This window comes from Neomonachus schauinslandi, chromosome 6 (assembly GCF_002201575.2).
Source record: "Neomonachus schauinslandi chromosome 6, ASM220157v2, whole genome shotgun sequence".
Classification (NCBI taxonomy): domain Eukaryota; kingdom Metazoa; phylum Chordata; class Mammalia; order Carnivora; family Phocidae; genus Neomonachus; species Neomonachus schauinslandi.
Window position 1 is genome coordinate 110,461,079 of NC_058408.1, and position 52,479 is coordinate 110,513,557.

The 52,479-nt window shown below is 51.4% G+C and overlaps 2 protein-coding genes across 2 annotated transcripts; one reads left to right on the forward strand and one right to left on the reverse strand.

Annotated features, from left to right (window-relative positions):
• The first annotated feature begins 23,234 nt into the window (after positions 1-23,234).
• Positions 23,235-43,050, forward strand: CDHR1 (cadherin related family member 1). Its single transcript, XM_021700041.1, has 17 exons — positions 23,235-23,289; positions 23,907-24,002; positions 24,988-25,133; positions 26,135-26,185; positions 26,952-27,041; positions 28,447-28,533; positions 29,714-29,830; positions 30,871-31,014; positions 32,772-32,850; positions 34,255-34,355; positions 36,915-37,118; positions 37,620-37,772; positions 39,297-39,461; positions 39,956-40,023; positions 40,530-40,758; positions 41,614-41,871; positions 42,514-43,050. The coding sequence occupies exons 1-17, from the start codon at positions 23,235-23,237 to the stop codon at positions 43,048-43,050; spliced, it is 2,580 nt and encodes an 859-aa protein (XP_021555716.1).
• Positions 43,051-47,736: 4,686 nt separating this feature from the next.
• On the reverse strand, positions 47,737-51,849 carry LRIT2 (leucine rich repeat, Ig-like and transmembrane domains 2). Its single transcript, XM_021699957.1, has 3 exons — positions 51,740-51,849; positions 50,451-51,232; positions 47,737-48,497 (listed from the first exon to the last, which is right to left on the reverse strand). Exons 1-3 carry the CDS (start codon positions 51,847-51,849, stop codon positions 47,737-47,739), a joined length of 1,653 nt encoding a protein of 550 aa, XP_021555632.1.
• Positions 51,850-52,479: the final 630 nt, after the last annotated feature.

Sequence of the window (52,479 nt, forward strand, 5' to 3'; positions counted from 1 at the left end):
CCAGAGTCTCATAGTTGGTGGGGGATAGTGCAACCTCACTGGATCCTAGAAATAGAGAATTGAGATTTTCTAGCAGGGCCAAACTGACATTCATGCTCACAGATGAGCATACAAGTTGAACAGTTTGAAAATAAGACCTTTCCGTGAGCACTTCGTAAAAATTGCCTGATTACTTGCATGCGGCAGCTAGCCACCATCGTGCTAGCTTTCCTTGCACTTGGACCACCTGGGCTGCTCACCTATATGCCCCAGAGTGGTTTTACATAGCATCACAGAGCTTGGTGAAACAAGGTTCACATGATGATTTCATAGGAAGGGTGTTCTATTTCTTAATTTTATTTGCTCATTAGTCATGTTACCTCGATTCCAAGAGGCTATATTTTTCACACTTCATTTCTGAAATGTGTGTTTAATTTCATGGGTGTTTAATTTTAATGGGTGTTTAATTTCATGATTATCATTTATTCTTCAGATACTAAAACTAGGTTTTTTTGCAAAACTAAGGTTATCCTAAAATCAGTGACATTTTAGAATTTAAAAAAATATGTTATTTTCCAGTGGTTAGTTTTTCCACTTCTAATAGTTCATTGTCCTGTAAGAACAGGTATCTGAAGGATTATCTTTCCGTAATTGTGGCAACTTTTTAAAAAAAAAATTTTATTTGAGAGAACGAGTGGCAAGAGGGGCAGAGGGAGCAGCAGACTCCCCATGGAGCAGGGAGCCCATGTGGGACTCAATTCAGGACCCTGGGATCATGACCTGTTCCAAAGGCAGATGCCCAACGGACTGAGCCAGCCAGGTACCCTAATTGTAGCCACTTTTACTGATGATTCATAAGGAATCTTCTACAAGACAATGCAAACCTAGCCCCACCCAGTTACGTGCATCATGCAGGTTGAATGGACTGACTTCCCAGCAATGCAGAAAGATTCCAAACAGGAGGATCAGTGGAAGTTGAGAGAGAAAGCATTTGTAGTTTGATGTGATCTGACTGTTCATAAGGAGAGTAAGGGATTTGATAGGTTTGTTCGGTTTGCTACTCTGAAGGAATTAACTCAGCACCAACTGTGGGGAGAAACAAGGATGAATGAGAAACTTTCTTCCCTGGCATCACAGCCGGGCTTGAAAGTCTATAAAACAGCATCTGCTGGATAGAGGCAGCGTGTGGTAGCCAGGAGGGATCTGATAGTGAGCAAAGACTCTTAGACCTGCTGACCTTTGAGCAGTGAATGCTGAAGGCAGAAGCCCTTAACTGCTGGTGGGGAATTTAGGGCCCAAACACAAGTCACTCTTTTTAAGAGATCAAGTCAACAAATGTTTATTGAACCCTCTATTAGGTACCATGTAGTTAAAATGTGAGAAATAGCAACTAATGACCCAAGGTAATTGTGAGGTCATTTTCTAGAAACTACGAAAGCATTATCCAGATGGATACGGATTGCTACGGGAGTTCAGAGGAAAGGGGGCAGTTGTGTGAGTGCCCACAAGAATGTAGGTGTCCACACCCCAGCACAGAGGGCTGATGGCCGGAGGGGGCTCCTCGCTTCTGTGGGAAGGGGGATGCTTGGGCAGCCCCCACATGCAGCATCATGGGAGGTGTCCTGCCCTACTTTGCTGGGAATCCTTCTCTGCTTGCAAACCAAATGTGTTTGTGACTCTGCGTGCTCACAAATTGTCTCCCTTACCGTACTGGGTGCCTCGGAAAAGATGGAGATCCGCTCACTATTGCATTTCAGTAGAGAAGTCATTTACAAAGAAGTTGGAAATTATGGCAAGATTTTCACTGTTAATTCCGAGCAGCAGAAAAAACGGGCATTTGGTAGGAAACTGTGTCAGTATATTACAGCTGCCCCTAGTAATTTTTTTAAAACGGAAAGTACATATGAAGAGAAAGTGCAACGGAACACTTTAAAAGAAGATTTTCAGGTTTTAGGAACTTAGTAGAAAGACCCAGAAAGCAGAACATCTCTCCACCCTGTGACCTTTGGCACATCTCTTCTCAGACAAACCGAACCCAGAGCCTTCAAGGTCCCCGTAGCCCTGCCCATGCTGTGTCTGCAACAACGGGATTGAAGTTTACCCCAGGACGGCAGAGCCCCAGCTGCACCTTGCTCATCCACCCTGTCCTGGTGGTGCTGGAGGTGGGGGTGAGGATCTGGAAAGGAGACACCTCTCTTCTGGGAAGCCTGCTGCCAAACCTGCAAAGCACAGAACAGACGCCGGCAAACAGGGCCCATCCAGCTCTGCCTGCGGTTCCCCAACTCTAAGCGCTGGCAGAAGTGGCCAACCTTGGCATTCGTCTTCGCCCCCGCTGCCCAAGTCTCTGGCAATTGCTCTCCCGGCCCTCAACCCTCTTGGTCAGACTTCACATTTATACACGGGCCTGCTGTTAGTCATTTAGACCTGAATTTCAGTGTGCTTTTTTAAAATTTGCTGTGAAATACAACAAAAGGCAACCATTGTTCCGCGTTAAAGAAGCATCCTACATCCTTGAACACAGGAGGAAGGTATTTTTTGGAAACAGGATGCTGTTGACAAAGGGAAGGAAAGCGATGCACCCCGCTCCTGGCAATGGGCCACCTAATCGAACAATTGTTTTCATACAGCACACTTTCACATTACCCTCTCATCAAAAGGACGTTTCTCTCCAGCTTCAGCTACTCCTTTCCTGAGAAAGAGAAAAACTGAGAAACAGAAAAGTTGAGCAATTTGTCCAGGGTCACACAAGCTAAAACGTGGCAGAGCTCTGGTTAGAGCCTGGAACCTGTGACGCTAGAGTGTAGGGGAGGGAGGAAGATGGAAATCGCAGACGGGGGTCCTGGGTCCCCCACTCCAGGCTGAAATCACAGGGTAGGGGTGAGGTGATGGGGGCAAAGGGCCAGGAGCTGCAGAGACACAGAGAGACAGAGACAGGAAGGCAGGCAAAGGACTATTCCCATCAGATGGTGGCTTCCCAAGGATGCCAGTACCAACATGAGTGGCCACAGGATAAAAGAAGACAGTGCCTGCAAGTCTCCCCAGGTGCCTTGGTGGTGTGGAAAAGGTGACCTTCCAGCATGACTTCCATGGAGGAGCCCGGGCCCGCTGTTGGCCACCATGGTGAGGCAGGGTTGCCCACCAGCCATGGCTACGGGTAGGCAGCCCACACCCAAGGGGAGGGGACATTTGGAGGATGCACAGCATCCGTGAGAACCCAGGGGACCAGGGACGGCAGGGGTGGAAGGGACAGACCCTGGATTTGCCAGCCTTATTCCAGTAGCAGGAGGCAGGCAAAACCCAGGGAGCTGGAAGCTTACGAGGAAGTTCGGATCAACCGTAAAACATAGAGGAAGCTATTGGTTTATTGTACAATTTGGGGGTGGCATGTAAGCTAAATATCAACGTGGGTTATTTTCAGCTACTTGTGAGCTCTCATGGAAGCAGCGTTAGAAAAGAACCTCAGCTTTGGAGTCAGGCAGACCTGGTTCCAGATGAGAAGTTACCACAAGTCTTTTTGTGAGATGAAAGAAAACCTCACTTTCCCTTGTTGCAAGCTGGAGATTCAGTGCCTGCCTCCCTGAGCTTGTGTCTGGCTTCTCCATTATAAACTGATCTGCAGTTTGCTAAGCAAATAAAGGAAGGAGAGTCATTTCTGATCAACTAGAGGGTTCATAAAACATCTTTGAAAGAAAAGTGTCACACAGGTGAAGAGTGAAGTGTGGGGACTCCGGCCAAAAGTGTTCTACCTGTAAAGGGTGGAGACGCTTCAGGCATTTTCCTAATTGACTATAGAAATCACAAATCTGACTTGAAAATTTTTTCTTCCTTGTAAATTCCCCTGCGTGTTAGATGTGTCTCTGGAGCCTTCTCAGGAAGGCTTCCAAGTGTCCAAAATCACCTTTAGAAATTATTCAAAGCCTCAAATCTTACTATTTTTGTACCCAAACTGCATATGCTTAAAACTAACAGGTAGGTGTTCCTGTTAAAATGCTTCTCATTTTCACCTCTCTCAACTCAACATGAGATTTCAAATATTCTAAAGAGCCAAAGGTGTTTCTTCCTTTTTTAAAGTTGGAAGTTGATAGCTATCTTTGAAATGTTAAAAAAGCAGGTGAAAACTTGTGAACAGTGATTGTCTCTGGGTAAGGAGTGGGGGGATTGGGTGGAACTTTATGCCCTGTGTTATTTAACTTAGTGGGGGGCCGAAATTGCTTCAGTAAGTTTTCATAAGCGTTTGCAAAGCAGCGTGGAATTCTGACATCTGAATCTATTCTTCCCGTTTAAACATATGGGTCCCAGTAACACTTGCAAATCTGTGAATTCTGTGTGTGAGAGGATAAGGAACAGAGCCCTGGAGATAGCCAGTTCTTCTGGCCCTGATCTGTGATCTGTGGTGAGAAAAAAGCTGTGTTGAGAACCTAACATCTGTTTCCGACTCCACAGTTGTGGGGCTGAGAGGCCGGGGAAAATTACCCAAGTCCAGCGGGTCCAGACAAATCTCCCTCTCTACTAGCCTGAGAGTCTAATGTCTGCACCATTGCTCAGCAATTAGAGTTCAGCTTTAAGATTTGGCTGAATCCCTGCCGCCTTGGGCAGGAGGTTGCTCTTTTCTCCTCTGCTAATAGTTTGCCAAGAGCAAAAATTACCTGTTACAACAACAACAGGTAATGGGTGGGTGGTAGCCAAAGGTATGCTGTTGTGCAGAGAACTTGATGGTGGCACCCCAAATGACCTCACATAAAAATAAATAAAGTAGTGGTAATAGTCCTTGATGTGGACCACAGATGCAGTTCCAATTTCAGGAAACGTCTTTAGGAAACTGTGTGGAGTTTATGGACCTGTAACGTGCAATCTAAGTAAGAACAGGGTGCTGGCTGGCAAGTGCAGCCTCAGGACCAGCCTCACCCTCTTCCCAGCCCTCTTTCCCACACTGGCTGCTCAGAAGTCTCTCCTAGGCTCCAGCCCCTGAGTTGTCCCTGGGCGGCCCCCCAGGGTCTTCCCAACCACACCCTCTGGCATGGCCACTGCCTGCTCAGAACACCCCTTAGAAAGGGAATCAGGCAGGGGCTGGGCAGGTGACTCACATGACATGACATATGGTCCTTAAGGCCAGTGGCCCAACCTGTTTCTTTGGGTGGAGTGGGATGTGAGGGCGATCTGGCTGCGACATCTGTCACCGCATTGATCGCCAGGGTTGATTCGGCTGATCTGGCTGGCTAGGCGGGTGTCCCCTTCCTCCCTCACCGCTCCATGTGCGTCCCTCCCGAAGCTGCGCACTCGGTCCAAGAGGACGACCTTCCCCGATAGAGGAGGACCGTTCTTCGGTCAAGGGTATACGAGTAGCTGCGCTCCCCTGCTAGAACCTCCAAACAAGCTCTCAAGGTCTTTGGGTGGAGTGCTTTACAGTTTTTGTAAATGCATAAAAGCTGACTTTCAGAAAACATCCCCAACTACCGATTTGCTCACCAAGCTATCTGAGCATGTGGTTTAAATTGTGTCTCTAATCTCTGGCCAGAGAGGAGGGCCAGTGAAGCGCCCCATTGGCCAGTCTCGGGCAGCAGGGAATGTCTGCATTGGCTGCCAGGAACCAGCAAGACCCCGGGCAGTGGAACCAGATACTGGCATCTTCCCATGTGCCCTTGGAAACTGGAAACCAGATAGCCAGTTGGTTGGTTAGAAGGGCACACTCATTAGGGCACAGGACAGATGGACATGATACCGCAAGGGCAAACACAAATTCTGTGTATCTGCACAGCTGCCTCCACCAACAGAGGCTCCCTGGGGCCAGGCACAGTGCCTTCTGCGTCCCCTGTGCACGACCTAGCCCACAGAATATGTCCAGCGAGTAGGTGACGATGGTGGACTCTGCCCTATGCCCGCCCTTGTAAAATGTTTCCTTCCTCCATACACTTGCTCAGGCTGATCCTATACCTGAAGCGCCTTTTCATTTCGTCCTAAACATCTGTCAAGGTCCAGCTGCAGCCCCACCTCCTTCACAGCTCTATCAGTATCCACCGTGTCACCCATGGCCCCTCACACATGTGTGCTCATTCAGGCTTGTGTCCATCTCACAGATGGGAAGCAGACTCAGAGACATTTAATGGCAAGTGCAAGGTCACACTGCTGTTAGATGGCAAAGCAAGAGCTCAAACCCAGGTCATCTGATTCCAGGCTCTCTGCTCCCTACATTTCATGGATTGCTTGAGACTCTTCCCTGAGGCTTTTCGAAGGGTTTTATGGCCCTCCCTGCCCCATCTTAGGAATGCACAGGAAGATCTGTTTGGTGGCATGATTACTGACACTAAAAGTTAACGTTCAACACCGGGAAGTGGCCCTTCCCTGATGGGAGTTTCCTGCTCTGACCACCGAGGCTAGCGCCGGGAGTTCCCAGGGCTGGGCATTTATAGCTCTGTGTGCTACAGTTCACTAAATACTCTCACCTTCTCGAAAACCTGGTTTTTCCTCTTGGGAGCGGCTGACTCTACCCTTTATGAGAATTCCAAGGCTGCTGGTGCCCTGCCCATTGGGAAACACCTTACTGTATCACCCTATAAACATCTGAGGTAGCCCTAGGAGGACCTCTGCGGCACAGCTGTCTCCCCACGACGTGAGGTTTCGGCCACCCCACCATGAGGTTTCTAGTCGTCTCCAGGCTGCTCTGCATCTTGCTCCTCTGCTTCTGCATCTTCTTCGTGGAAGGTAGGGCCATCTCCCGGGGTGCTGGCTCCCGAGCAGAATGCAGGGCCTGGGAAGGTTGGAATCAGGAAATGTGGGAGGGCAGGCCCCCCAGGAGGCAGTCTTGGGCCCGGGAAGACAAGCTGTCACTCCTAAATCTGTAGCACCTCTATCCACAGTGGCAGCACCCCCCAATCTACATCTGCAGCCACAGCTCCCCTAAACACACACACAAGCTATGTAGAAAGTGATGTGTCGGGCGCCTGGGTGGCTCAGTTGGTTAAGCGACTGCCTTTGGCTCAAGTCATGATCCTGGAGTCCCTGGATCGAGTCCCGCATCGGGCTCCCTGCTCGGCGGGGAGTCTGCTTCTCCCTCTGACCCTCCCCCCTCTCATGTGCTTGCTCTCTCTCATTCTCTCTCTCTCAAATAAATAAATAAAATCTTTAAAAGAAAAAAAAAGAAAGTGATGTGTTTACAGCAAACACACAACCTCCCGGCAAGATTGATTCATGCACCTGAACCCTACCAAGCTAGAAATGCTGGAGCCACTCTCGTGTAGGTGTATCATGCTTGCAGGACAGTACATTTGCATTGAGTAAATGAATGAATGAATTAGTAGACTGAGTCTGAACATCCCCAGATCTTATGCACGGCAACCACGTGCAGCAGACGCAGCAGACCGGGTGAGCATGTGTGTGCTGGGTGGGTAGACATGCTTGTGTGTGTTTGCAAGTGGGGGAGAATGTTCCTTGCACCTCTGTGGATATGAGTATTTAGCTCTCCTGCCTTTATTGTTTCAAGTAGCTATTTTGAGCTTTTTCTCTTGCCTACCCCTCTAGACATTGCCCATCTATTATTATTACTATTATTATTTTTAGCAATTACGGAGATTTTAACATTTATTGGAGTTGGGGATATGGACATATAGGTGGGGCAAAAAACACCCGTACTTTCATGACTCAAGAATAACCATGTTCAACATTTTATTTCTTTTTAATATTGCAGGCAAGCATTTTTTTTGAAATTAATATATCTCCATATGTTCAATGTTGTATCTCTTTGTTTATCACTGTATTATTATAATCACCAAAAATCCTTATGATTGAAATTATTCTGGAAGCATTTACACCAGAATGTCAACAGCAATCATCTGAGCAGTGGGATTATAGGAAGTATTTGTTTTCTAAAGTTTCTGTCATGAACGTTGGCTGCATGTGTAATATGGAAAACAGTGATTAGAATTCCTCATCAACACAGCCCAAAGCAATGCAATCTGTCAGACCTCTAATCTGGGGACATTGTGAGAGGTTGCCACTATTACCTTAATGACAACTCATTGAAGATAAATACTTTTCCCCATAAAGTTTCCAACCCATTTAGGAGCGTCCCTGGCATGGGCTTCAACGTAGTGTTATTTTAGTAATATTTTAAGTAATATTTTGAGGTATAACTTGCCATCAAGTGAATGTGCTGTGATGAATTTCATGCTTACACATTTAGATGGTTCACAACGTTGTGCTATTTTAAGCATGTGGTAAAAAGCATCTGCGTATATAAAACACGTCGTGTATTTAAGATTATTTCCTTAGGCTAGATTGCCAAAGGGAGACTACTAGGTCAACAGGCATAGACACTTTGAGTGATGGTGCTCTTTTTTGGACAGGAACGTGAGAAAGACAGTATCTGCCCACACTGACTTTGTTATTTCTGGAAAAAAAAAAAAATCACCTCCAGGCCCACCCTTCCCCACCACCCAGCCCTCCCATAGCCTGGCCCATCCTGAGTCTCCTTGAATAAATCCTCCTGACCCCAGCACTCTGGGAGCAGAGGATCATTCAAGTCATTCCTTCACAGATCCAACCCCATGGTGTCCCTAAGCATGCTAAGGAAGGGTCTCTGCCCCTCTGTGTCCACCCTCAGGGAGAAAGAATTCTAGTCATCTTAGCAAGCCCTGGAAATGCAGGCTCTGCTGTTCCCGAGTTCCTAGCCCTGCCCTGACGACCCAGAAAGGTAAGCACCTCACCCTGTCCAGATGGTAAGAAGAGGTTCTGGGGAGGCTGTGAGACAGGTGGTATATGTGGATCAGCCCCCAGCCGTGCCTGGCACGGAGGGGCCACAACAGATGTGACCTTGGCCTAATGGAACTTCCAGTCTAATGGGGGGAGCCGATCCCTCCCCCCACCAAAAAAAGTCAAAGAAGTAATCATTTTGAACCAAATACCTTCTGTCAAGAGAAAGAACAGAATGCGATTTGAAAACGGTACTGGGAACATCCCTACCCTGGGTGGGAGGCGTCAGAGGAGGCCACATTTGAGACCTGAAGAAAGGCAAGGAGCCGGAAGGAGGAATGTGGAGGGGAGGGTTCGGGCAGGGAAGCAGCAGGCGTAGGGGCCTGAGATGGGCAAGAGGGAGCCATGGAAGACAGAGAGGCTGGTGAGTCTTCGGGAGGTGTTCATGGAAGCTACTAACCAAGGCAGGACTGGCCTCGTGAGTTGGCACATGAGGAAAGGTGACCAATAGGGGGATGGAACTCACAGGTTCAGAGAGTCCCAGGATGCAGGCAGGCAGCACGAGTCCCAGGAGCCCGGCTGGAGAGGAAAGCTGGGCTCCATGCCAGGGTGAGGCCAGGAGGAACAAGACTGCCCTCTCCCACAAGGCCTGGGCGGAGTGGGGGCACTGGATGCTGAAGGAGACAGGCCCATGGGGGGCTGCACGCCCCCAGTTCCCAGCACTGGCCTAGGCTGGGGGCCTGCTGGAGCATGGGAATTGCCGGGCCCGGGTGTGAAGTTAGCACTCCTACACTTCCGCTCCCCTTTGGTAGGAGGGCCCCACAGCCTGGGGCAGGCAGAGCCCCCAGGGGAAAGCTGCCGAGCCTTGAGCCAACAGGCCTGATACTAATCCAGGGCCCCTGCCCCCCACTCTCTGCAGCCTAAGGCCCCTCCCAGGGGTCTGAGAAGGCCCCAGCCATGCTGGCTTCTCTGGGACCATGGTGCAGGGAACCCATGACCGGAGTCAGAGCCTCCAACCTGCCGCCCAGCCAACTACTGGACTCCTGTGCCAGGGGAGCTTGGGTGTGAAGGAGAGGGAGGGAGGGAGACAGCACAGCTTAGCCTCAGGCCACTTCTTTGGAGAAGCTGACAGCCCCTCCTTCCAAACTGGCATCACATCCAGCTGGGGCGGGATAAAAATAACCAGTTCTCACACACTGGACGCAGGTGCAAAGCACCCGCCCAGGACAGAAGAGCGTAAGTCACTGACTGTCTGACTGGAGCTCTGCTCCCCGCTGAGGCCCCAGCCCCGTGGAGGAGGGGCAGTGTTTCCATGAAATAAATAAGGCAAAACCATAGGCAGAGAGAGGTAGAGTCCCTCCCTGCTGAGTGAGTTTATCCCCAAATCCCTCCCCAGGATGGACTCACTCACAGGCAGTAAAAAGAAGTTAAGGATGTGCACACATACACACACACATGCACACATGTGCACGCACACACATACACACACAGTTCCTAGGAAACACAGCCAGGTTAACTCCTTGTGCACAGTACAAGGGCAGCTGTTTTGTTAGTCACTCAGCACTTTAAAATAATCTAGGTGCATGACTTCCATGTTGACCCTGGATTTCCTTTAGTGTGTGTGTATATATATATACACACACATATATATATATTTTAAATTTTATTATATATATCTATTTTAATTCTATTACAGAAATTTGCAAACAACTCTAAACAAAAAGAGCAAAACAAACCTTTTTATTGGGTCCTTAGTATATAATCTCATTTAAATCCTTGGAACCACCTCCAGGGAAACATTGTCCCCATTTTACAGATTAGGAAACTGAGGCTCAGAAAGAATCTGAGGCAGAGCCAGGAGCTCAGATCTGTCCACCTCTTCCCACTGCAACACACTGCCTCCTGCATAGAGAGCAGGTTTGGCGAGCTTAGGAAGAGGCGTGCATGCCCAAGACCTCAGATTTCCCCAAAGCAGAGCAACTTCTGAGTTGGAATCCCAACTCCACCGCCTGCTAGCTGCGTGCTCTTGAGCAGGTCACCCAGCTCTGCTAAGCCTCAGTCTCCTCACCTGTGAAAGGGTATGATACTAGAATCTACCATGCCAGGCTCTGGTAAGGAGTCAGCGAGGTCGTGACTATAAAGCCAGGTGTTAGCCTGGCACCGAGTACCCCATAAACACATCCTGCTCTTGCTATGGAGGAAGTCAGAGCCCTGCCAGGGCCCCTGAAGCAGGAGGCCAGTGATTTCCACACTGAAAACCAAAGCCTAAGCCCAAGCTTGGTGGTTCCACCCGCCATTTTCCCCGGCCTGACCTTGGGGCTTACTCAATGCCACGTAATCAACAGCAGAGGGGCTGGAGGTGCCAAGCTCGGGGAATTTGGCCTCTGTACTCGGGTTCCCTGACATATAAGAGTGTCTGTGCACCTGTCTGTCCAAAGAGAAAATAACCGAGTGTGCCTAGAGGATGTCCCTGAGCTGACACCCTCAGCTACGACACACATACACCAGCATGATGACTCTTCAATCTCACATGTCTTTCCGGAGCCTAGCTTCATATGCAAGTGCAGTGCTAGGCCCGTGGGCATGACGGAAAGTGGCAGGCACAGGACTCTGGGTCAGTTCCACAAAACCAACATCCAAAATCAATGGGCTGAATGAATGGCCAATTTGCTGAATTTACCACATTTACCAATTTGCTAAAAAAAAAAGCTTTTCCAAAGTATCTGAAAAGTGTGTATAAATCTGTATAGCAGCATGTCATAGCAGCATTTTTTTTTTCTTTTTATAGCAGCATTTTTTTTTATAACGGAGTGTTCAATTTGTGAACTCTGTTAGCACTTGAGGGGCATCAGGGTGAGGTGGGGGCCAGAATGACAGCTGTTTAGGACCCACCTGGGGCCTTTGTCAGGTCACCTTCCATCCAAGTGTCCTGAGGTTGTTGGTAAGGAAGCTCTGGGGAGGGCTGGGGAGGTCTTTTTAGAAGACCCCTGGAGCCTGAGCGTGTACCTGCCCCTCCCACAGACTGCCTGGGACCTGAGAGCTGCATGCCACCCTCCCTGTTTTGAAGACAAACAAAATTACTTGACCCACAGTGGGAGATGGGGTGGAAGGGGCCCAGAGAGATTCCTCCCCTACCATGGGGTTGTCCTCGTCTTCCAGAAGGGGCCCAAACCACAGAGACAAAGATTACCCATTGAGGATCACCAGTGTGATGACTTGAGCGTTTTGGCACCTTTGGGTGACACCTGGGTGGATACAGAGCCAGTATCATGGACCCTGGAAGGGAGGAGGTGAAGAGGGTGCCTGTCCATCCTGTCCAGTGGGTCAATCAGTCAGAGGCTCTCATATCAGTAGCCTCGCTCCTTGGGATTATATTCATTAGCCATAGCTGCATAACAAAATACTCCCAGGGCGCCTAGGTGGCTCAGTGGGTTAAGCAACTGCCTTCGGCTCGGGTCATGATTTCCGAGTCTTGGGATCAAGCCCCGCGTCAGGCTCCCCGCTCAGTGGGGAGCCGGCTTCTCCCTCTCCCAATGCCCCCACCCCTTGCTCATGCTCTCTCTCACTATCTCTCCCTCAGATAAATAAAATCTTAAAAACAAAACAAAACAACAACAACAAAAAACCACTCCCAACTTCAGTGACCCAAAGCAACATGTATTTCTTATTTGCCATGAATCGACAGGTCAGCTGAGCAGTTCTTCCAACTATTAGCTGGGCTCATTCATTCTTCTGAGGGTCGGATACACCACTCTGCTGATCTTGGCTGGGCTCTCCCACATGTTTCGGGGTCAGTGATCTGCAAGGCTGGGATGGTCTCAGTCAGGCACCTGGACCCTCTTCCACATGGTCTCTCGTCCTCCAACAGCCTACCCCAAACTTGTTCACAGAAGCTGCAGGGTTCCACCTATGTGAGTGAGAGCACCCAAGGCCTCTCGAGGCCTCAGAACTGGCCCACCTTTATCTCCACTGCATTCAATTGGCCAAAGCAAGTCACCAGGGCAGCCCAGATTGAAGGAGCAGAGAAACAGACCCCATATCTTGGTGGAAGCAGCTACAAAGTTGCATTGCAAAAACAGGGTGGAGAATTGCAACTATATTTGCAATAAGTCAACCGCTGTATTTGTTGTAGGAGCCAGAGAAGAGAGTCTTAGGGATCTGAGGGGTGCAGACAGGGGGTGGGAGCAGTGTTGAGGAAATCGTGGTCCTTCATCAGAAACGCTGATGAAAAACGCTTGCAACATGATATTAATAGAAAAGAGTACTTTATACTGTATATTACTGTGACAATTACATTTAGAAGATGAAAGCACTTTCAAATAGGAAGAAAAAATTTAAAAACCACACCAATACTAGCACTGATTTATGATTAAGATATGAGGCCATTAATAAGTTATGATAATTAAATTTATTTTTTATAGCCAGTTGTTATACAGCAATTATTGTATAGCACTTATATCTGCTAACTCACAATAATCTTAAGAGTTAGGTACTAGTACTGCCCCCATTTTTACAGATGAGGAGCCAAAGCACAGAGAGGTTAAGTCACTGGTTGAAGGTCACCCAGCTGGTAAGTGGTAGAGCTGGGGCTTTGAATCCAAACACTCTGGTTCCAGATTCTATGTTGTCAACTCTCACACCACCTTGCACATAATAATAATCTGGAAACAGAAGGAGAAAAAAAGAATAATCTCATCACAGCAATTTAGTAACTCGTCCCATTCATTTGTGTTTCTTTTTTGTGTGTGCAGCCATGTTTAATTTTATTGCATCTCATTTTTTTCATGTTAAAATTAACATTACACCATGAGCATTTTTCTACTTGTTGCTACCTCGTCTTCATAATCACAGGTTTTATCACTGCCAACCATTTTCCATCATAAGATACCATTATTAACTTACTATTTCTCCACCATAGAATATTCAGCTTGTTTTCAGAAATTTGTTTCTGGTATCCAAAACCAAACTATAAAGAACAGTTTGATGCATGCAGGGTTTTTTCTTGTGGATTATTCCTCCCATAAGTGGGACTGGTCTGTCAAGATGCAAACATAGCTTTGAGACACACATTGTCTGCAACATGCTCTCTGGGAGGAGACAGCCCGAGGGGTCTGAGGGCCTGCGAGGACATGTGGGCGGACCCTCCTACCGTAGCCATTAAAAACAGGCCTCCCAGACCCCTCAACTTTAGTGGACTGTGCTCTTGACAGAGCTAGTTTAGCCCATAAGCCACCTTCTCTCCATCTTCTGCCGGTAAATCAGATTTCTTCCTGATGGGACTAAAATAAACTGAGCCAATCATGTTTGCCATGAAAGGTGTCCTTCTGGGTCTCCAGGAAGGAGATAAGCTCTGATTCTCACCTTGATTTTTAAAAACTCTTTGTGCCTAGAAATGAACCTTAATTGTGTTCTCTCCATTCTCCACCCCCACTCTGCCTTCCCCTCTGGCTTTTGTCTTATCTGCCCCTTCCCAGGGCGCCATGTGAGGATCTGCAGACTGTGTAAGTTCAAGCCAGAGTCCCGCATTTGGGTGGTACCTGGGGCTCTCCCGCAAGTGTAATACTCTCCAGACAAGGCTGCACACAGCTGAGACCCTCATGCCCAGTACCCGAGGCATCCAGAAGTCTCGGGCTCTCCTAGGATGCTCCTCTTGAAGCTGGGGGTGATGGCAAAGATGTGAAGAGCTTTGGCCCATGGAAGCTTCTGCCCATGAACCATGGGCAGGGGGCTCTGGGGACAGCGGTTCTCTTAAAGACACATTTCTTGCCCGCCGTGTTGGACTGTGCTCATTCTGCCTTTTAGAAAAGCCTGAACCAGAATTTTCTGAAAACCACAACATGAATACAAAGGTCAAAACTCTGGAATGCCTGTCTTGCTGTGGGACCTTGAACAAGTAAGTTAGCTTCTCTGGGTTCATGCTGGCTTCAGAGATGTAAAGTTCAGAGAGGAAAAACCCTCCAGGGAAGACCCTGGCATCAGTGGGTTTCACTACCCTTTTCAACCTTCACGGCAGTGAACTGGGAGGTTGGAGGGCTTCACCTTGGGCAGGAAGGGCCCTGAGAAAGTTCTGGAATTCCAGATGCCAGTCCCAATCGTGCCACCAACTTTCAGAATTATTCAGGCTCAGCCCACCTGGTCTCAGTCCCCACCTGACCCCTACAGTCCTGACGGTCAAAATTCCACTGTAACATGTGGCAGCTGCAAGTCCAGACACTTTCGAGCCTACTGGGGTGCAGGGCAACAGGCCCCCAAGAGCAGCGACCAAGTCTGTAGAGGCTCAGTCGTCTTGAGATACACAGAACCTCTAACCGTCCCATGTCTGATGGCCCCTGAAGGAACCCCTTCCTAACTTCCTGATGTGGGTCTGCTGGAAAGAACACTCAAGCACACAAATAATAAATACATAAATACACAAAATGTGTGGCACATCCCAGTTTGAGAAAGTCAGCAATGGGGGCCTGAGCCACAACTTTCTGCTAGAGGACACCCGTGCCCCCAAGCCTCTGCCACAGGCTGCCCTTCATCACAGCAAAATCTAACTCTGAGAAGGGGATGTGGGCACTACTAACAATAATAGCAAAGGTCCTGGTCCGACACACCAGGACTCAAGTCCTAGTCCTGCCCGGGATTTTCTGTGTGACCTGGGCAAGTCAGTTCCCTTTTCTATAAAATGCAGAGCCCAGGACCCATTCAGAGGGCTGACATGAGGCTCCCGCACACAAATGGATGTAAAGGGCCCACAAAGGGCACACAGAGGGGCTCGGTTCAGGAAGTCCCTGCCTTCCCTGCCCTCCCCCCAGGGCTGAGCTTCTGCCCACGATGAGCCAGGGCTGCGGGGTTATGGCTCAGAGAGAACAGATGGCCCACGTCTAAGAGGCTTATCTCTCTGTAAAGCTACCTTCTTAGGGGATTCTCCCAGCAGGGTGAGAAGCCCCTCCCCCACGCCGCCCCCAGCACCGTGTCTGCGAGTGCCAGGCCAACCAGGAGCAAGGCTGGTGGGCAGAGGTTCTCTGGCAGGGGGCTCTAGGGACAGCGGTCCCAGGGCCAGCCAGAGCCCTTACCTTGTCGTCGGCCAAATCTTTCACTTCCATTCAGAGGCTGCGTTCATGGGCTGGCTCATTCACTCACTCACCCACTCCCGGGGGGAGGACAATGGTCAGACAGTGCTAGGTTCTGAGGCTCAGACATGAACAAATGCGGTCCTTGAGGGCTGAGAAGCACCAGGGTGTGAGCACCACGGCAGAAACAGAGGGCTGGGCACAGGAGAGGGAGGGAAAAGATGAGCTGACGCTTGAGCTGAATTAGGGGAGAGTTCCAGCTGGAGAAGACGTATTTGCAAGCAGGAGGGAATGCAGATAGGAAGGGCCACTGGGAGGAGATGAAATGAGCTAGAACTAAGGCAGGGCCGTGGACAAGGCACTGAGGAGAGGAATTAGAGGGGTTCTGAACAGCAGCGGAGTGGCCTTAGAGACTCGGGGGCTGGGTGGGCTATGGAGACGGGTCCATGGTGAACATTCCCGTGCCGGGTCAGACCCTCACCAGGAACTCCCTCAGCAAGGGGCACCACGACTAGCAGTGGGACAGCTGACTATTCCACATCCTTGTCCCCAGTCCTTCCCCTTCCACCCCACCCTGCAACACACAGACAGAAAAGGCAAAGAAAACTTCACACCTAACTAAACATGCATGCTTGAGAGTCAACCAGGAAGAACAATTCAGAGGCTGTGTGTCCGGCCACTGAACCAAGTCTAGCCTTATGCTCAGGAAAGCAGAAGCCTCAGCTTCTTTGTGGGCAGGAAAGACCAGTCACTTAATATACACAAATAAAAGGAGGACACAGCCAGCCGTTGGGAAAAGGAGGAGGCTGTCTGTGGGGCAGGAATGCAGCCCCTGCAGCTCTGAGCCCCTGGCTATGGGGGACCAGCCTCAGGTAGGATGGGCAATGACCCAAAGGGACCTTCCAGGGACACCAGCCCCTCAGAGCAGCCCAGGCCAAAAGTGGGAGGCACAAAAGGGAGCTGAGGACCCTGCTCCTGCCTGCCCCCCTAGCCCCCCCCCCATCTCTCTTCCCTCTGGGAAGTGAGGGAAAGCGTGAGACCCACTCCCAAGCAGAGATTCCCATACAGAGCTGGAGGCTGGCCAAAGGCCAAAACCTTTCCTTCCCACTCTCTCCCCTGTGGAATGTCACCTCCAGAAGTTGCAACGCGAGCTTTTAAATTTGGGGGAAGAACTTTACCCTCGAGGGGTAGATTGGGTCTACAGGGAACGTCTGATGAATAAGGTTATTCAAGCCTACTGGGGATCCCATGAGGATTCTGTTCATCCAGAAGTGACTTGAATTTATAAAACTTGAACTCTTAGTTTGCCCTTAATTGACTCCCTGAAGAACCTAGACCAGGTGGCAGCTGGCTCTGGGGTCACTAGGGAAAGTGTGCGGTCCCCAAGGCAACACCCCGGCTGCGTGGGACACGTGGCATAGGTGACAGAGCACAGACTTCACAGATGTGGGTTCAAATGAGGGGCCTGTCAGGTGCCTACCAGGTGACATCGGGGAGGTCAGGTGACCTCCTGGAGCCCCAGATTCCCCACCTGTAAAATGAGTCTCACTGCCTGACGGCCAGTGGGCTACTGGGGAGACTAATAAAACGAGAAGTGCCTGGCTCTGAAATAGAAGCCAAATGGTGGTCACAGATCTGCTTCCACCAAACTAGACGGATCCAGGTCTCTCCCCCATCCCCACCGCCATTCAGGATTGGGTCCTCCTGGACTGATCTCATCCCTGGCTATCCACATGCACTCTACAGCCCTGCATGCTCACCGGTTCTGCTGACAGCTCCGAGCTGATTTCTGGGCAAACTGGGCAGAACAGACCACCTTCTATGAGATCTTGCCATTTGCAACGACGTGGATGGAACTGGAGGGTGTTATGCTGAGCGAAATAAGTCAATCAGAGAAAGGCATGTATCATATGACCTCACTGATATGAGGAATTCTTAATCTCAGGAAACAAACTGAGGGTTGCTGGAGTGGGGGGTGGGTGGGAGGGATGGGGTGGCTGGGTGATAGACATTGGGGAGGGTATGTGCTATGGTGAGCACTGTGAATTGTGCAAGACTGTTGAATCACAGATCTGTACCTCTGAAACAAATAATGCAATATATGTTAAGAAAAAAAAGAAGAAGAAGAAGATAGCAGGAGGGGAAGAATGAAGGGGGGGAAATCGGAAGGGGAGACGAACCATGAGAGACGATGGACTCTGAAAAACAAACTGAGGGTTCTAGAGGGGAGGGGGGTGGGAGGATGGGTTAGCCTGGTGATGGGTATTAAAGAGGGCACGTTCTGCATGGAGCACTGGGTGTTATGCACAAACAATGAATCATGGAACACTACGTCTAAAACTAATGATGTAATGTATGGTGATTAACATAACAATAAAAAATTAAAAAAAAAAAGAATAGACCACCTTCTGGTACGCTGCAGAGGCCATGCTCCGGCTGGATAATGGTCACACAGGACCCCCCCACATGACTCCCCTGACTGACTCCACAGCCCTTTTCCCCGCCTTAGAAACATCATAAAACTTCTAGGGTAGGAATGTGTCCAGCGTTCTAGTCTGCTGCCCCAAGCAGTGGCTGGACCTTGCCTGTTTACTAGCAACCTCGTACCATGTGGATAGGTCCAGAGGCATCTGGCAGACTTGTTATCAACAGCTCCATCTCTGGAAAAGATCTTTGGCTTGTCGGTTGTTTAGTCTGTCAAACGGCACTGCCCCTCAGGATTTGCAAAGTGTGAACCAGAAGATGGGAGGTGTCAAGTTACAAGAGAGCAGAACAGAAAAATAGGTTCTTTTCCACATCAAAAGGCAGCCATTTTGCTTGTTGTATTCAGTGTTTAGAGACACTGTGGATATGAACATGTATCCATGTGCGGCAGTCTCCACCACTCCCTGCTGCCTGTCACTCAGCCTCTTCACACACACTAGCCTCCTGCCTGGCTCAGCAGGCATTTCAGTGGATGGCCCTTGGCTACTCCAGTCTCTCAACTTAAGGAAGGATGGAGTGGGGAGGAAGCATGTCAAAGGCATGCAGAGGATTAGTTGCTGACTAGGACCAGGAACCAAGACTCATGACGTCATCAGGGACCTCTTCATGCATTCATTTATTCAGTTACACCTTCAGCTGGTCAACAACTACCCACTGAGGACCTACTATGTGACAAGCCCTGCGTAGATACTGAAGAAACCTATGCATGACATGGTCTCTGCCCTAAATTGTTCACTCGGCAGGAGATACCAAAGCAGACAGATTACAGCACTAAAGTCTTTTAAAGACCCAGTCGATGGGACCAATTTAAAGACCCAATCAGGGAGCAATTTCACTTGGGGACAGAAGATGACAGAGGAAAAAACCCTTCTGGAGGAGAAGACATTCTTTGCTGGGTCCCCTACCTAGACTCAGCCAGGAGGCAGGCTGGATGGCAAAGGAGAGTACTATGGGGTGAAGACAGGCAACATCGGGATGGAGCTTCTGCCCACCTGTGTGAGTGAGTGTCACTGACCAAGAGCCAGCATCACAACCCAGGAGTCTGAACAAGTGGGTACTAGTACCAACTAGATGGGTACTGGAAAACAGGTGTCAGCCCCAGACTCCTGCCTAGTACCTCGGTTAGGGGGACAGGCAGCGCCTTAGACAGATAGGGGAGGAATCCCATCTACATGTCAGAGAAAACGGAGACAGCCACCTTACACCTGGCCTGGACAGAGCAAGGGGACAGGGAAGGCCACATTTCAGAGTAGATGGTGTCCCGGGCTCCCAGGCCGCTCAGCTGCTAACCCCAGAGCCCACTGCTGTGGCAAGGGATTCCCAACTTCCAGCCAGGTGGGTACACCCTGCGGCCCACAACCACAGAGGACAGTCATCCAGACCTTACCTGGGCTGGGATAAATGGGCCTCACAGTCACGTCCAGAGAGTGTACATCCAGCCCTACTGGGATCCCCTGACCCTATGCCTTCATGCTCCGTACCAAATCCCGCCCTAGACAAGGGCTGCCCTCTCACGAACAGTTGTTCTGGAACTCAGCAACTGGACAGAACAGTTCAAGATGCCCAGTCCTGGGGCAGAGGTCAGTCTGCAAGATGGTCTTATCTCAGACAGCTAGGGCAGAATCAGAGTCCTGGAGACCTGTCCTTTCCTCCTCCCGGGTCAGGGTCCTTAGGAAGATGAGTCTGAATAGCAGGCACCTGCTGTTCCCCACATCCTCAGCACTAGGGGCCTGGAGAGCTCCTTGCCCCACTTCTCTTGGTGTAGGTGTGCATGTGCTGGGCATACATGTTTACACAAGGAGATGGGAATGGATTCACACATAGATGGTCTACATGCATGAGTGTGCAAATGGGACCAGAACTTGTGTGTGTGTGTGTGCAGCTGTCTAAGTGTGTGAATGAGAAAGGAAGGCACCGTGGGTTAGCACATTCAGGTAGATCAGACAGGGGCAAAGAGGTTCTAAGAGGCTGGGTTGGTGTGGGGTTGGTGAGCTGGAGGAAGAACACACTCACATGCCAGGCTGGCGGCTGACACTTGAATTCCCATGTAAATTCCCACTGTCAGACCATCATGTACTGACAGCTGGACCAGCTGTTGTCAGTCTACCTGAGGAAACGCTGTCAGACCTGACCAAGAGGTGAAACTGATTTAGTGTTTCACTGCAGGTGCCATGGCTATAGGAGGCCTTAGAAGAGGGAGCTCGTCACCCTGCAGGGGTGATAGACATGTGGAGGACAAGGTGACGTGTGTCTGAGGCTGCCCAGGGTCTGCAGGTGAGGGCCAAGCCCTGTGTCTCACAGCAGGTGAGCCCTTCCCAGCTTATGATACACTGAGCCCTCCACAGAGCCTCTCATTCCTCCGTGCTAAAGGTCAAGACCATGGTGAGAATCTCCATGAAGAACTGCTGTTCTCCCAGGTTCTCAAATGCTTTGTGGACAGGGATAGATCTACAGTGACCCGCTTGTCCCAGTTTACCCCAGACCTTCCTAGTTTTAGCATTGAATGTCCCACATCCCTGGAAACCCCCTCAGTCCCAGGCAAACCAGGACAGCTAGTCATTCTAGCAGATCTGAGCCTGTACAATTGAAGGGGGGTGGCCCCTTTAAGGAAAAAAATATATATATATAAACTGCAAATACAAAATTAAGGCTACGGAAGAGACGTGTGAGCCAGGGGCCCAGGCCCTGAAGCTTCAGTAGCTTCATGGTCATCTCCCTCTGCCACCAAAAGTTTCAACTTTTTATGGAGCCGGCCCAAACTGGGTGTGACTCTAGGTTCTGTCCCTCACTAGCTGTGTGAAGCTGGACAAGTGACTTACCCTCTCTGTGCTTTACTTCTTCCTTTCTAAAGCAGAGACAATCGCATCAGAAGAGATCATACTGGTTACACGAGATAATAGGGGTGACAACACACACACACACACACACACACACACACACGGCATGTGGGGGTACTCCTTCAGTATCCCTCTCCAGTGCAAGTCTGTTGACTGAGTGAACTGAGGCCAGAGAAGTCAAGTGATAAGGAAGTAGGCAGACAGGACACAGGGAAAGCTCAGCCCACTGGCAGCCTGCTTGCCCCAGGACACGGTTGCTTCAGCACACTGGGTGATCGACAGAAAGCCCCAGTCTCCTCATCTCTATGGAGACCTGTGGAAGCTTGCTTTGGCCTTGTCCCAGCGTTTTGTGACAGAAAGATACAGAAATGTCTGTGCAATTTAATGTGCATTTTCCAGGGTCGCCTGGGTGGCTCGGTTAGTTAAGCATCTGACTCTTGGTTTTGGCTCAGGCTGTGATTTCAGGGTCCTGATCTCAGGGTCCTGAGATGGAGCCCCAGGTAGTAGTTGGCTCCATGCTCAGCGGGGAGTCTGCTTCTCTCAGTCCGCCTCTCCCCAGCTTGCTCACACATGCGTGCTCTCTCTCAAATAAATAAATAAATCTTTTTTTAAAAAAATAAAGTGCATTTTCCAGCCAAAGGGCCAAACCCATGGGGATTCAAGAAGAAGGGTTCTGGTTAAATGGGCCTGAAAATTGCCCAGCACTCTGGGACTACTGATTCATCTCCTTGTCCTGAATCTCTAACTCTTGCTAACAGTAGATCAAGGAGGGCTGGCCCAGGGGGATGGGTGATGTTCTGCTCTGATGAAGGCCCCTGGGGAGGAATATCGAGACCCCAGCCAGGGAGGCCTCTCCAGGAGGCACACAAAAGGTCTCCTCTGTCTGTGGACACACCCTTCCAAGACCATCCTGGGACGTGATCAAGCTTGGGCCTGAAGTGACCTCTTTGTGCCCCCTGTGAGTAGAAGCGACCAGGCTGCTTCTCCATCCAACCAAACTCCAATATCAGAGCAAGAGAATGAGGGTCCAGTCCAGGGAAATCTACCAACAACCAAGAAGGTTTCTGAGCTTACCTGCTTCTCCTACTTTTTAGCATCCAGGGCCCCCATAGCAGCGCCTTGCTTTGACTAAATATCCTTTGGGGATAGGGAGCTCACCCCTCTGGGGGGGCAGTCCATATGTGTGCTGGCCAGCTCTGTTGGCAAGTCTGTCCCAGGGAGGGGCTTGATTCTGCCTTCAAGCCATTCATCCTTCCTTACAAGGCTTGAGTGGGTCTGCTACTTCTCCATTGGCACCCACTGGACACTGGGAGTGACATAGGGAGTGAGGCCAACCTGCTACCTGCCACCCCCCTCCACCCCCGCTGCCTACCACATATGTGGACCCCCACTAGTGATCACACTAGCTAACTATCCCACCCACTGGGACAGCTGGCTTGGCCTGAGGGTCAGGACAGGAAAGAGTTGGGATCCCAGTGAGGTGGGCCTGAAAACCCCTCCCCATCTGCTCCTCACCCTACAACAACCCTCCTCTTTGTCTCACCCCCACCCCAAGCCTTCAGAGGCACTATCCCTGGAAACCCACCCCCGCCAGTCGATCCACCCCCTTCTGCACATTCCTCCTCTAGGGAGGGACCCCTCTAGTCTCAGGCTGGGCTGTTCCCTGCCAAACTCCCTCAAAGTCACAGTGGAAGATCATAAAAAGGGAAACCCCCAGCGGAGCCCAGGCCCACCAGAACTTGGAGACCCCGAGAAGCCCCAATTTTCCAGTGCCCTGCTCAGGGGCATCTCGGGAAGATACCTGGCCCCCTCCCCAGTGCTCCTCCGGGCTGCGGAGCTGGGGACCCCTCGGCGCCTGCGCTCCAGACCTGGGCAGAGGGGGGCGTGGTAGGGAGAGGAGTTCGCCGCCACCCCTCCCGGCGCCGCCCGCGGCTGGGAGCGGGTCCCCTCACCTCCGCGCGCACTAATTGGTCTCATCTGGCGGCCGGCGGGAGCGCTCCAGAGGCGCGGATCCGTGCGGTGTCATCCGCTTAGCGCCTTCGCGCCACCCAACGCCCCCGCCCCGCGCCCCTCCCGCCGCCGCCGCCGCCGCCGCCGTCGGTCGTCTCTGCCCTCCGCGCGACCCGGGGCATGGTCCGCGCTCCTGCGCCCGGCCCGGCTGCGGCGAGCGACACTCTCCGCCCGCGGAGACATGAGGAGCGGCCCGGGGGCCGCCGTGGCCCTGGGGCTGCTGCGCCTCTGCCTGGGTGAGTGGCTGCGGGCCCCCGAGCGCCGGGTCGGGGCGAGGCGCGGGTGCCGGCACTGCCCGGGTGGGCGCCCGAGGGAGAGCTCTGGGCCGCTCGCTTCCACAGTGGGACTCGGGCGGGGTCGGGGGGGTACCGGACGGGGCGGGATGGGATGATCCTTCCAGCTGCCGGGTTTGGCAGGTACCCTGGAGAACCCCGATTTGGCGCCAGGACCCCCGCTGCCCTCGGCTTCTTCAGAAGCAGGGTGGGAGGTTTGGTGGCTGCTCTGAAGGCTGCTGGGGCAGAGGAGGGTGTCCCAGCTCCCAGTGTGACCTTGGCCAGGGCACGGCCCCTCTCTGGGCACGGGGTTCCCAGTCTGTCCATTGGTGGGTTGAGATTGGCCACTGCCTGGGTTCTAAGTGCCCCAGATGCTGCGAGCCCCTGACAAGTCCCAGCCAAGCCTGAGCCGGAGGAGGTGGTGGTGGAGAGACCCTCTCTGCAGCTCCCAGCCCAGTCTGTCGGTGTGCTGGGGTTGGGGAGGGGACGGCCAGCCTGGGCAGACTAGGACCAGACGTGTGACCATGCAAGTGTGAAGCTGTCCCACCCTGTGTCTGTGCTTCTGCCTGTTCTCTTCCTAGCCCAGGCCAATTTCGCCCCGCACTTCTTTGACAACGGGGTGGGCAGCACCAACGGAAACATGGCCCTGTTCAGCCTCCCAGAGGACACCCCTGTAGGTGAGTAGCCCTGGCCCCAGCCCCCTATTGGTTTCCCGGAGGGTGGCCCACGTTCCCCTGGACACAAGGACTGAACCCATGACTCCTCTGAGCCTATGGAGACACCCAGTGCCAGGCTGTGAGCCCTCCCAGGGTGCCCTGTTTGCGCTCTGGATTCCCCAGGGCAGTTGCAGGAAAGGAGGTCACAGCTATCATGGAGACCTAAGCCGGGCCAGTCCTGGAGACCCGGCTGTGGGCCCAGAGACAGGGCCACACCCAGACAGCAGGCAGCACTTGGCAGCGTGATAATAACCCCTAGGCTTGGCCACAGCACCACCCCTTACTCACTGTTGTGACCTTGAGCAAATATACTTACCTCCTGGAGCTTCGGAGCTGGGAGGCTTTAAACAGGCCTAAGAACATCCAGCTTGCTGGGATATGCATGAGAAAGGGTGAAGGGGAAAGAGGAGATTCTCCCTGCTTCCCTCTCTCTGTCTTGTTTGGGAACCCTGCGCAGAAGGATAGCAGTGTAAAAGATGCACCTACTCAGAAGTCCCTGAAGAACTAATCCAGACATGGGGGCACGATGCTGCACCATGGGTCACCCCTCCTGTCTTAATGCTGCCTCCCTTTTCTCCCATCCCCCATACCCAAGGAACCCCAGTCTTGGCTCCTGGGACAGGAATCAATACCAGACAGAGGCCCTGGAGTTAGGCACAGCAGACCTGAAGCTCCTCTGTAATCTGTATTACAGATTACAATCATACAGTGGCTGATACTAACATCTCACTGACAGTTATGAAGAGTAATGATAGAGGGTGGGAAGCAGCCCAGAGGGCTGAGGCCTGCAGCCAATGCTCACTTCAGGGCGGGACTTTTAGCACTGGATTGAATACCCACCTTATAAACAGCTGAACAGGACCAACAGCTTGGTCCTGAACAGATGCCACTTTTAGGAAAGGTTGGGTCCCAGAGTCTAGTGTCCCCTTCCTGTGTCTCCTTCCAGGTTCTCATGTATATACTCTAAATGGGACAGACCCCGAGGGAGACCCTGTCTCCTACCACATCAGCTTTGACCCCAGCGCTAGAAGTGTCTTTTCTGTTGACCCCAATTTCGGAAACATCACCTTGGTTGAAGAGCTGGACAGAGAGGTATGGAGAGGTGTGAGTAGTGCTGTCTTCCAGGTGTGCAGACAAACCTCTGAGGGCTGGAAGTTTCCCTAGAGGTCATCCCTGGAGAGGTCCTGTAAGCCACAGAAAACTGACAGCAGATCAGGGCTAGAAAGAGTCTTTTTTTTTTTTTTTTAATGTAAGCTCTACATCCAACATGGGGCTCGAACTCATGACCCCAGGATAACGAGTCGCATGTTCTACTAACTGAACCAGCCTGGGAAAGAGTGGTTTAGAGAGTGGGCCTGAGTTTGGTAAACCTCCACTCCTCCATCCCTCTGCACCTTTCTGAACCTATGGGTGCCAGGGCCTGAGCTACATTTCTCTTTTGAGACCCCACACCAGGCTGGTGGGCCTCGCGGACCACTTAACTGGACCTCCAGCATGGGCTTACCTCCAGTTCTGGTCCGATGACCAACTCCACCCGCTGCAGGCCAGGGTAGAGAAAGGAAAAGTGGGTCTCAGAGGCTGCTGTAGGGACCCCAAGGTGAAAGTGTCATCGTGTACCCCTCCCCAGCACTCCTGGGGGCCTGCTGACCTCAATACCCTTCCTCACTGAGGTCCCACCATGGGCTAGGCAGTGCTTGAGATACTGCAGATCTGGACCGTGGAATACAGAGAGGTGTGGGAGAGATGAGGGGAAGGAAGAAAAAAAGGAAACCCCAGCTCCCTGGGATGTCCAGCACACTAGGTTAGCATCTGTCCTCATTCTAGCAGTGGAACATTCTCTCTCTGTGCCTTAATACTACTGGGGGTTTATGAGAACCTCTGATGAGCTGAGACCCTCTGATGGGCTGAGACAAGGTCTCAAGCACGGCCAGAGGCAGCTTTTGGTCACCCTGCCTTGCACCAGGGCTCCCTTGAAATGCCCAGGTCTGCTCTGGTGGTCTCCGTGGGGGCAGGGAGAGCCTCCCCCCCACCAGCCTCAGGGTCCCCAGGTACATCAGACTCCCAGGCACTCACTCAATCCTTATGTTTTACAGAGGGAGGATGAGATCGAGGCCATCATCAGCATTTCAGATGGCGTGAATCTGGTAAGTGCACCCCTGAGCCAGCCCCCTGGCAGTACTCACCCCCTGGGCTTGCCCACAGTTCCTTCTCCCTCCTAGGGGCTCTCTGGCAAATCCAAGCCGAGGCCCAGCAAGATCTGCTCCAATGTGCCCCCAGGACAGGGCTGCACCAGGGGAGGCCAGTGGGGATGCTTTCCCATCTGCCTCCTCCGACCAGCTCCTCCCAGTCACCCAGACCTAGCTGCCCCTTCACCTCCTTCCCCACAGACACCACTTCCACCCGGCCCTCATCATTGCTTGCCAGGGTGATCTCAGAGGTTCCCCAGCTTCCAGGCTACCTGACCCCAATCCATCTCTGAAGTTCAGCCAGAGCCATCACCATAAAACGTTAGACCTGGCCAGAGCCGGCTGTGAAAGCACTCACAGCAGGCCCCACTGCCCTCAGGATGCAGTCTAAGCCCTAGTGTGGCACTCAGGGCCTCCCCATTCGGCACTATCTGCCTCGCCCACCTTCTCTCCCATATTCACTCTCCCAACCATCTAGCTCCAAATCTGCTTATGTCCTCTGAACTCACCATACATATCACTCCTCTTTGCCTTTGCATGTGCTGTTCCTTCTTCCTGGCATACCTTTCCACCTCTTTCCCTCTCTCCTGACAAACTCCTGCAGAGCTTAAATCTCACTCCTCTGTGAAGCCTCCCTGCTGTCCCAACCACTGGCTAGGCTAGATGCCTCTTCTCGGGGCCTCTGGAGACAGCCTCAACTCCTGTCCCCTTTGCCCCTTCTCAGGTGGCAGAAAAAGTCATGATCCTGGTGACGGATGCTAATGATGAGGCCCCCAGTTTCATCCAGGAACCCTACGTTGTCCAGGTTCCTGAGGTAAGCAAGAGGCCCCTAGGTGGAGCCCATGCATTCCCACCCTGATGCACTCCCGACCCTCTGGGCTGCCCTGTGACCTGCCCCAGGAGACCGGCCCCAGCGTGAAGAGCACCTCCTCACTGCCCTCCGGAGAGCCCTCCCCTCCATGGCCTCCCCTCACCTCTGTTGCCATCCCCTCACACATCCATTTTTATCCACGGGAGTGTCCTTTTACCATTTTCCGTTAAAACCATAATGTATGTTTATTGTGGAAATGTGAAATATATAGAAGAGTAGAAAAGAATGTGTTTCAAAAATCACCCTCATGGGCACCTGGGTGGCTCAGTTGGTTAAGCTACTGCCTTCGGCTCAGGTCATGATCCTGGAGTCCCTGGATCGAGTCCCGCATCGGGCTCCCTGCTCAGCAGGGAGCCTGCTTCTGCCTCTGACCCTCCCCCCTCTCATGTGCTCTCTCTCTCTCTCATTCTCTCTGTCTCAAATAAATAAATAAATAAATAAAAATCTTAAAAAAAAAAAATCACCCTCAATCCCTCCAGCTTGAGACAACATTGTCAAATTTTGGTGCTGTTCTTTGGCGTTATGTTGGGATTACTGGATTTATTTTGTTTTATTTGTATAACTGTGATGATACTAAACATACACTTTCTGTATGCTGTTTTTCACTTAATTTACAACATAAGCATTTCCTCAGTAATTGTAAAGTTTAGGTAACTGTCATTTTAATAGCTTCCATTTAGTGCATATTCCATCATTGACTGAACTAGTCCTTTACGTTTGGATATTTAAGATGCTTTACATTTTTGCTGTCAAAAGAAACGTAAAATTCTGAACATTAACATAAAACCTCCATATAGCTAATTAGAATGATTTCCTTAAGATCTGGTCTAAGACGTGAAATGACGAGGCTGAGAGCATGAGCTGCCTGAGTAGCCCTTGCTAGCTCTCTCCCCTAGGATGTGGGAGGGGCTTTGTCTCCCCATCCCTCACCAACATTGGGGATTCTCGAATTTTTTAATGTTTGCTAATTCAGTAGGAGAAAGATACTTCATTTTGGCTCTGAATGGTATGTACATGATCCCTGGTTATGTGGAATGTGTCTATTAACCATTTCTTCATTTCATATTTAAACCCTTTGTCTATTTGGAGTCTTAGTTTTGGAGGATGTCTGTTTGCTCCCTTCTTTCCCCTTTCCTTCTTCCCTGCACCCACTGTGACTTTGGCACGTCTCCTCCACGGCTGCCTCTCCCCCAGTGGGGTGCTCCCTGGTTAATCATCACCTTTTCACCTCTTTTTAGCCCTTCACTCCCTGGCTCCACCTTTCTATGGCTCCCTTACCCCCAGTCCCCTGAGCATTGTGTCACTGTCCCAGGACTGACCCCCCCCCACTATCACTGTGACCTCTCAGGACATACCTGCTGGGAGCAGCATCATTAAGGTGCGTGCGTTGGACAAGGACACAGGCTCTGGAGGGGCTGTCACCTACTTCTTGCAGGTAAGGTCCTTACCAGAGGCCTGGGCTAGAGGGGACACCTGGAGGGCCACCACCTCCATCACCAAGGCCCTGAGTCAGCCTCCACTATTCCCAAAGATTGTCAAAGACATCACTTCAGCTCCACCGGGCTGGGCTGGGCTGGTGGGGACATGAGAGGAGCGTGGGTGGAAGCCGTCTTCCCCTGACCAGCCCACCCTGGCTCCCTCTCGGTTCCCTGCCACCTTCTCCCTGGGTCTCCAGGACCCTCAGCTCTCCCCACCGAAACCCCTTCCCCAGGAGAGGGCCGGGCGCATTGCACCCACACAGGGTAGAAAAACTTGCCTGGGCCTAGAATTGTGGCGATGAAAAGGACAGAGGGGGATCTGTCAGGAGGAACAGAGCAGTGAGAGCCCCGCCCCACCCCTCTCCATCCCCCCAACCCCATCAAAGGCAGAGACCCCCTTCCCGCACCTCGTCCTCCTCCCTGGGCTCCTCAGGAACCAGCCACGCCTCTCACAGCTGCACCCCCGTGGCTGCTCCTCGGCCCTCAGAGGTTAGTCCCGGGCTCTCACAACTGTCAAGGCAGTACCACCCGGTGGCTGACAACAGGGGTCCTGGAGGAATCCCCGGGCTCCACCTGTACTGGAAAGATCCCGCCACCTCCTCAGGGGCCTTCAACCCCTCATCTAGCTCTCCCAGCTCTCCTTCCTCACGTGCCGAACGGGAACGGCCCAAGCCCATCCTCACGGGTTCTTGTGGGGATTAAATACACGTAAAACTCCACAACAACTCGTGACACACAATAACCCCTTTTCCAGCTTGAGGATCACCTCCTGTCCTCACCCACCTTCCACCATCCCCCAAGCTGCCTGCGAATGGCCCATAGTCCCCTACTTGCTGGGGTGGGAAGATCCTGAAGGCTGTCTCCACCACTGTGGCTTCTGAGCCCCCACTGCCTGTAGGTTAGAGCTCTCTGCTGCCAAGTCTACCTGCTAGAAAGTCCAGGCCAGAGCTGAGCTGGAAGCTGGGCAGCAAGAAGGCCGGGGCCCTGCCGGGAGCACGCTGAGGGATGGGAGGGGACCACAAGGCCAGAGTTCCTGTGACAAAGGACAGTGAAGACCCCCTGTCAGTAAGCAAAGCGGCCATTCCTGGGCCGGCCTGGGTCCCCCTCCAAGGACCAGCCTGCCCCTCACTCTTACAGAATGTGCACACCACCAAATTCGCCCTGGACCGCCACAGTGGCGTGCTGCGCCTCCAGGCTGGGGCCACGCTGGACTACGAGAAGGCCCGGGTGCATTTTGTCACCGTGGTTGCCAAGGTAACAGAGAGGGAGGAAGGCGGAGCATCTGGTCTTTCTCCAGCCTTTGTCAAGGGAAGCTGCCCTGGGGTTGGAACAGAGTTCGGTTCTATAAGGGAGTGGGGGCGCTTTGGAGGGCTGAAGATATGATGGTGGGGGGGTGAGGGTGCGGCTGATCAGAACCTCTGTTGATGTGGACCCTGCCCGGACATGGACATAGTCTCCAGGGAGGCTGGAGTGCGTGGGCTGGAGAGGGCATATTCCCTCCTGGAAGAGGGTGTACGCCCCATGAGGACTGACAGGCCAGGTTCCCCTCCGGAGGACCAGGTGGCCATGACCTGGAGACCCATGCTCCCTCACATCCCCCACAGCCTGGCCTCCAGGCACCTCCCTGTCTCTGCCTGGGCTTGCTCACCTCACCTGTTCCTTTCTGTGATCCTCGGCTTCCTTATCTGCCCACCCATGAGGCTTAGCTGAGTTCCTCAGACTTCTAAAGTGTGTGGTGTGGGATCTGCAAGTCAGCAGGTGCTCAGCCAAGGTGGCCGCTCTGTCGCCTGAGGGCGGGAAACCCCAGCTGTCCCTCGGGGACCAACATTTTCTTTTCCAGGAAAAGAAAGGCCCTCGCTGGTCACATATTGGCCACAGGCCAGCCCCCTGGAGCCCGTAGCCCCTCCCTGATACGCCGCGAGGGCTGGGCTCGCTGGGCACACACCTGCATCACGCAGGCTCAGGCGCGGGCCCAAGTCGTGCTCTTAGTAGGTTCCCAGGAGGTGTTTGAGGTTGGCTCCTGGCAGGTGGGAGAATATTCTGACCCCTCCTCCTCTGGAGAGAGAATTCATTCTTCTTTTCCAAAGGAACACTTCTGAGTGAGCTGACTAAAACCTCCACGAATCCTCTCATTTAAATAACCCCTATGAGGCGGAAATGATCTCCAGGTGACACAGGGCCAAACAGAAATCAGAGAGGGCAGCTGGTCTTGAGGCCAGGAAGTGGCAGAAGCCAGATTGCATGGGGGGCCCCCCAGAGCCCGACCCCCCCTTCACTCTCTGATTCTTCCCCAGGATGGCGGAGGGAAGCTGCGAGGGGCTGACGTGGTGTTCTCCGCCACCACCACGGTCACGGTCAATGTGGAGGACGTGCAGGACATGGCCCCTGTCTTCGTGGGCACACCCTACTACGGCTATGTGTATGAGGACACCCTTCCGGTGGGTGGCTGGCCCCTAGCCCAGTGTCCCCTCCAGACACCATGGCCCCGGGATCCCCTGTGGCTTGGCCCTGGGTCACCCTCGTCACATGGCTGGCTCTGGACTAGCTCAGGCTCAGCGCATGAGCTTGTCTTTTTGCCAGTGGGAGTGTAAGGGGGAAGAAGCAGGTGCGGGTGTGTGGAGCACCTGCTGGGCGCCAAGACCGTGACAGGCATTTCTTCACTCATTCAGACTTACTCTCATCCAGCTGCCAGTGTTCCGCCCCTCAAAAGGGCTGGGAAGAGAGGCTGGAAGGTGGTTCATTGCCTTGGTTTGGGTGGGGCTCTTTCTACACCTTGTGTGGACGAGGAGGGTGCGATTCCTTTATGCCTCCCCAGCTCCAAACCCGTAGCCTGGGGTTGCTCAGACCAGTAGTTGTCCCGCAGGCCCAGTTCCAAGGATGGCCTCAGCTTCCTCCCCCTCAGTGCAGTCTTTGCCCCTGGTGTTGTGGTGACTATGCTTGTCTTCAGGCCTCTCAGGGAAGGTCCTATCCCCAGGCCTGGCATCTAAGGCCCGGCCTCCCCTCCACCCCCGAGTCCTCACCAGCCTCCCAGCACCCAGCCCATGTCCCCACTGTGTCCTTAGCCTCTGCCTGAGACCGGCCCATGGGCCAGACGCTCCATGCCCTTGTCAGGCCAGCCCAGGCACTGTTCTCCTTGACATCTTTGGTTGAGATGGGAGCTCCTCTTCTCTGCTCCCATGCTGGGCACACCCCTCCTCGGGGTACACCCATGTATTTACATGCCCCCTCACCTCGGGCAGACCGGGAGCTCCCTGGAGGCTGAGACCAGGCTGGAACCAGACTTCACGCAGCCACGGCTCAAGGACTCTGTGGAACTGAACTGCATTATCAATTTTCCTTTCCCTGGATCTGATGATTCTAGACTTGATGAGATAACGAAAGCACTTACTGAGGACCGCTTACATGCTGGGCACAAGCTACGATACTGCTTCTTCAGAAGCTGGTAGCTGCGAGGTAGAGATGAGCAGAGTGAGGGAGAAATGGCGGGCTCTTCTGGTGGGGGCCGAAGGCAGGGCCGGGGGAGGCCAGCTGTCCTGCCAGGAGCGAAGGGTGCAAAGCGTTGCTGAAGGAGAGCAGGCAGCACTGGGACAGACAGGAAGCAGCCACGAGTGTGGGTAGGCCGAGGAGAAGCGCCGGAGTAGGGGGCTTAGGAGGGCGCGGCAGGCTGAGGTGGAGCAGGCTTGTTAGTTGTGCAATCCCTGCCCAAACCCTTCGAACAGCACCCCAGCTGGGGGCCCCAGGAGAGCGTCCTCGTTCCTGGACTTTGCACTGGACCCCTCTGTGCCCAGCCCCTCTCTCACCTGTCTCTGACTCCCTCCCTGTACCTCTGAAGGCAAAAGGTGGATGAGGCAGTGAGGGTCAGCCTTGAGGGCTGGACAGTAGAGGCCAGAGCTGAGTGTGTTATGTGGGAAAGGAGGGGTGTGAGGCGGAGGCCCACTTGTGGGGGACTGAATGTCCCTGGGCAGCCATGTGTGAACCAATATGGTGGGGAGAAGAAGGGCTCAGGCTGTCTCTCCAGCTCTGGGAGCCAGTGGGTGCTCCGGTCTCCCTGTAGAGCAGGTGTGGGGCCACACAGAGGCCTGGCCCTTTTCTTGGGTGGCAGTGGCACCTCCCCTCTGATGGGGGCAAGTATCTGGGGAAGGGAGAGCCCCAGCATCACCCATTGGTCTCAGGCAGCTGCTTCTGTCCCCCCAAGGGCTCGGAGGTACTGATGGTGGTTGCCATGGACGGAGATCGAGGCAAACCCAACCAGATTCTCTACAGCCTCTTGAATGGTGAGTCTGGGGCGACTTTGGGGACAGGCCCATCGCTGGGCTAAAGCTCCTCCTTGCTGGGTGACCAGAGTAACCTGCCCAGACCTCTCTGGGTCCCAGTTTCCTCATTTGTAAAGCCAGAAGTACAAGACGTGTTGTGGGGGGGACGGGTGGTGTTGGGCCCCTCCAGGAGGTGACAAGTCTTCTTGGGCATGTGCTCTGGCTCCTGCTTGTCACTATGTCTAGCAACAGGGAGTAACTTTTTAAAGTTACTGGGTTTTTTTCCCTCATTCTTTTTTTTAGGGGTGGGTAAGGGCAAAGGGAGAGGGAGAGAGAGAATCCTATGCAGGCTCCACACCCAGCACAGAGCCCGACATGGGGCTCGATCCTGTGACCCTGAGATCATGACCTGAGCAGAAACCAGGAGTCGGACGCTTAACTGACTGAGCCACGTAGACACCCCTCTCATTCTTTTACATTTCTGGCCTAGAGCATATGGTTGAATTAAAAGAATTAAATGCAACGATGATACGGCATTTCCTACTATTAGCCCTATATACAGATGAGAGAACTGAGACTCAGGGAAGCTAAAGGGCCATCCCACATTCCCACTGGATTTGAACCTAAGTCTTCTGGCTCCCGGACTCTGTTCTTTGCACAACTGAGCAGCAACTGAGCAGGTCACGGTGGCCCCGGGTGGGTTCTGTGGCCCCCGGTAGCCAGTCCCCACAGCGTGGGTGTCTGATCACAGTCATGCGCATGTCTGTGTGCTCTCACTCAGACCCCATCGCCTCTCCGGCCCTATCCCTAGGATATGCCTTGTGCATTCTCTCTCTCCAGCAGCTCCCGCATGCATGAATGTGGCACCATCACAAGCAGGCTCCTTTCCCCAGGTACACAGATCCCCCTTGACTGCTCCTCGTTCCCACCCCTCCACCTCTGCAGCCTTCCCACAATTACCCAGCACCCACCATCCCCATCTCTTCTCTCCTCTCCCTCTTCTGCTCCTCCTCCTGCAGCCTCTGCCTCTTCCCTCCCTCCCTTTCTCTCCTCTCTCTCCCCCTCCTTATTTCCCTACCTGTGTGGCTGTTTGTCCCTCTCTCTTGGCCATCACACACACACGTGTGCACACACACATGCACACACAGGGCACATAAGAGAAGCCAGTTCTATGAACCCTGAAAGCCAGACTCAGAAGTGAGTTTAAGTCCCGGCTGTACACGTGCTGTGTAATCTTAGACAAATAACTTAGCCCCTCTGAAACTCAGTTTCCTCATTGGCAGGATCCAGATGATAGAATTACATTCTATAGACACTTCAGTGAGGGAATGCCTGAGGAGCACAAGGCTGCCTGCCTGGCCTGGCTCCCCTGCGCCTCCCATGGCCGTGTGTGCAACTGCAGGGTGCATCTTTCCCCCTTGCCAGGGAGTAACGGAGACTTCGAAATTAATGAGACGTCTGGAGTCATCTCTGTCATGCAGAGCCCTGCCCAGCTCAGGAGAGAGGTGTATGAGCTGCACGTACAGGTACCTCTAGCTTGGCCTTCCCTCCTACCCTCCGGCCCTGGGAGATTCCAAAGTTGATGAGACCCAGCCCACTCCCACCACCCACCTTCTACCCAGGGCGGGAGCTAGATGTTGCTCCAAAGAGCACCTGCATCACATAGCCTGTGTGAATCCTGCAGCAGACGCACACAAAGCCCCTGGCAAGGGGAGACGTGAATTCACAAGGAGGTAGGACTGAAGCAGCAAGGTCTTGAACATGGGTAGGACCCAACAGGTGGTGATCGGTGGTGAAGGGCGTCACTAGTGGGGGTGAGGACAGACTGGAGGCAGTGTGGGCTAGGAAAGCCCCATGAGCCAAGGCTGGAGGGGAGAGCACATGATGTACTAGGGAAGCAGCAAGGAGTCATGGGGCTAGAGCAAAGGGTCCACAGGCAGCATGTAGACAGAGAAATGGTTGGATCCAGGCTGGGGCCAGAGGAGTGAAGGCCCTGAATATGAGATATAGTTTTTTTCCTGGAACAGGGCCAGTTTTGTGGACATGTGGTCTATGTAATTACACAGGCATCACCATTAGAAGGGTCCCATGCTGGGCGTAATGCTCTGCTCTTGCTGTCTTGAAATTCTTGATAATTTTTTAACAAGATTTTAAAACAATTTTTAACAAAAATTTTTGTTAAAAAATATTTTCATTTTTCACTGGGTCTGCAAATTATGTAGCTGGTCCTGCCCAAGAGCAGTAAAGAGCCATTGAAGGGTTTTGAGCATGATTAGAGTCTTGTTAAAAAGCTCATTCTGTCCGCTTTAGACCGGGGAGTGGGGAGGGGCTCTCAGATTTAAAGAGTTTGGCAAACAAAGATTTCCAGGACCCGGTCCTGGCGACAGGAAGTTAGTGTGTCTGGGAGAAACCCAGGACTCTGCACCTTCTGAGCTCCCAAGTGATTCTGTGCACCAGTCCCAGCCTAGGGTTTGAGAACACTGGTCCCAACTTGAGTTTGGAGAGAACTGGACAAGAAGCAGGGAGGCAGAGCCATTAGTCAAGGTGATAAATCGAGAAGGCCCTTGGGGACGAGGGGAGGTGGAACAGTAGAAACAGACAAATTGCAAAATATGAAGGAGGCCGACTCCACACAATGTGGTTGTGCGGGGTGAGGGAAGGGACAGGGATGGGGCATCTGGGGCGGTACCATGACATCAGGAGCACAGGAGAGGAGGCAGGCTAGGTAGGACAGGCCCAGAGAGTTTGGGTATACAGGTTTGGAGCCTGGGGAGACAGTGTCAGCATACAGGCGGCTGTGGAAGGGTGGGTTTGGGTAATGGGATCACCCCGAGGATGGCTGTGGGGACACAGGAACACTGGCTGAAGACACAGCTGTGGGCACACTGAGGCTGAGTGAGGGGGGGGGGGGGAGCAGGTGAAGGAGACCCAGGAGAGATCAGAGAGGTAGAGAGGAGCTTGCACAGAGCAAAGTCACATTAGCAGAGGACACTCAGGAAGGCAAAGGAGGTGAGAGTGCTGCATGCAGCATGGAAATTAGTGTGAAGTATCTCAGTTGGGGATGCGCTGAGAACTGAGTAGGAATTAGGAAAAATGGAGGTGTAGGCTTCTGAGAAGGGCTTCAGGAGAGCAGCTAGGCTGTGATGGAGTGGTGTCTGGGGAGTGGGAGTTTTAGAATAGGTAAGGCCAGAGCGTGCTTATGGAACAAGGGGAGGGAGGTCCTTGATGGTATCTGTCACAGGGAGTGGTTCACACAGAGCCTGTGGATTCTCGGCCCCGGCTTTGCAGCCCCCCTTCCCTGCAGCCTTCCCACAGCTAAATGGACACCGGACAGAATGTGGCAGAGCTGGGATTTGAACCCATATCTGTCTGGCTGCAAAGAGGGGCCAGTGTGGGGAGATGGAGAGAGCACTGATTAAGGAATCAGACACACCCGAGTTCTTCCTGCTCCAGCTCTGCCACTCACTAGCTGTGTGACCCCAGGTGACTACTTCACCCCTCTGTGCCTCATCTGTGAAATGGGGTCAGTACTAGCACTGTATTGTTGCCTGTGGCTGTTGTAACATTCCCATAAACTTAGTGACTTAAGACAGCACACATTTATATCTCACAGTGGCCGTGGGCTAGGATTCCAGCCTCAGCTTAGCTGGGTCCTCAGATTCAAGGTCTCTCATGTAGCTGCCATCAAATTGTCGGCTGGGACTGGGTTCTCATCTGAAGACTCGACTGGGGAAGGATCAGCTTCCAGGCTCACATGATTATGGGCAGGATTTAGTTCCTAGTGTGCTGTTGGCTAGAGGTCACCATTAGCTCCTTGAAACATGAGCCTCTCCAACACAGCTACTCGTCTCATCAGAGCCAGCAAGGTGAAGAGTCTGCTAGAAAACAGAAGTTACAGTCTACGTGGTCTAATCACTAAGTATATCTCATCACCTTTGCCATGTGCTATCAGAAGTAAGTTGCTAGGGCAGGCCGCACTTAAAGAGAGGGAATTATACAAGAGGATGAATACCTGGAGGCAGGGATCTGTGGGGCCATCTTGGAGTCTCCAGCCACACAGCAATAGCCACCTGTCCCCACCCCAGGTGACTGAGGTCAGCTCTGCAGGGATCCCAGCTGCCCAGGCCATGGTCCCAGTCACCATCAGGATCGTGGACCTCAACAACCATCCGCCTACATTCTATGGAGAGAGTGGACCCCAGAACAGATTTGAGCTGTCCATGTATGAGCACCCACCTCAGGGAGAGATCCTGCGGGGCCTTAAGATCACCGTCAATGACTCAGACCAGGTGTGTGGTCCTGCCCTCCACCCTGTCTTCCAAGGGGCCTGAACTGAGAGCTCATCAGCCTTCACTGCTTATGTGCCAGGGGCCTGGCGGGTCACAAAATGAATGAAACAGGAGAGTGTAACCGAGAGAGAGATGGGGAGAGATGGGGTAGCTAACCAAAGACTCTCTGCTTAGCCTAACGACATTCACAGTCAATTAAAAAGTAAAGCCAGCCAAACAAAAGCCCCTCTGTATTTGATCCTCCAGAGAGGTATTGTGACCACTTCCCATCACCTCCTCTGCCCAGCAGAGGGCTAGGCTGTAAGTGTTTGTTACCTGGCTTAGTCTCCATAGCCTGCTAAATCTTTCTGATCCTCGATGGCCTGGCCGACAGAAAGAAAGACTAATACTCACCTGCCAGGGTTAAGGGCATAGGAAGTCTCCTTGCTTAGCATGACTATCTAATGAGTTTCTATTCTCATTCATCTTCCCCGTTGCCTCCCTCCAAACTCTGTCGCCCAGGGAGCCAATGCCAAATTCAACCTGCGGCTGGTGGGACCTGGGGGCATCTTCCGAGTGGTCCCACTGACAGTCATGAATGAAGCCCAAGTCACCATCATTGTGGAGAACTCAGCTGCCATTGACTTTGAAAAGTTCAAAGTGCTAACCTTTAAGGTAGGTGATGCTCTGCACTGCCCTGAATGGGGGGGAGGGGGATCCTAGGAGCTCATAGCAGCTCCTGGATTCATTACTGAGGGGTCCCTGTCACCTCCTGCCCCTCCTGGCCCTCCATTTTTCCTCTCAGTTCGTCTGCCCCTCCTGCTGACTGGGGAGCATGAGTGGGAGGTGGGAAGAGGGGAGGGTACAAGAGCCTGCTCTCACTGCTCACATAGCCTCACTGAGCCCCGGTCCTAAATTATGACTGTCCCAGGAAAGCAAAGCATTCAAGGTGCCATGTTAATAGATTGAGACAGAAATACTATTTGATTATCAAGATAAACGTATTTCTCACATGCATTTGACATCTGTCATCAATTCTGGTAAAAACTTTGCAGAAGATGAAAAAAATACTCCTTTGTATCTGTGATTGTTTAAAATTATGAACATATGTAAATAATGATTATTATATATAAACATAAATACTATATATTAATAAAAAGGAAAAACATACCTCATTGATATTATTTAAACAGTTATAATTATTTATAATTATACATACATACCACTACAGCGAACATCATGCTTAAAAGTGCAATTCTAAAAGCTTCCTATGAAGTCAGGAACAAATTGTGGATGCCTGCTATCACATTATTTAGCACTATTCCTGGAGTAATGTTATTCCTTGGATAAAGAAAGGAAATAAGAGGTATGAACATTAGAAAGGAAGAGACAAAATTATCATTATTTGTAGATGGTGTTATTGTTTGCTTAGACAAATCTAAGAAATGTTGGAAAAACAAACACAGCAAAGTTGCTAACATGATTGATTACAAACTTAATACACAAAATTTGAGAGTGTTCTTACATATGAAAAATAGCAAAGAGAATAATGGAATAAAAGATCCTCTTTTATAATAACAACTAAAAGATAAAATTCCTAGGAATGAGGATAATAAGAAATATGCAGCATCTAAATAACAAAAAGCACAAGAATTTAACAAAGAGATATAAAGAAAGCAAGAAATGTAAAGGCGCATCTTGTTTAAAAAAATGCAAATTCTTATCAAGTGAATAAAGAATCCAATATCATTTCAACTAAGTCTTACCTGGAATTTCCTTTGGTGAGGTGGAGGGAATTTAACATAATTACACTGGTTTTTGTATCTGGAGAAATAAACCTGTAAGAATAGTCAGGAAAATAGAAAGAAAGAATATGAGGCAGGAACTTCCCTAACAAGTATTAAATTATATTATATAACAAAATAATTTTTGAAATTGAAACTAAAAAGGAATATGCAAATCAATGGGACAAAAGAAATTGGCCCAAATACAACTCTAAGAACTGCAAGAAAGCAGGCCTTTCAAGACAGTGGGCCTTAGAGGTGCCCCCTGCAGGTGGTGGAAGGCATCGCAGGCTGGAGACTGAGAGTAAGGTGGAGCAAGGCAGGCTGGTGCTGGACCCTGCTGAGACAGAAGTGGGAAGGCTTTCTGCTTGGTGACCCCCACCCAGACAAGTCCTTATTTTCTTTCCTTCCCCAGCTACTGGCCATTGAAGTGAACACTCCAGAGAAGTTCAGTTCCACAGCAGATGTTGTGATCCAGCTCCTGGACACCAACGACAATGTCCCCAAGTTTACCTCCCACTACTACATTGCCAGGATCCCTGAGAATGCGCCAGGGGGCTCCAACGTGGTGGCTGTCACAGTGTGTTGGGAACTAGCATGGGGACTGGGTCTGGGGTTAGGAGCCCCCACTGAAGGGGGTCTGATGAAATCAGACAAACCTGGGTTCCAATTTGAATTGCAAAGCCCAAACTCATTAACTGTGTCCTTAGACAAGCTACCTGACCTCTCTGAGGCTCAGTTTCTTCTTCTGTACAATGGGGTAACAATACCTCTCAGGACTCTAAGGAGGACATAGGCATAAACCCTAAAGTCAGGGCACAGGACCCATCTTTTCCTTCCTCATTTACAAAGGAGGGATACATGCCTTCCAGATCTAAACCTTTTGGTTCCTCCAACAGTTGAGACCTCCCGGATAGAAAACTAGGGCTCTAGAGCAGTCCTTTAGATAAGTTTCTCCCCAGTTGGGTAACCCCAAAGCCCCTTGTATTGCCATGGAAAGCAGCCCTCAGACACATGAGCTGCCAACATGCCCCGACAAAGGGCAGGGACCTCTAGGACCTTTCTCTCTTCCAGGCTGTAGATCCAGACACAGGTCCGTGGGGCGAAGTCAAATACTCCATCTATGGGTCCGGGGCAGACCCGTAAGTAGATCCAGAATCCTGGACAGGGCCTCGGACAAGGGATTTGGGAGGCAGGGGGCAGAGGGGATCTGGGCGGAAGGCAGGAGGGACCTGGAAAGGATAGAACCTTGGTTGGAAAAATGAGCACAAGCCCAAGGAGGGAAAGGGAAGCAGAGAGCCCGAGGCAAAGGTTCTGGGATCTGAGAGAAGTAGGGTCACCGTCATGGCCTGGAGCTAGGGAAGGGCAGGCCTTGGGTGGAGAGGGTGAGTCTGAGTCCAGCTAAGTTCAGGGTTAATACGTGGATGAGTAGATGGGTGGGCCTGTCTCCCGCAGTCAGACTGCAGGGCCGGAGAGAGGGTCAGGTGGGCTACTTTGGAGAAGCTGCATAACGCTTTGGAGGTAGGTCACTCCTGCAGGGGTGTGTGTGTGTGTGTGTGTGTGTGTGTGTGTGTGCACGCACACTCGTACCTCCATGCACACTCCTGTGCTTGTGCACTCCCAAGCCTGAGCTCCCTATGCCTGGCAGCTTCCTGATCCACCCATCCACCGGGATCATCTACACTCAGCCCTGGGCCAGCCTGGACGCTGAGGCCACGGCCAGGTACAACTTCTACGTGAAGGCAGAGGACATGGAGGGCAAATACAGCCTGGCTGAGGTGTTCGTCACTCTCCTGGATGTCAATGACCACTACCCTCAGTTTGGAAAGAGTATCCAGGAGAAGACAATGGTGCTGGGGACCCCAGTGAAAATTGAGGTGAGCTTTGAAAGCAATGAAGCTTCAGGGGCGCCTGGGTGGCTCAGTTGGTTGGGCGACTGCCTTCGGCTCAGGTCATGATCCTGGAGTCCCGGGATCGAGTCCCGCATCGGGCTCCCTGCTCAGCGGGGAGCCTGCTTCTCCCTCTGACCCTCCCCCCCTCATGTGCTCTCTCTCTCTCATTCTCTCTGTCTCAAATAAATAAATAAAATCTTTAAAAAAAAAAAAAGAAAGCAATGAAGCTTCCCTGAAAGCCTTGTTCTAGCTGCTGCAAGAGGCACTGTGGCATAAGAATTTATTTCAAAATAAAATTTATTGGCTTCCCACAATGAGCAGGGGTTTTTAAGGTACGTTATATAGCCACATCCTCACCTCAACCCAGAAATAACCTCTAAGACAGAAGATATTATTGCCATTCACAAAAGAAACGAGGCTCGGGTAGTTTAAGTGGTTTGTCTTTGTTCACACAGCCGGTTGGCCGGCTTTCAAAGCAGTGCTATGAGACACTGTCTTCCCAACGTGGAAGAAGCATGAACCCTGAAACCCAACAGACTGGACTTTGAATCCCAGCTCCCCTCCTTCTCTGTATCCATCCTTAGACAAGTCACTTAGCTTTTGTTTTTTTAACAATACCTACTGCCCAGACTTGTTCTGAGGATGGAATGGTGTAACACACGTAGGGGGCTGGCACAGACCCTGGCTCATTCAGTACTTCTCCCAACTCCAGTTCACTCCAAGTAGGGCTAGGACCATTTTCCCATCAACCCAGCAAGCCACATAGGACTTACTGGTTTAGCCAGGGTATACAAGTGTCATCCTCGAAGCCCAGCTCTGTCTGACCCTCCCCACACACAGGCCACAGACCAGGACGCAGAGGAGCCCAACAACCTGGTGGACTATTCCATCACCCACGCAGAGCCTGCCAACGTGTTTGACATCGATGCGCACACGGGGGAGATCCGGCTCAAGAACTCCATCCGCTCCCTCGATGCCCTGTACAACATTACACTTAGTGGGGACTTCACGTGGTCCCTAGAGGTGCAGGCCAAGGACCGTGGCTCCCCATCCTTCAGCACCACGGCCTTACTCAAGATTGACATCACAGACACTGAGGTGGGTACCAAGTCTGTGTTGGGAAGAGGGTCGGAGGGTCAGCTCAGGCCTTGCTGCAGTGTGATCAGAGGAAGAAAGACGATCTCCAGTCTCCCTCCAAAAGACACTCAGTGCTAGCAAAGCCTGCCTTTGCCATCAGACACACAGGCTTTAGAATCAAGCAGAAATCCTTGTTTCAATACCTTTTGACACTTCCTTTCCTATAAATTGGGAATAGTGAAGATTCCTTCACGTGGGTGTTAAAAGGCAGAAGTAAAATCATGATGTGTAGTTCTCAGCTCAGTATCTGGCAGAAAATCATGACTTAGGGGGTTTCTGATACATTTGGGCAGACGAGGCCTTCCCTAACCAAAGGTAAGCAATACCCTAATCTCCCAAGAAAAGAGTCCAGCTAATGCAGGAGTTCTTAATCTGAAAGAGGTTGCTTGCATTATCCTCTCTCAGTGTGCATTTTTCTGGAGAGCTGCATGCATCACGTTTTCTCTGTGTGCGTTTTTTCTGGACTGAAGCCCATAGTGCTAGTCGGATTCTCCAGGGATGCCTGACCCCAGAAAGATGGTTTTTAAACCATCAGGCTTCAGGGAGCTCCTCCAAGGACTGGGCAGGAGCTGCAGAATGCAAAGGGGTGGCTCTCTCTTCCAGATGCTGTCCCGAAGCCCCATGGCCGCCTTCCTGATGCAGACCAAAGACAACCCCATGAAGGCTGTGGGTGTCCTGGCTGGCATCATGGCCATCATTGTGGCCATAACCGTCCTCATCTCCACCGCCACCTTCTGGCGTAATAAGAAGTCCAACAAGGTCCTGCCTGTGCGGCGAGTACTCCGCAAGCGGCCCAACCCTGCGCCCCATGCCGTCCGCATCGAATGGCTCAAGTTCAGAAGGACCAAGGCTGCTGCCAAGTTTGTGCTCAGAGAGGATCCTTCCAATGAGAACTGCAACAACAACAGCCTAGGAAGCACACTGCCCCCCAAAGCCCCAGCTCCCCCTCCACCACCCACAATGGCACCCAAGATGGGCATGGCCCCCTGGACTGTGCCTACAGTCTCTGGCTCACTCACCCCTAAGCAACCCCAAGAGTCACCAAAACCCAAGGTGGGAAGCCCCATCCAATCAGCTCTGGTCTCTGAGCTCAGGCAGAAGTTTGAGAAGAAGGGTGTAGGTAATAAGGCTTACTTTTAGCATGTGTCCTGTGGACCCTCATTTCCCCAGCCCAACTTTCCTACTACTTGGACCATGCTCCCCACCACCTGCTCCTTAGGGTCACCTCTGCTTTGTACCATGATGTAAGCCCCATATCCACGGCTCTGGACATGCCTTGGATGAGGGATTTCTCTGTTTATGGGCTGCAACTGCAAATACTTCCTCATCACCCAGATTATTGGCACAGTTATGTGCCCCCCCATTCCCCAGAGGCTGGGAATCAACAAAGAGCCAGCTCTGGGTGTCTTCTACTCACGAACCTCAGACCTCGCCGAGTCCCTCAGGTCCTCCTGCGGCCTCAGCATCCTCAGTGGAGGATCAGGGCCCTGGCTGCATGTGGCAAGGCCAACCAGAACCTGGATCCTGAAGCCTCCCACTAAGAGCAGGAACAGGAAAAGGAAGTTCAGCCCTGGCTAAGGTTGTGGTCAGTGACCCTTGCAGGCTATAGGAGAACAAATGCATCAGGACCGGGCAGTGATGCCCTGAAAACTCACACCAACTGTGGGGCTGTTCCTCAAAGCCATTGGAAAGATGGAGGATGGTGTCTGGGCAGAGACCATGGGTCCCTGCTATATCCGCACGGGACCAGGGGCACAGAGGTATGAAATGGCCCCAGCTAGGGCTGTCCCAGGCGGGCCCCAAAATGTCCAAGCTGGAGCCATGCAGGAGTCCTAGAGACATCCCGAAGAGCCACAAGCCGCACCCTAAGGTGCTGCCTTCCAGGAGTCCTTGAAGAGACAGTGCAGGGCTGAATTTTGGAGAGATCTGTTTTTATCCTGCTCACATGGTGTAACCTTGGGAAAGCCGTTTAAATTCCCTGATCACTCACTTCCTCATCTGTAAAATGAAGTAAGTCAGTCTTCACTGCCTCACTCACAGGTCCAAGGTGGAGACTGAAATAAATATGTGGTAACAAGGGCTTTAGCCAAGTGCAAAGCAGCACAAATGCAGAGTATTTTTCTGCAGGTCAATCCTCTGGGGTGCAACTCTTCCAGAAAGTATTAGGAGCCTTTCAGGCTTCTGCCAAGCACCCCCAGGAGGGCCTGTGCTGCGTCTGAGTGCCACCCCTGATCCGTGGCAGTCAGGGCTGGATGATGTCACTGCCCTTGACTGAGGCTCCTCCCGTCCTGTTCTCCCCCACCACATGCCCCACGCAGCCCTGGCCAGCCACCGTCAGAGAGGACCAAAGCCGGGCAGCACATCCAGCCCAAGCCTCCGTTTTGCCAGGGTGACAGATGGGTTTCCAAAGGAGGAGTGATTGGTAGAGGCCACACAGCAGGTTGGTAGCAGAGACCTGGTCTGAGGGCTCCTGGCTTCTCGACGTTTGCCCCTGACCAACCACACCTCGTCAGCTTGTGACAACCTGCCCCAGGAAAAAGACACACAGGCCTCTATGTTTAATGCAAAGGAGTTCTGCCCGACTTTCAGGAAAACTGCTTTATAAGGAATCTAGACGTGTGCAGGGAGAGGGTTCTTTGCATCTTGCTCCCCTCACTAATAATCGCTCTAGAGTATCATCAGTGATTTTATTTAAACCGATTAGATGCACATGAGGTTTTCTTGATTTCTGAGTCTGTGTTTTGAGGTGTTACTCAGATGTGCCGGTGTGTAAGCTCCTTGCTGGGGTTTCTGCAATCCCCACCCCAGAGTGTATTAAGAGATGAAATCTAACAAGCTGGGAGCCCAGCCTGATCAAAGAGGCATTTTGCAGCGTATATTTCAGGAGAGGACTGTGCTGGACCATGTTTGCCCTGCATGGGGAATATGGCATCCTTCCAATTTGCATGTGATCAACCTCTTTTGTAAATGGTCAATAAAATCTGTTAAGCAAGGGCCAAGCTGACCTCCTGCCCCCTGCTTCCATGTGCATTAGCTGACTCATGGGGACCAGTCTCCCTGACAGCCATGCTCGGCCTGCCTCCTGGCTCCTTTGGTGGGTGGATTCATCCCCTAACCCCTAGATCTGACTCCGTGGGAGGCTGCAAAATTTTGTGCAAATGGCCACACGTATACCTCTAATGGTAATATTTGTGGGGCTTGTCTATCCGATCCTGACTCACCAGGGGCCTGGACTGGGCTTTTCTCCTGAGCAGGACAAGCCCCAGCCGTGTTGCTTGGGAAGGAATGGACTCTGGAGCTAGAATCAATTATGGCCCAGCCCAACCCAGCAGAGGCAGGGATTGGGAGACCTGGCATGGACACGAAAGCCTGGGCAGAAGTGCAGTCTCTGGGACGGTGGTCATGAGAGCCTCTGGGTTAGAAGCTCAGGGCAGCATCCAGGCCCTGGGTGGGGCGTGGGCTCTGGGACAAACCCAGAACTTGAACCAAGGTAGAGGCAGTCTTGGAAAACAGGGCCTTTGGGGCAACCTCCTGCACTGGGAAGTATGGGGAAAGTACCTAGCTGCTGGCAAGAGCCATACTGAGAAAGAATAGGAAGCTATGGCCAAACCTAGGGTTCCAGCAAATGTGGAGGTACTGGAAGTGACCCCCATCCAGTGGGAGTGAGGCTTGGCCAAGTTCTACTGCATGAGGGAATGGCGGAGGCCGAGGGACTGCTGCCCAGCCATGCTGGGACAGGCCTGGCCTCTAAGCTGGCACAATTTTAAGCCTCCAGCTAAAGAGCTGGGAGGCAGGGGTTTCAGGTTAGGAGGACTCTCCCACTTCTGGGCCCTAAAAAAGGAATGGATAATCAACAGACGTGTCTCCAGGAAACCTGCAGGACAGTGTGTGTTTTTTCCTATGGTTGAGGTCAGACTTTCTAACTATATGAAATAACATGGCACTTTCCAGTCTGACAGCCCTGGGTCTGAATCCTGGTTCTGCTGCTTACGTGTGTGACTTTGGGCAAGAGACTAAGCCTCCCTGGGCCTCACTTCCCACATCAATACGTGGTATAAAAAATCAGTGCCGTGAAGGTGATGGGAGCTAATCTATGTAAAGCATCCAGCAGCAGCTTTGTATCTGCTGATATAAGCTGAGGAGACAGTTGCTATTCTTAGAGGTATGAGAGCACCTTTGAGGATGTCCGCATGCTGGAGCACCATATCCTGGAGGCGAGGACTCCTGCTCGTGCTGACCTCCAGGATGTTTCCACCCACTGATAGGCCCTGGAGCCTCTCCTTTGTACGAAGAGAGGAGAGGTGGAGGAGGGCAGGGCAGATGCCACAGCTCTGGATCTGTGCAGCTGGGGACCCTGTGCGGAGCATCTGCATCCCAAAGGAGTCAGGAACCGAGGAGACTATCCCTAAGAGAACCTGTGGGACTCAGGACAGAGCAGCTGTCCCTCAGAGTCCAGCTGGCAAAATGTGACAAAAGCTGGTGCACAGCCGGAGCCTCCCACTTCTCTGAGGCCTTGTGCAATGCTGCTACTCTGAGGACAGGAAGCTTCGAGAGAAGCCAGGGTCAGCCCACCTAGTATGGATGTTGGCATCTGTTGGCAGGCAGTGATGCCTCTCTGACAGTCCTCAAGGGCCCTGGCCACAGGGGGAAGGACAGGGAGAATGGGGAGGTTGCCATGTGAGGACTGAGGCTGCCACAGGCCCGTGGAGAAGCTGCAAAAAGACAGATGTGAGTTTAAATCCTGAGAAGGATCACCAGCAGCAGAGCTGCCTGGAGGGACAATGAGGTTCTCTGGGGTTCACGGGGAAACCTCCACTCCATGTGCACCCAGATAAGAGGAGACAATCACCTCTCAGGGGTTTAATAAGAGAGCTTGAAACATTTAATAGGGGAAGGGAGTGGGGATTATAGCCTCATTCATGTAATAAACACTTGTGCTCAGTGCTGAGACGCTAGGGACACAGGGCTGGAAAAATAAGCCTGAAGCTCAGAATCACATGAGACTAGGTGGGAATCAGGATTCTGTAGCCTCCCTTTGTAGATGATAATAATAATGATTATAGGGTCATATGATTTTATATAGATTCTATTCCTTCTGGGTATGGCCCTTGCAACTCTACTTTCTAACAATCATTGGAGCACAAGCCCTGGGATGTAGCCAATCTCCTGTTCCTCAGTGCTGATGGCACCAGGCTCTGAGGAGCACCAAGGACTGCTCATGGGGACACAGACACCCACAAATAAAGGGTCACATCACCCACCAGGCTCTCATTGCCCCACCAGGCAGCTCTTTGGAGCCTCAAACTTAGGTGATCTCATTGGGGGTTTCCAGTAAGAGGAAGAAGAATACTTTCTGAAGGAGACACAAGAACACTGCAGAGCAGACATTTAGAGGAAACAATGGAATGAGAGCCTCTCTCGAGCGGTGCCTCCACCAGCAGCTAGATGGGTGACGCTGCACAAGTCACTGTACCTTGTGGTTTTCAGCTCCCTCACCTGTAGAAAGCGTAGAATTCTACCTTTCTCCAACAGGATAGCACATGTGGCATGTTCTATGTAATTGTTACAGGGCTATATATAGGGAAAGAGTAACATTTATTGATTGCCAGCCGCCATGTATAATAAGACAATTAATCAGATGGGCCAAAGCTCCACTGGCATCCCTTCCAGGAAGGATTGTGTCTTCCTGATTATTGTGTCAAGTTCAGTGCCCAGAACAGAGTAAGTGCTCAATAAAGAGTGTTGAATAAATGGGTCAAGCCAAGTTGAGTTAGGGACTAAAGGCCCACACTGCCCCCCGCCTCCGCCATGCCCAGCCTGAGCTGTTCAGCCCCAGTCTTCCTCTCTGTCTTGCTCCTCATCCCCTTCAGCCTCTCTGTGGCCCAGGCCATCCTCGCAGACAGCTATGTGCTCTCTGCAGTAGCGGTCCCAGGGCTGCGGTGCCGCCCGGGGACACCTGGGGGCCTTCCTGCGCTGAGGACAGCAGTGCAGCCCCCACGCCCTGCAGCTGCAAGGGGCCTGGGCTGCGCAGACGTAGGTGCCCACGGGCACCGCAAGCAACACAACACACAGGACCACTGCAACATGCAGCAGGCGCTCCCGTCCCTCCAGCTCGCCGTGGTCTCTGCCCGTCACAAAGACCACACACCGGCCCCTGCGTGCAGGCTGGCCCTCCAGGCTGAGGCATGCCTCGTATTTCGTGCCCGGCAGGAGGTCCTCCACAGTGTATGTGTTGATTCCGGGGCCGATGTGCACCACCTCCTTCCTGAGCGTTTCATCCGATGCAAGGTAGAGGGTGAACCATTTCTCCTCAGGGGCATCCGCCACTGCAAACCACTCCAGCAAAATCCCATGCACTGTCTGCCTGACGACCCGCAGGTCAACATAGGCATTGCCATCTGAAGGGGAAGAGGGAGAATGGGTTGCCATCAGGGCCTGGGTGGGCTGGACGTGGAGGGAGATGACAAGGGTGCTCCTGCCGATGGAGTTCGAGGCCACACAGGTGTAATTGCCTCTGTCTACCAGGTGGGCGGCAGGTATGACGAGTTCCGACAGAGCAGTATCTTCTGCAGTAGATGAAGTCAACACTGGGGGAGAGAGAGCAAAACAGGTCTGATAGACACGTCTCTGATAGCAAGCTGGACAGTGTTCAGCAATGCCAGTTATCTTTTTTAAGCTGGAAGTGACCATTTATTAAGCATATGTTTGGTGCCCAGTAGTTGCCTCTCAGCAACCCTGTAAGGTAAGTACCCCAGTTTTACACGTAAGAGGTTGAGGATTGGAGTGATTAATCAGCTTGCCCATAAAGAGAGATGTTCAGAGACAGTGACTGACCTGGAACCTCATTCTTCTGCCTATGAAGACTCTACTTCCAAATTCACTAGCTGCTCCCACCAAACCACCGGAAGCCTTGCTGTGCTAACAGCATGGTTTTGAGGAGATCTCTTGCAACTGTGTGCTATTGTGAGCTTCAAGAATTGCCTTTTGGGGGTGCCTGGGTGGCTCCATTTGTTAAGCATCCAACTCTTGGTTTTGACTCAAGCCATGATCTCAGGGTCGTGAGGTCCAGCCCCGTGTTGGGTTCCAGGCTCAGCAGGGAGTCTGCTTCTCTCCCTCTCTCTCCCTCTCCCTCTACCCCACCCCCCACTTGTGCTTTCTTTCTAAAATAAATAAATAAATCTTAAAAAAATATTTAAAAGAACTGCCTTTTTACCTCCCAGATATAGAGAGGCTCAGAGCCTGGAGCCAAATGCCTGGATTCTATCCCTTACTAAGTATATGGTTTTGGACCAGTTGCTTAGATTCTCTTGGCCTCAATTTCCTCATTAATAAAATGGGATGATAATAGTACTCATTCCCTAAGTTTGATAGTGAGTGCTCAGTGTGAGCTGTTGTTATTACTGAAAGAACACATATAACATGGTACCAAAGAAACTGACTACAGAGCATTAAAAAAGACATCTGCATGCATCTCACTGTTCTTCAAGATGCTACAACAATAAATCCTACATTTCTCCTTCACTGGTATTTAATCTCAACCCAATAAGATGTGATCAAAATGATAGGAAAAAGTCAACAGTTCAGTTTCTTAGGTATTTTTTCATCTTCCAGCGGCTTGTCACTATGCTAAACAAATATATGAGTAACTCACTGTATTTTACTATATTTTATTCAGGTATTTCTAGTTGACTTCTAGACAACTTTAAAGATATCTCAAGGGAGGCTATCCCTGGCCTTGTGATGTGTCCCAACCCTGCAGGGTAGTATTAAAGGTGATTCCAGCTGAGGTATGAAAACAGCATAGAGTTTCAGGACATAAGAGGCAGGTTTGAATCCCTGTGGTGGGGCCCATGGAGGTCACTTCCTCACTCAGGGTCCCAGTATTACAACTTCAAACCAATAAGGTCTGAACAACACAGTGGTGGGAAGTGTAAAATTCAGTCAATATCTAGGAATTCCCAATCTTGCCCACTAGTAATAATTACTCGGGAAAGGAGGAGGGGAGAAGAGGGAACACTTGTTAATATACATTATTCTCAGGCCCTCCCCTGGACACAGGGAATCTGAATCTACAGGGCAGAGGCCTGGAAATCTTATTTCAAACAAGATGAGTCTGCTCCAGCAATTTTAGGAAATAAATAATAGATAATCTCTAGAATCAGTCCTAGTCAGAAATTCTATGATTTAAAAACACACAGAATAGTGTTTTGCATCTAGGAGACTCTCAAAGAACATATTTGTTCATATATAATTTTATAATATTTATACAATATGTCAAGTCAACTCCAATATATATATTTGCATATGCATATATATTCCATAGAGATCTGCAAGCAACCATTTAAAATCATGCCAATAGTGGAACACTATCTTGGAAACTTACCTGTTGTGGTCGGTATAATTCAGGCCCATCACAATCTAACCCTCACCCTGACTTCACGATTGGCCCAGTTAAGAAACTTCCTACTGAGGATAAGGTTGCTGTTGCTGTAAGACCTTACTATTCCCCCAGATACATTGAGAGGGCGCCTGTGGCTTACCATCGAATTCCCTCCACATGCTCAGGGGATAAGTCCATGCAATGGTTGGTGAAGGACTGGCTCGTGCCAGGCATCTCAGGGTCACATTCTGTCCCATCTGGATGGTGACGCTGGCAGTGGGGGTTGAGATCTGTGGCTTCATGCAAGCACTGAGCTCAGTTTCATGAAAAAGCTGCCCCACCTTGGAGAGAGGGCGTTGGCACATCAGGTAGGAATTCACCAGGATGACCGGGATGCTGATGGACTTTACAAATTGGACAAGTCCCCTCAGGCGACAGTCACATAGCCAGGGGTTGTTGTGTAGTGCCAGCACCATGCTGGAGAAAATCTTGGCTCCACAGCCAGGCTGCAGGTGTTTCTGGTAGGCCAGCCAGTTCAAGAAGACACTCTTGGATACAACTGTAAGCCTATTGGAGGATAGGTCAAGGTAGGTCAGGTTGACCAAGAACTGAAGAGCTAGCTCAGGGAGCGCATCGATCCTGTTGTGTTTGAGATCCAAGACCCTCAGGACAGGAGTGGCTTGGAATGCTGTCCATGGTACTGAACGGAGTTTGTTCCCCTCCAGTCTCAGCTCTTTCAGTTCAGACAGGTGCTCCAGGGCTCTTAGGTGTATCACAGTGACATTGTTAAAATTAAGCCAAAGGTATTCCAACGTGCTCATGTTGATGAAGGACCCTCGGGGCAGTTCAAATAAGGGTGAATTTTCAATTCTCAACAGCTTTAACTCTTCAGGATGGTTCCTGGGGATCTTTCCCAAAGAGATAGATATGCACTGCATAGCCCTGTACAAAAACCACAAAAGCTTTAAGGTGAATATTGGCGGGGCGGGGGGGGGGGTGCCTGGGTGGCTCAGTCAGTTAAGCGACTGACTCTTGGTTACGCGCAAGTCATGATCTCAGGGTCCTGAGATCAAGCCCCGAACTGAGCTCCCACTCGGCGGGGAGTCTGCTTCATCTCTCTCTTTCCCTCTGCCCCTCCCCCCACTCGTGAGCGCTCTCTCACTCTCTCTCTTTCTAAAATAAATAAATATATCTTTAAAAAAGGTGAACAACAGGGAAATGAGATCAGGTTTATTCTGGCATTAGATGTATGAATTAAAAGAAAAAATAGATGTTATTCACTTGAAATAAAAGAGACCCATTTTGTAAAAGTGCACAGTTCTCCAAAGTTCAGCACCAACTAGAGATTTTGCTGACTTCCTGCCAAATCTAGGCCTGTTCCCGCTCCACATCATCCCCAAAGAAAGCCCATCCCCTACGACCTCCTGGCATCTTGGTAGCACGGCGCACCTGCCGAAACTGTCCTCTGAGCAGATACATCCTGGCAGACAGGATGGCTGAGCTTCATGTGAATCCAGAAAGAACAGAACTAGCAGGAAATAATGAGAAACCGAAGCCATATTCCTCTGTTAGAAACTACCTTGCAAGTTTTGAATAAGTATAGTCCAAGCTTCCGAGTGGCAAATCCTATTATTGGTAATCCATAGTGATGTAGGTCAGCACAACAGTGGCAAAGCCCCTGGATGCTCTGAGGTCTGTTATGGCCCAAATCACAAGCTCAATAAGACCCATGAAAAGGGAGCTATGTCTCTTAACTAAGATCACAAAATTCACCCTTTGTCTGGTTCTTAAGTCTGGAAAGCAAACTCTAAGCCAGTTGTCCTATTTAGCATTGATACTGCCTTCCCTCATTTTCTTACAAAATGATCTGAAAAACCAGCAGGTAATACTATCCTGAGCACTGTGGTTCAGGTTATTTGGCCAGAATTCATCTAATACTTCATCCATCACAATTGACTTCTGAAAGCTCAAATTTTCAACCACTCTCTAGAAGTGAATACAGTTGGTGGGTGACAAAGATGTGACCACTCCCGTCACTGGCTTTCTCCCCACACCTCATGTGATGGATTCATTCCTATACTGCATTAAGACAGCTGCCTCTGCCACATGGATGAGCAGAGTCAGAGAAGCATCACGGTGCAGAAGTTAAACCACAAGATTGCATTTTCTGATTAAGCAAAAGTGTGTTT

Excerpts from the sequence above, each read along its gene's own strand:
- CDHR1 (XM_021700041.1), top strand. The coding sequence starts at position 23,235 with ATGAGGAGCGGCCCGGGGGCCGCCGTGGCCCTGGGGCTGCTGCGCCTC. Across the intron at positions 27,042-28,446 it reads ACGTTGTCCAGGTTCCTGAG|GACATACCTGCTGGGAGCAG; the intron begins GTAAGCAAGAGG and ends GTGACCTCTCAG. Across the intron at positions 29,831-30,870 it reads TTGTCACCGTGGTTGCCAAG|GATGGCGGAGGGAAGCTGCG; the intron begins GTAACAGAGAGG and ends ATTCTTCCCCAG.
- LRIT2 (XM_021699957.1), bottom strand. The coding sequence starts at position 51,849 with ATGGCTTCGGTTTCTCATTATTTCCTGCTAGTTCTGTTCTTTCTGGAT. Across the intron at positions 51,233-51,739 it reads TCAGAGGACAGTTTCGGCAG|GGCTATGCAGTGCATATCTA; the intron begins GTGCGCCGTGCT and ends GTTTTTGTACAG. Across the intron at positions 48,498-50,450 it reads CATGTGGAGGGAATTCGATG|TGTTGACTTCATCTACTGCA; the intron begins GTAAGCCACAGG and ends TCTCTCCCCCAG.